At 34.9% G+C, this 72089-nt stretch overlaps 5 protein-coding genes across 6 annotated transcripts; 2 read left to right on the forward strand and 3 right to left on the reverse strand.

Annotated features, from left to right (window-relative positions):
- Window positions 1-762: 762 nt before the first annotated feature.
- Window positions 763-20150, forward strand: LOC11410998 (uncharacterized). Its single transcript, XM_003628504.4, has 17 exons — window positions 763-1019; window positions 1098-1161; window positions 1328-1436; window positions 1523-1585; window positions 4741-4844; window positions 7195-7261; window positions 7382-7453; window positions 7728-7889; window positions 8585-8658; window positions 8750-8847; window positions 10714-10821; window positions 13580-13686; window positions 16763-16900; window positions 18645-18692; window positions 19455-19569; window positions 19689-19789; window positions 19907-20150. Exons 1-17 carry the CDS (start codon window positions 959-961, stop codon window positions 19994-19996), a joined length of 1581 nt encoding a protein of 526 aa, XP_003628552.1. The 5' UTR covers window positions 763-958; the 3' UTR covers window positions 19997-20150.
- A 2939-nt stretch (window positions 20151-23089) lies between these two features.
- On the forward strand, window positions 23090-25242 carry LOC25501219 (protein yippee-like At5g53940). 2 transcript variants are annotated; one of them, XM_024772160.2, is made up of 5 exons: window positions 23090-23308; window positions 23396-23439; window positions 24386-24494; window positions 24638-24681; window positions 24785-25242. In XM_024772160.2, the coding sequence occupies exons 1-5, from the start codon at window positions 23213-23215 to the stop codon at window positions 24867-24869; spliced, it is 378 nt and encodes a 125-aa protein (XP_024627928.1). In that variant the 5' UTR covers window positions 23090-23212; the 3' UTR covers window positions 24870-25242. The 2 variants fall into 2 exon arrangements, with proteins under 2 accessions (XP_024627928.1, XP_013445387.1); XM_013589933.3 differs by having other exon boundaries at window positions 23098-23308; window positions 24626-24681.
- A 764-nt stretch (window positions 25243-26006) lies between these two features.
- LOC11415611 (ribosomal protein L11 methyltransferase) lies at window positions 26007-31565 on the reverse strand. The gene is made up of 7 exons (XM_003628502.4): window positions 31280-31565; window positions 31103-31189; window positions 30188-30328; window positions 29364-29429; window positions 27287-27454; window positions 26407-26736; window positions 26007-26300 (listed from the first exon to the last, which is right to left on the reverse strand). The coding sequence occupies exons 1-7, from the start codon at window positions 31505-31507 to the stop codon at window positions 26172-26174; spliced, it is 1149 nt and encodes a 382-aa protein (XP_003628550.3). The 5' UTR covers window positions 31508-31565; the 3' UTR covers window positions 26007-26171.
- Window positions 31566-32603: 1038 nt separating this feature from the next.
- LOC11410682 (3-hydroxybutyryl-CoA dehydrogenase) lies at window positions 32604-37537 on the reverse strand. The gene is made up of 3 exons (XM_003628499.4): window positions 37053-37537; window positions 36293-36405; window positions 32604-33478 (listed from the first exon to the last, which is right to left on the reverse strand). The coding sequence occupies exons 1-3, from the start codon at window positions 37458-37460 to the stop codon at window positions 33109-33111; spliced, it is 891 nt and encodes a 296-aa protein (XP_003628547.1). The 5' UTR covers window positions 37461-37537; the 3' UTR covers window positions 32604-33108.
- A 28050-nt stretch (window positions 37538-65587) lies between these two features.
- LOC25481250 (uncharacterized) lies at window positions 65588-66808 on the reverse strand. The gene has a single exon (XM_013586262.3). The coding sequence runs from the start codon at window positions 66695-66697 to the stop codon at window positions 66014-66016; it is 684 nt and encodes a 227-aa protein (XP_013441716.2). The 5' UTR covers window positions 66698-66808; the 3' UTR covers window positions 65588-66013.
- Window positions 66809-72089: the final 5281 nt, after the last annotated feature.

Here is a 72089-nt window from a genome sequence, read left to right on the forward strand (position 1 = left end):
TATTCCATTTTTACCCTTGGTTAAAATATATTCTTCTATTAAAAAAATTTCTTTCTAATATGTTGAATATTTAAAATATATTCATCTAAATTGTACTTATAAAATATATCAATGTTTTACTGTATTATATATTAAAATGGATTTCATAATATGAATATATTTTAGAAATGAAACGTTTTTATTTATTTTTGAATAAAAGAACGAAAGTTATTTCTGATAAAATTTGATACCTTTTCAAAATAAGTAGAACTAAAAAATAAAGATTTCTCTAAATTGAACAATTTTTTTTTTGTATGATAATGGAAGCCATATATTCTAATTAACGTCAGTGTTCAATTTTGTTTTTTGTTGAAAATTGCAAGTGTTCCTAGTGTTCAATTTTGATAATGGAAGCTATATATTCTAATTAACGTGTGTTCAATTACGTTGAAGAATTGAAGAAAAAAACAGAATTGTAAGGTTGGGAGAAGAAGAAATGTAATGAAGATGAGGTTGTATTTGTAATTTAGTCATTGGACAAATAAAATAATAAGTGGTTCCATTTCATTCAAATTGGAGGGGAACCAAAATGTGAGTAAGTAATGAAATATGATGAAATAGATACAATTGAGTTCCATTCCATCCTTTTAACGACAATCCAAACAATGGAACATTAATTTATTCCATCTCATACCACAAATCCAAATATAGCCTAAATTCTTATGTTGTAGTTTTCTTAGTAAACATGATTAGAGTTTGTTTTGTTACATTTTAGAATGGATGAAGTAATTTCCAACGTATAATTTGTACGAATTTTTAATTTGAGGTTTTATAACAGGTGTTGCCTGTTGGGCGTGAAAAGCATTACACGTAGAACATTTATTGCCACGTCACGCCGCTTTCTCCCTCTTTCTTCTTCTTCTTGATTCAGGAGTCAGTGTTGCTGTTGTTTGTTTACACAGCTCGCTCGGTCGCAGAAATGGACGAACAATCCTCCCAGCAACTCCTTCAAGCAGCTACCGATTTCGCCAACTACCCTGGTTAGTTACTCTCTCTCTCTCTCTCCCTGCGTTACAGTATAATAATCCTCACTCACTTTCATTGATTTCATTTTTCAGGTTCTCACAGTGATGATTCCGCTACAGATTTTCTCAATCGCTTCCCTCTTCCACTCATTATCAAGTTATTTCAATCCTCCTTCTTTTTCTCTATTTCTTTAATTCAATCCATTCTCACCGCACTACTTCAATTTCATCATGCATCATTTATGCTTTTATTGTTATTAGGGTTTTGTTCAATGCTGTTGTTGATTTACGACAAATAAATTTATGCTTGATTAATTTTGCAGTGCATTACAGACTCAATTTGATGTACCTGGCCTAGAAACTACACTAGTTGTGTGCCTTGAAAGGTTATTCAAAACAAAATTCGGTGCTTCTCTCATTCCACAGTACATGGTTAGTCATCATTTACCCACCCTTTTTGTTGTAATAAGTTATAGTTATGCTTATTGTTTTTGATATTGTGTTTTTGGTTGGTTCAGCAATTTGTTCAAGTTGGTCTGCAGTCTGATTCTCAAGCAGTCAGATCCTTAGCTTGCAAAACAGTACGTCAATATATACCAAATTTATTTATTTATTTATTTTTTTGAAAACTCGGTATCCGATCCAAGGATCGACTAATTCGAGGGGACCAATCCCACCGCCCACTTGCGGGGGTCCCGTTTAAAGCCAGAGCAAGCTCTGTATGGACTTAGCCCATCGAAATTGGCACCAGAAGGAATCGAAACTGAGACCTTTGGAGGAGCAAACTCTAAGATCCCAAGCCAACCACTAGGCCAACCCCAAATGGGTTATATACCAAATTTATTTAAATCCTTTTCTAGTATGTACAATGGGCGCAAAAGGTCTTGCTAACAAGTGCCGTGACGGCTGGCACTTGTTAAGGATTCAAACATGGAAATAAGTTTTTTTTGTAGAAAAACTTACTTTTTAAACTTTCAATGTTATGAGTACACCCTTCCCAAGATAAAACTTCCTTTTTAAACTTCTTATCAAGTGCCGTTAAGGCACTTGTTAGCATTTCCCTTTTTTAATAGTAGAATCTATTTTGCTTTCTCTTTAATTAGAACTTTGCCTTTATTTTACTTAAATGTGGTTTGACAATAGTGGCCAATAGCAGCCGTGCGGTGTGGTATGGTGCCGGAATGCTACGCAACAAGCTATAGCGTTGCGGTGTGAGATAGCGGCGCTATAGTGGCCAATAGCTTCGTAGTGGTTTTGCGGGCTGGGTTGCGGTTTAGAACCACTATTACATTTTAAGAGAAAATACAAAATTGTCCTTGGTTTTTTAAAAAAAACAAGGGTATTAAGACACGCCGTTTCTCTCCCAGACCCCAAAACACGCCGTCCGTTCATCTCTGCACACCTTAATTCCGCCATCGCATCGTAAAACACCACCGTTCATCTCTGCTCGCTGTAACGCCGCCGTCGCACAGTAAAACACCACCATTTCTCGCCAGTGATGAGGAGGACGATCCGGAATATTTTGGTGAAGAGGAGCTTTATGATGATGTTGATGATGATCATCGTTGATTTCCAATGTTATGTTATGTTGGAATTATCGGTTATTTTCTTTAGGATTTAGTGTTTTGAATTTTGATTAAGAATTTTGAATTTTGATATTATGTTGGAGACTTGAAAGCTTTCATAAGATTTTGGTGGTTTGTAACTTTGAATGATTTATGAATGATTATGGGTAAAAGCTTTCATATGATTTGAGTGTTTTGTACGATTTATGAATGTGTCATGAGATTTGAATGTTATATTTTATATTAGATATATGTTTGTTTATAATTTATAGAATTATTTAGATAATTTGTCCAAAAAGTTATGAAATAGCGATCATAGCGCTATGCGCTATCCCGCTATAGAAGTTTTTGGGTTGACCGCTACGCGCCGCTATCCGCTATTAACTACTATGGGTTTGACACTTCACATTTTGCTCTTTTGATATTTTTATATATGCATGCATGTACGTGTGGGTTTCTGCCCAATACTAGTTGCATCTTTAGGATTTTCCTTACCATCATCCAGTGTTATCTATGGTGGATGGCGGTCTGTGGCGGAGACCTAAAATTCCGAAATTTTGGCCACCTTAAAAGCTCTGTTGTGGAGGAATATGGTGGGTTTTTAGTCGTCATTCACCTTACCAGCGACCTCAAAATTCGCCACCAATAGGCACCATGGCGACGCGATAACCACAATCCAATAACACTGCCGTCGTCATAACACGGGTCAAGTTCCAGCCGAAGAGTAACCATGGTGTTGTAATAGGTCGTGACATTTTAGGCTCGTTTTGACTGCAAGAATCAAGTTTTGTGATTAAAATACTATGAGAGGAGTTCTCCAAGTCAGAATAGAAATTATAGACTGCTTCCTTACATCCTTAGCTGATGGCAAAAATAAATACGGCTTCCCAAATGCGAGTTCAATTGAATTGATCAGCCACACTATGATGAGATAGTTTTTTAACTTTTATTTTTGAACTGACTGATCACCTTATCGGTCTTTCCTAGTCGAGTAGTGTCTCCAGTCAAGCAGTGGAGTTTGCCTTTGCCACGAGGGCTATGAGAGATGAAGCTCTGATACCATATGATTTTTGTGAGAGTGGAGGAATATTAATAGGAGGGATATGTAGGTAGGGGAAGGAGTGATCTGAACCACCCTAATTACAATTTTAATATAAAGATAAGGTTGGGGGCAAATAAAGTAGAAACAGATCGTATCAGAATAACCTGATCTCCTAATTGAATTAAAGGAAAACAACAGATTGGAATAATCCGATCTTGATCTTAATTCTTAACTACATAACCATATTTCAAAATTTAAAATGAAATATCATACAACTGTACAAGTATTTAGGACCGTTAATGGTTTGGTTCTGGAGGAAAACTGAACCAAACCATGTCGACAGTTCAGGAAACTAAATCAAACCGCTAATATTTTGAGATGAACTGAACCAAACTGGTGCTATAGTTCGGTGAACCGGTTCTCTATTTTCAAACCAAACCGAACTGATATCAATTTATCCCGAACTGTTTCTTTTGGTGAACAGTTCATTACCAAATTAAAATCTGACTCTTAAAAGCCATTCTGAAAAAGCTACTAATAAAAATACGGTCCTTTCTAATGTCATGATCGAATCTTTTAGCTCGAATGATCAACCAACAGATATCTTTACAAAACCTTTAAGGGTTCTCATGTTTAATATATTTGTCCCATGCTTGGAGAATTCAACTTATATGCTCTATGTTGAGGGGAAGTGTTGAAAATAGAAAGGAAAATGTTGGATTAACAACATTTAATGCTTATGTTCATATACTGTTAGATTGATGTATAGTGTCTAGGTTCATTCATATGCTTAAAAAGTTGCGCTCCTATTTATTCTTCTTGAAAGCATATGATGCAGTCTGTTCACAAGTGCACACTTGTATCTTTTTTTCCAAAAAGCATATCAGGTAGTCAACTCAGAAGTGTAGACACACAGATATCCAATCTGATGAGTGCTAATTTACTCGAGGATTTTATATTTTTAAGTCTAAATCTTCAAAATCTCTCTTCTCAACTTTCTTATTGAAGAGTGTTAGCTTTGGAACAGTGGTTAGTCCAAGACAAATGCTCTTCAAATGGAATTGAGACGGTTTGACAATTATCTACGACTTTCTGCTTCGGCAAATAAATATTTAACTGATTTTTGCAGGTCACCTCCCTTCTGGAGAATCTTGACAATTCTTACACAGTTGCTGCTCATCTTATTAAAGAATTCAACATATATCCTCTTTTGCTTGATTGCCTTATCAATGGGTAAGTAGATAAAAAATTATATGTGACTCATATCATTGTTGCTTTGCCCTAGTGTTTTGTTTCAGCAACACATGATCTTTTATTTTGCTACTTATTGTATCACCTGTAAATAGCTAGGGGATTAGGTTAGCTTGAATGATTTAGTGCCAATTAGATAAGCTGAATTAGTTAAGAATTCATTTGTAGATCATCTTGACATCAAGTGTGTATTGGGAACACTAGTGTAAGATAGTTCAATATAAAAAGATATGGTCAGTACCAGGTGGTTTAGGTGAATTATATTGCAAGATTTCACTATATTAATGCTGGAATTCAGGCCTGTATCAAGGTAATTTCAGGTCTTGGGTTCTGAAACAACAAATAAGAAAGAAAATGCAGAAACAAGAGTGTGAAAATGTAAGAAATTATCTTATGATATCTTTGATTTTATGTTAAGAGTATATTAGTTTATCTCCTAGGATTAGTTTCTAATCTTAGAGTGTCTTAGATATGTGCGCGCACACACTCACACACCATTAGAGTCAGCAATGCTTGCCGCACGTGACATTCACTCCCAGCTATTTCCACCATAGCCTCTACCATTCTGTTTGTCGCTTGCTGCTTCAGTTTTGCCTATGTTACGCTTCTGGGTCCACCGTCTTTGCAACACCTTCTTTGAGACTGATGTCTTGCTGTTTGACTATGCTCGTTTCTGCACCTGCGATGTGTTAGGATATAGAATAGGAGAGAGGTCTATCCTCCAAGGGTTTCCCTTTCACAATAGAGTCCCTACTCTATTCACAATGATTACAATACGTAACAGTTTATGCATCTGGGTTCTGGACAAGTTTTCTTATTTTGGCTTTAGTTTATGTTTTGGTCTCCCTCACTTGTTTTGGTTGTAGTTTTGTGCGTATTTCATATTTTTTATTGTTTGCTATTCCACCATTGTTTGAGGTTGGTTGCATCTCTTTCTCTGCTGGTTCTGTTTAACAGTTTTTCAGACATCATTTTCCCTCTGTTAGATTTCTAGGAATCTCATGGATTCTATGAGAGAGTTGAGAGAGATTTCAATTGAATCCTTTTTGATTCTTATGTATTTTTCACAACTGAATTGATTACAATGGTTAGGATCTATTTATGGTTCCGTGTTACAGTTTCTGAGCTAACTAACTTGCAGTTAGTTTCTGAAATCTAGGATTAGTAGTTACAAAGGGAAAACATAGCGTAGAGATGGTGTACAGTAGATAGAGCGAGTCTTAAGCATAATGTGAGATACTTCAACTATCCAAAGGTTAGTTAAAGCTATCCTCGAATACTCTTTCTTAGAAATCGTGGTTGGGCCTAACACAACCTCAAAACCACACAACCGGCTTGTGGGGTGAGGATTGCCCCCACTTATAAACACATTGTCATGCCATCTCATATCATATCCGATGTGGTACTCTTAACACACCCCCTCACGACCAGCACTATTGGGCTTGGTTCGTAGACATAAATGGTGGGTGGTCCGATAGCGGAAACCTGATAGCAGGTGGCCCAATGGATCTTGAAGAGGCTCTGATACCATCTTAGAAATCGTGGTTGGGCCTAACACAACCTCACAAAACGGGCTTGTGAGGTTAGGATTGCCCCCACTTATAAACACATTGTCAAGCCATCTCATATCCAATGTGGTACTCTTAACACTCTTCAACTTGTGTAACGACTAATCAGACAATGTCATAGGCTGCTGCCGCTCTTATTCAGCTCACTTTAGTGTTCTCCACTACCATATGCCCTCATTTGCTATTGCAGCACTGTTTTGTATTTGGGTCTTTTTTCTGAGTGTGTTTCAGGCCTTTCTTGCTACTGTTGGTTCGTTTTTTGTGCTGGGGAATATGTTCTGCACATCTTTTGTGCAGTGTTTCTTCGTATCTGAGTTTCTTTGCTTCTGTTTGAGATTTCTTCACTGCATGTAGTTCAGCCTTGCTTCTCCCTTTAGGTTAAGTTTTGAGATTTCATCGAACCTGCTCTGATGCCAACTTAAGAGTTATTGATAAAAATTTCTGAATTCTTGAGTAATTTGCACTGAGCTGATCTTCTATTTATACACTCCTAGCAATAACCACAATATTTACAAGGAGATTAATAACACTGCTACTTCCTCAATGCATAAATGATATTCCCTAGATACATGGCTAACTACATACAATAAACTGAAATAATTGCTACTACTCGCGCGATACTTACATTAATTCCAACCGTATGTATGTAATTAGTAATGAAACAGATACACAAACACATGTATGTCTGTATATATTCTAAGATGTTTTTGGCAGTTCACTGGTACAATATATCCTTCGATTCTCATATCTTCTCACATATGCAGAAACGAAGAGGTGGCAGCTGGGGCAATCGATGCAATAAAAAAGTTGGCTAGTTTTTCTGAAGGCCTGGTAAGAAGTATTTTGTTGTCAAGTCACCTAGGCTTGTATACTTTTACTTGAATTGAAGACAGGTGATCAATTAACACCATATTCTTCATGATTGCTGTTTGACATGCAATACTATTGTAGGACATAATCTTTCCATCTACCAAAGGAGGTGATACAGACCTTGGGATTATAGCATCACAATGTTCATCACTGGTATGGCTACTGATATGTTGATGCACGATTATGCAATCATTAATGTATATTTTAACATAAAGACTATGTTGAGGGTTTTAACTTGATTTCATGGGGAGGCTCTGGAAAATAAGCTGAGCTCTTCTTTTCTTATAAAGCTGTTGTGATTTATCTTTTTTATAGTTAGAGAATATTTTAATTTTCTTATGTCATGCATTTTATTTTGGTGTGTTTCACCTCTTGAGTGAACATGCCTTAATGTACTACTATTTAACCTTTTACCTTCCTGATTTAGGGTCGAGTTCGTGTATTGGCTTTGGTGGTGAAGCTTTTCTCTGTATCTACGTCAGCAGCATCTGCCATATGCAGTTTAAACCTACTTAAACTGTTGGAAGCAGAAATCAGAAGTACAGATGATACCCTTGTAACTTTAAGTGTTTTCGAGCTGCTCTATGAGGTTACCATTCTCTCTCTCTCTCTCTCTATTTTTGTCTGTTGTCGTGTCTGTATATGATACGATTAGATATGATCTTTAATTTAGTTAGTTTGTGATTGCAATTATTGCAATGCAATTAGGATTTTGATTTTGTACTTTACTTTTTGATTTGTTTCCTTATTTTTTTAACTAGGGTAGCCTGACTAGGATCTATATATTTGTGGTTCTTGCAAGACAATGAACATGAATGAGTCAAATCTGTCTCTTATATGTTTTCATGTTGATATTAAAGCTTCTGATCCAAGTGGGTTCTGCATCCGCGTTTAAACTCTAGTCACTATCACTGCATGGCTTGTAGGCACCTTTACCAAGCCCTCAGAAGTGCAAACCACTAAGGTAGCATTTGTTAGACCGTTGTCCGCCACTGCCCGTCAATCTTCTCCATGGCCGATCTGACTGGTGACCCTACCAGCAGAATTCATCTTTTCCTGATTGGTCTATTCCCAAAGTTCGGCCATGCACCGATCACTTAGATTAGTCAGCTTCCCTCTTTTACTTGCCTATTATGAACTTCTACATTGACTTTAAGTGTCTATCACACACTTATAGACCGGACAGAATTTATGAATTATTAGCAATTATCAATTGTTTTGCACTTGCCCAATTTATATTGTATGCATATATACGCATTCTAACTTCTACTGAAATGGATGCAGCTAGCAGAGGTTGAGCATGGTACAGAATTTTTGTCAAAGACGAGCCTCTTTCAACTGCTTTCATCGATAATTAGGTACTTATTATGTGGTCGAGAATATCTTTTCCCTTAGCGGGTTTTGTGAGAATTGATTTTATAATTTTATCACATGTTTTCATGAGGTTAGCGACGATTCCAAGGATTCAATTTTAAGATCAAGAGCAATGATGATAAGTGGAAGGCTACTATCCAAGGAAAATACATACTCTTTCATAGATGAACCATGTAAGACTTGCACTTTTATCCATTCGGTTCTTTTATCCACCAATATTTGTTGGAAGATACAAAAATTTGATTTTATTATTTTCCAACTAAAACTCATGTACTTTGGTGGTGCATATGATGCACATTGAGATATGGTATAAGGAAACTGAGTATTTGTCTTTTTGTTGGAAATTCCGCCTTAATTGCGGTCCGCCCCCTGTCGCGTCAATTGCAACCTTTGGTTAGCCTTCATTGCAGCCTCCAACACCTTCATTGTGTTGGCTTTGAGGGGGTGGATTTAGTCCCACATCGGATAGATAGCACTCTTGAGAAGAGTTTATAAAGAGGAGGCACTCCTCACCTTACAAGCTGGTTTTGTAATGATGAGTTAGGCCCCAAATTTCAACACTTTTAAAGTAGTTGTCCTTTACACTAAAAAGTTGTCTCGTGATTTGATGAGTAACAAAATGTTAGTTTGGTCTTGTACGACACCTTTATTTATATCTTGTGACCATTTTAGTAATTAGCAATAAAATGGACTGCAACTATTTATTTTGTTGGGTTTCTTACTTTTTAGCATATCAAACATATTCTTACCTCTTTGTTTGTATGTCCATTTTAATTGGAACTATGGGGAAAATACATCCTAACTAATGTTTTGAAAACCAGACAGAGGTCGAACTAACGTGACCTCTGGGCCATTGTTCAACTGCGCTTGAGCCGGATAATAAATACGCTAACTAATTGATATTAAGGAGCAACTAGGTACAAATACGACAACATTTAGAGTATTACCAACTAGAAATGATCAGAAAACAATAGAAATGAGAGGATTATCAACTATATGATAAGAACCACCAAAATCTAAAACAAAGATTCCAGATATAAGATAGAAAGGGTCCAGTACAACCCAATCGGTCTAGCGACCACTGGCAGCATAACAAACTGATGGCTGGGCTGGAGCCAGAACTAGGTTTTGCTCTTACATGGCTGCTGAACCAGAAAAATTGAAAAAGGTGCTATAGTACTTAAGATTGAATAACGTATTTCATGTAGAATATAATATATAAACATAAGGCTATCCTAGTCAGTCCCTAAAGATTAAGGAAGAAAATCAACTAAAAAGGGTAAAAGCTGATTGTTATATTTTCTCTACAAAGAGTATATTTGTAACAAGCTTAAGGCTTAATAAGCTTTGGTTTAAGGGGAATTGTTAGAATATAAGAAAATGTCTTAGAATATCTGAAGATTATGTTTGAGTACCGCAGACTAACCCCTAGTAGAAAACTATCAAATTAGTGTTATAAATAGGGGTTAGTGTTTGTTTTGTATCAAGTTACTATCAAGTTGATAATATCATATTACACCATAATTTAAATTTCTTTTTTTCTCTATCCAAATCCATAATTTTGCCATTGTATCAGACCCTGGGGTTCGGTCCAGGGACTTGTACGCACCCTTCTGGTCCTATCTTTAGTCTTGGGCTTGCTGCTGCACATTTCTTTCTGGTCATGTTCCTCGAAATAGGAGACCACTCTCCTAGAATTCAACAAGGATAATACCTTAGTTGATATTGATATTGTTTTCAATATGTCAACATTTACAACTCATTATTAGCCTTTACTGTCAGCTGTCCTTGTAATTCACATGTTATTTTGCAAAATTTAGAAAGAAATAACAACTGCTGGTATTACGCAGCTTTGATCAAGTTCTCGTTGTCAATACGGTCTTCTCCTTGCAGGGGTTGTTCCTGTTTTTTTTTTTGTAAAATCTCCATCAGCTTCCCATATTATGTTGCATAGTCAATTAATTATTGTTCAATAATTATTATTAAAGGGCTTGAAATTGTTCGCTGATATATATGCATTGTTGCGATGTTGATTTCAGGTGCTAAAAGTGTTATTTCATCCATTGATGGTAGACTTCAGTCCTTGGACCCTTCAAATAAAGATGAATTTGAAACTGCACTTGAATCGTTGGGTCAAATAGGATTAAGTAAGTATGTTGTATTATGATTACGAGGATTGTGACAAGATCCGTTGCATCTCTTTATTGGAAAATTGATTTTTTTTATTTATCATTTTGCACTGGTGAAACATGAGAGAAAAATTCAAGGAGAGAATTTAAGTAATTCTGAATTTTTAGTTAACTCACTCAAACAAATATGATACGGAGGTATCAGTATGACTACTGAAAACAATAGATAAAAACAGAAACAGTGACAGCTTCTACAAATACAGAAAATAATAGATAAAAACAGAAACAACGACAGCTTCTACAAATTGATAACTATCAGTTAAGATCTAGCAAAGCATAATTGTCACATGGAAAACAAAAGGCTTTAGAAGTGGCAGTTTGAGTTAGACTAAAATAGTATTGTTAGACTTAGCCTAGAGGATGCTTCCAGGTCAAGAATACAAGAACCGTCTCACTAAAAAGGTTGAAGATGTGGATTCGGTTGAAAAATCTACATGGAAAAAGATTGATGCTCAGTTGTTCTGCAGTATCTTCAAGTCCACAGTTCATCCTGACATCAAACTGATATTTTGTCCTCACCTCACGCGTGAGTCAGGCTAAGAAATTCACCGATTGCTGAATATCATCAATTTAAAGAAGATAGATGACTCTATTTTGACATATATTGGTAACACGTATTTCCGTGTACAAAAAAATGAGGGCAACACTGGAACTAGCTGGGAATGGGGAGTCCGACGGGACAAACAGCAGCCTGATTGGGCAAGGAGAATCAGATGGTGGGGTCAGTTGCTGAAAAATTCATCGAAGTGGGTGGTGACGGCAATGGCGGGGCTGTATGTAACTGAAAGAGATGAAACTAGTTGCCAAATTTTTTTTCTCGCCAGATTATAGTGGGTCCATGGTCAAAAAGTTGGGTTGCCACTCGATAGATTCTGGATACCATATTGAAGTAGAGAAAGTAAGAAAATGAGAGGCATATGCTGAAACGATGTGTCTGAATACATCACTGAAGTTTTATTATATAGGGAATTACACGATTAATAGTATTAATTACAAAAGAAATATGCTACTTAATATGCTACGCTAAGAAACTTCTGAAGCACCCTAGCATATATTCACAACTATTCCTATTATTAACGAGTTCGTCTTTCCGCTATAATCTAAAAAATAATAGAAGTTTTGATTGGGAAGGAATAATAAAATTGTAAACAAATGTTCAAGTGAAGAATAAAATTGGAAGAAAAAAAATGTCACAACAAAACTTAATATCTTTTTTATATAAAAATATAGTGGCCGTGTGTCAGTTTCTCTTGATTTGTATTTGGATCTGTGATGCTTAACAGTAGTTTGATCTAAGCTTTGTTTCTCAGAAGATATTCAGATATATATCGAGTTCCTTTCGTAGTATTTTGTAAATCTTTTTGTGAAGCGGGTAATCCTTAGCTAGCTATTGTCCGTGGTTGAAAATAGTTGTGGATTTTCTATTACAATTATCAAGAATTATGTTATCAGATCCTATTGCTCCCATCAAGTATATATTGGTTACACACATCCAATATCCCCATAACCTATGCAGAAAATGGGAAGAAGGGTTCATTCAACATGTTGTCAACAATGTCCCTTCAGCACCAGTTCAACTTCTTGTTTCCATACAAGAAGTTATTTCATCCAATTTTTCTAAAACTACATTGAAATCTAGGAGAGAGTATCTGAATGGTTCGTAATTCTGAATTTTCTGTTAACAAATTCAAACAATCTAATGCAAAGGTATTTTGTTGATGGTAGTTTATTCTATCTATTTATCACCTTTGATTTAGTTTCCTTAGATAGTCTTAGTCGTTTCCCAATTTCTTTATTTTGAGAGATCTTAAATTCTATGTTGATTATTGTTCAACAAATCATGGACCGACTTATTCCAAAGCATAAGCTCATAAGTGAATGTGCATTAATAGTTTTGTGTCTCAACAATGATTCTGACAATAACTGTAATCATTCTAACATATCCTGTACAACAATAGATAACCAAGTAACCAACTGCTATTGCTCTTTTCCAACACATTCAACAGATTTTAGCACTTTCATAACCAATCTGGGACCTCATTGCCCAGCTTGATCTATTTAATATATAGATACCAAACATTCTCTATTTATAAATGAGGTTCCCAAACTTTTCACTGGACAGTCCTTCAGTTGAACGACTGAATAATCTCCTTAATGAGATGGTCAATTTCAATATGATTGGTTTGGTAATGTTGAGGAAAAGTGTGCAGAATACTGATAAAAGACTTGCAGCGCATTTGTCTATGATTCAAAATGAAGCTATTTAAGATTGAATTTTTTTTTTTTTTTGAGACTTTTATTTAAAGCAGAAAGTATTATTGGGTTGGTTGAAAAGTGAAATAACACTCCTTTTAAATGAAGTTAATCACAACTTTGTTCCAAGTAGTTTCTCAAAATGATAGAAACCTGAATTTTCTTCTAGATTCTGACTATTTTCAAATGATCCAATATATACACTAAATCTTCGTAAAAGCGATTTAAAAAAATTAAAAGTGGTATGTTCAAACCACTAGATCATGGGTTTATATTGTTTTATTGAGAGTGTCTTCTTAAAATATTACAATTATTTTTTCAAGTTTTTGGGATTGTAGCTATCAAAGGAGTTACAATGTTACTTTTCTAATAAACTCATGATTTCCATTGTTTTCGATGTTTTACGAGATCCTCGTCTTTTATATCTACTATAAATTTTAGCTTTTTGTTTTTGTGAACATAGCTATCAGAGGAGCTAAATTACTACTCTCAGGCACATCACCTGCTGCTAGACATGCTATTGATGCTGCTTTTGATCGACAAGGACCAGAAAGGCATGGTAGACAACTGGTTAGTGAACTGGATATCTTTTTTGAAATTTTTTGAGGCTGCATAAATTACTGCAATTTGATGCTCCAGTTGTCACATTTTTGCTGTTATTCAAAAACTTGTTCATATGATTTTGATGAGCATATTTGCATTGAGGTTTAAACTGTATATTATATGTATCGATATCACATGCTGCAAGCAATTTCGGTAGTAATGTTATGGCAAACCCTAAAATGTTGTTCACAGTTGATTGGAATGTGTTATGCCCCCTATAGAAGATGAGAGTGATGACTCCCAATAAGGAAAGCAAATGAATCTGTGTTCATTGTCAAATGAATTTAGCTGCTTTCATACAAATGATGACATCAGCTTTATATAGCTGAGCCTCATCTTACACTAACATAAGCTTAACCTAGCTCTGGGTTGGGTAGAAATGCCATCACAAGCTACAGCTGTTGTTAACTTGCTGTTAGCCGTTCTTTATATCAAGCTAGTCTGAGTATTTAGCTAGTGTCTGTTTTTTTTTGCATAATACGGTGGATATGATAGCATGATATTGGATAGGAAAATAGTAGGATAGGATAAGGACATTATAGGTTTTTATCTTATGTTGGGCCCGATCCACACAGGTACAACTTCTAGAAGCTGTGAGAATACAAACAGTTATAACAATTAGGCAGAATTGCAGTTATTAAAGAGAGCGTAAGATAGAGGGTTAGTCTTTAAGGGCAGAATTTCAGTTATAGAGGAGAGGAAAGCCCTAGAGGGGGAGGCATTCAGAAAGTTTGCTAAGAGTTGTTTAGGAGAGAAGTTCTCTCTTGTATAGGAGCTTAGCTCTGGTAGGAGTTCTCTGAACTCTGGTTTATCCTTTCAGTTTTCTGTTTTCATAATTATAAGAGCCTTGAGCTCACCATTTTCCTGTTAAATAAATACAGTGTTACCTTCAAATTTCTGGGTTCTATCATATACCAAATAATAACATGATATAGGATAAAAATGAAAAATTTGACAACTATATATAATATTTTAAAGTTAATCTTAGAACTTGAATTAGTTCTAACTCAACATCACAAAACCGGCTGGTAAGTGAGAGATACCTCCCATCAACCTGTTAGGACTCATTCTTACGAGGCTTGAAGAAACAGCACCTACATTCAATGTCACCGACCCTCTGTTTTGGGAGTGTGAAATGCAGATTCATACCTTTTGTAACTCATTGTAATCAACTCCACCAGATCGAACCATGGTGAACACAGTTGGTGGCAGAAAAGGAAGAAGACAAATCTGACTATGACACATATTTAGACAAAGAATGCTTAGTGCAAGATCTAATAGCTTTTCGAAGAGCTATAGGAACATCTATTTGAGAAAACTCATGATGACACTTAGGGAGAGAAGATGAGGACTCACCTAAGTTAGGGTGATCAGTTGGATTATCTCTTGGTTCATATTCTTGATAGTGCGGGAAATTCAATTCCTCGTTTACGTTCTTATAGTTCGTTTCACATTGACCTTTCCTTTTCAAAGACAATCACTATCAAAAATGAATTTGACAGCCCGTCGAACTTCAGATTTTTCCTTTGATAAATAAACCCAACAAGTTCGAGTATGGTTCTGAATAAAGTTACAAACTATCTTTTTGAAAAAGTGATTATTTTATTCAGACTCCAAACTTCAATATGAATAACCACAAATGGCTTTGATTGTTTATACGGCTGTGTAAGTAAAGAAGAGCGGCGATGTTTTGCAAATTGACAAGTTTCATAATGAAGTAAAGATGGGTTCTCCCTAGAAAATAATTTTGGAATAAGATGTTTCAAATACGGAGAAATTGGATGTCCTGACCGTATGTGCCATAAGATAATGTTATTATTCTTTTTAGAAATAGAAACTGATTCGAAATGGTACATAACCTCTAGAATGAAGTACATTATCAAGGTGGTAGAGTACTCCACTCTCCTTAGAGTACTCCCTTCTCCTTAGAGTACTCTTCCCCAAATTTAATTCCCTAAAATTCATTGATACTGAAGGAAGTTAGCTTGTTGACAATTTCTATCTCTGGTTAACTTGGTAATGGACAAAAGATAACAATGTCTATCTCTGGTTAACTTGGTAATGGACAAAAGATTAAAATAAATTAAAAACATGTAAAACATCTTTTAAAGTTAACAAGGGTGAAAGAACTACTACACTTTTCCTTACAATGGCTGAAAGAAGAGCCATCTACAATCTTAATTTTGTGATTAGGGTAACACAAATTATATGAAGAAAAAAGACTTGACTCCCTGTCATATGACCCGTGGCACCGAAATCTCTATTTCAATTATAAGTGGGATTGACACCACGAATACTTCTGTGATATAGAATAAAGTAGAAGGAGACTGTTTCTTTTGATTATGAGTACTGGGCTACTGGCCTAGAGAGAACAACCTTCATTTCCTCCCTTTTTCTTCAATTTAGGAAGCTTGCCTTGGAGCTTCTGACATGTTTCACAGGTATGTCACAGGGGTTTGCAATACTAGCAAAATGGTCTTTTTCCAATTTCCTTTCCCTCCTCATTGTAGCTCTTGGTAGCAAGAGCAACAGAAGATGACTTACCATCATCGCACTTTTTCGAGCCTCTTCCCTCCTAGTGTTAGAGAAAGTTTCCCTAATCATTGGCAACAAAACCAGCTAACTTTTCCTAATTTGATTAGGGAAGATTTTGTTCATAATAGGCTGTTTACGTCGAACTTCAGATTTCGATCTTCATGATTTTTTTTCATGGGTTTTGGTTTATGACCCAATTATTATATTTTCCTTTTCTCTTTTTCATTTTAGTGAAAATTTGGCGTCTCTACAAATGATTGTTAGAGTCATCAGAGTTAACATAGTTGGGATCTCTAATTCCATCGTGATGCTTCTGTACTCCAATCTAGTTTATCAATATATAAATGTACTCTACATAACACTAACAGTTATTTGATTTTGAGATCCCAAAAGTGTATCTCATTTATGTATTTGTACAGCTCTTTTAAAACAGCAAAATAAATATTCAGATTCAATGTAACTTTATCATCTCTTCTAGCTTACATGATTTCTTCAACCGCAATCACAGGCTGCACTGCATGCTCTAGGAAACATCTCGGGTGAAACCAGATCTGAGAATGACGTCATACTTGATGCTGAAGCAGAAGAAAACCTGCTTCGCTTACTCTATGAAACCGCATCCAGGAGCTCAAAGCTGACACCATCGGTCATTTTCTTACATTCTTTAATTTCAAATGCTATTTGCTGGTTAATATTTTTCTAGTTGTAGTTGTGTATGATTGTAAGTTTCTATTTACGCTAAAGATATTCGGCATACACTAAACTTTTTCTTGTTGTGGCTTTGTCCCATCTTAATCATGACTTGGCCGGTAATTGAAAATTTCTGATCTAAATCAAAAAGACCAGGCTGAGCAGTGTCTTTTTATCAGAATGTGTGAGAAAATTTACCACCCTCCAAAATCATTTCAGAGATATACGTATCTGAAAAAAAAAAACTGTTTTTATTAGAGATATGAGGGGTTTGGCAAAGTCATTTTACTGAGCTCGAACCACTTTTATTTCTTTCATTCCTTTCATCTAAATATAATAATTTAGAACATCTATTGTTGCATATAACAATACAGAAAGTGTGTAAAGATAACTAATAGTCACACTGAAATGTGTTGAAAGTGAATAGCAGAAATACTTTCTTATCTTATTCAACAGGACATGCCCTTCTTTATTAGAGGTATTTTATTAAAGCCTATTCCTTAGATTAAGGAAAGATAGGAACAAAAGAGGAAACAAATAAATAGAACTTTTTTTAAGTTTAGAACTAAAAATCAAAAGGCCGATTTCTCAAACTAGAGATCAGAAATGTCTCCCAACTTTTCTACAGAAAGGGCATCTTGGTCAAAAGCCCTTGAAAAATAATCTTTTTATAGAATCTTACCCAACAAATGACCCTGATTAAATAGCAGTTCTATCACTTCGAGATTTTGTTGATCAGTTACTTGCTATGAAGCCCCGATACCTGACACGATACCGATACGATACGATACCGATACGGCGGTACGGGAAAATTTTCAAAATTCCCGATACGATACGGCCTCGATACGTTATTAAAAAATTAAATTTAAAATTAATAGTATAAGTGCACAATGTATAAACATAACTAAAAATGATGATAAACAAACATTCACATTAATGAAAATGATCAAAACAAGTGACAATTACATATTTTTTCCGCACAAATTAGATAGAATATAGCTAAACATCATTAGTACCATCCAAAGAGAACATCATAAGTACTATAAAAAAAGAACATCTTTGTCTAATGTTAATTACTTAACGGTTAACACTAATTTATATCGAAAACAAACAACATAAGAAACATAACATTAGAGAGAAGAGAAACAGAGTAGAATTCAATCAGTGGTAATGGTTAGAAGAGAGAATAGCTATTGCTATGTGGTGACGAGAAACCCTATTTTTTTAGGTTAGAAAAGACAATATGATTTTGATAGCGCTGCCAGACTTGATAGGTGTCGGAGTATAAGTAAGCTGTGTCGGAGTACAAGTTAGTCGTATCCGACACGTATCGGTCATTTTTTTTCCTTCAAAAAATAAATATTAACTGTCCGATACTTCTCCGATACGCGTATCGGTCATTGTTTTTCAAAAAAATAAATATTAATTGCCCGATACTTTTCCGATAGCCGTATCGGGACGTATCGGTATCCGATACGTGTCGGATACGATACTTCACCATTTTTGGAGTATCGGGGCTTCAGAGGTTACTTGTAGGCTGTAGTTTTTGAGTGCATTTTACCCTGTACTTCATAAAATTTGATGCTATTAGAACCTAAGATCCTCTAGGGTACAATGTTCATTGAGTTGTCTTGCATGAAAGCTTTATGCGCCAGTTTTTGAACACTGGAGGATACTCACCATTATCATGCAAATTGCAGGGTCTATTTCTATCAGTTTTGCAGCAAGATTCAGAAATCCGTATAGCGGTGAGACATTTAAATGATTTTGTATTTCAAGTTTTACGAAGCATGTTTGAATGATTTCATTTCAGTTGTCACCTAAACATAACATAGCTTTAGAAGTCAATCATATTTAGTAATTTCAATTTCGTATGATGGAAATGAAATCAGGTCAATGTAAAACCCAAAACTCAATTATGTAGCATTTAAATATTTCAATCCCAATAATATCATCAAATTAAGGAAGGAGAGCTTTGACGCAAAATGACATTACCAGTAGGTTGTAAGTCGAGCCTTAGAATCTTCCTCTTGCAAATACAAGACTGCCTACAAAAAGTTTTTTACCTATTTTTTCTTGAGCAATGATATTTGTACATCCATTCCATTACGACTTTAGTGACAACGTTGTTTCTCTCTCTTCTTATTGGTCAAAAACAATGGAGAGAGAAAAAGAAAGAGAGAGGATAAAACCATCACGTGAGTATGAGAGAGAAAGATGTACAAAAGTTGTCACAAATTGGTTGTACAAATATCATTTCTCTTTTTTCTTAGACATCATCATAGAGGAAGCTTTATAGAGCTTTACAGCGCTACATAGCACTTTTAGTTACATCAACTTTAGAAGTTAATCTCTGTATACTAGATTTTCTAATATCAGGCCGTTGTAAAAAAAGTTCAGGAATCATTAACAAAGCTCGCAGGGTGGCACACACTGGTCAAACTTTTTTAAGCCTGTCCTTAAATTCACTAAAAAAAGTCTGATGTGATTTTTGTGTAACATATTTTCAGGGTTATAGAATGATAAGTGGATTGGTGTCTCGACCATGGTGCTTGATGGAGATATGCTCAAGACAAGAGATTATAAATATTGTGACCGACCCAAGTACCGAAACTACAAAAATAGGTCTGTGTTTTGATTTGCATTACTGTGAATATGCATCCATTCCACATGTTTACCGTCCGAATATTACTATTTTATTTTCTTTGGTGTGTACTATTTTAACACAAATTGGAGTATTTCAGGAATGGAAGCTAGATATAACTGCTGCGTGCGGATAAACAAATCACTGACGCAGTCAAGTAGAGTCTCTGCTGATCCTGCTTTTGCAGGAATAGCTGCAAAGGTTAGATGCCAAACTTTCCCATTGTGTATTGCTTGTGTATCTTTTATATCCTAAACAAATCAAGAAAACAGTGTAAATGCCAAACTTTCCGGTTGTGTTTGTGTATTTTGTGTGCAGCTGCAAGAAGCCGTAGGATTGGGTCCGTATCTTCATCATCGAAAGCGCGTTGAAGCTCAACCTATTGTGATGACGGCTGATAGATTTTAGTTTGCACAAGCTGATCTTGTAATTTTGCAATTTGCAGTGGTGTGGAACATAAACCTTACTCTTTACCTAATATTTTGTTATGACTTCAGGATTGGTTTTTAACAAGTTAAAAGAGCCTTTACAACATTTGATCTAGACTTGAGCGTTTGGTTTTCTTGTTTGTTTTTTCAAGACTTAATTGGTCTGTTAATTAATTTATGAATTTCATTTTGGTCCCATTAAAACATCCATACTGGTCTCTTAACATTACCTCCATTGATTAATTTGGTCCTATTCTGTTAATTTTAACCCAAATGTCTAAGGACCTTAAACCCTATTTAATTTTAATTTTAATTTAAATCATTTGATTTTTTTAAAAGATGACTGTTATTTTATTTTATGGCGAGCCAACAACAATTGATTTTATTTTCTCTTCATCACCTTCAACCTTCGTCAACATTCATCAATCTTCAAACATTAAAACCCAAAAACCTAGAAAAAAAAAAAAAAACCAAATTAAACATTCAAACTCTTTAATCAAACCTCTAAATCACTACACCACCAACATCTTCATCGGGATATAGAAATCACATACAACATTCTAGATTTAATGATATAGAAATCAATCATCATTTCAATCGGGATATATAAGAAAGATGTTGAATTGGTTTTCATTGAAACTGAATATCAATTGGCAGCTATTTTCATTAAACCTCTTGATAAAAGAGTTCATCATCCGGAATCTTAGCTTATGTTGATTTCCAAAATTGTATCAAAATATATCTTGAATGTTAAGAATTTTATGATTACAAACTAATTTTATCTAAATATATTTTAAATATTGGTTCTAAAGTTTTGGACACATATCATGTAACGTAATATTTTGTAACCAAAAAAAAATGTAAGGTAATATTTAATTATATCATGTATATCTATACTATATATAAAGAAAACAATCTCTTTCAGCTCTTTTGGGTTGACTTTTTTCTTTTCAAAAATATCATCAATTTTCAATACAAATAACACATGTAACAAATGATAGCCTCTAATATGGTCCTCTTTTTTGAAGGAGCACCCATGGTCCTTATAAGTTGACCGACAATAGAAGGTGGATTTGGTCCTTTACAAATTACACTGTACAAATTGCGAAAAAAGTAAGTTGACGCGGCGTTGGTGTTGTGACTAGAAGGTAGAAACAACTATGTTAATTCCACAATAAATATTAAAGAGTACAATTGAATCATTCAATCTGCAACCCAATCTTTGCCAATTCCACAATTTACACTAAGCTCTTTACGATAGTTGAGTTTATAGTACCAAAAACGAACGAATCATTCAATCTGCAACCCAATCTTAGTTTTCACAATGTCAATTTCATCTTTCAGAGGCTGACGAAAAGAGGCAACAACAACAATAGTGAATCATAGTTTGGGGATACAACGCTGACTAAAGTATTTGTTGGAGGTCTTGCAAAGGAGATTCCAAAGACACTCAAATCCAAAGATTGCAACTTGAAAATAATAGTAGAATTTTATGGCTTTAAAGATAATGGTAGTAATTTATTCCTTCATCCTAACTAAGTCATACTCCATACTTGGGGTTGGAACCAAGAACGCCAATTTCAAAAACAAGATGAAAGTTTTTCCCATCGATGTCCTCGTAAAGATTTTAATAGAAGGCAAAAAATGGAAAAGTGCTATGTATGGTGTAAATTGGAAAGCAACGAATTCAACCTACTATTGCGGGTCAATTAATGAGACCATGGATGGACCTTAAAAAAAAAAGGACCATATTAGGGGCTCCCGTAACAAATAGATAAGAATAAATATAAATATTAAAATAAAAGTGTAACAACACAAATGTCTAATTTTTTTCTTTATCATGTAAAAAGTGTAATAAACTAGATGAGTGTATCTATATTTACTTTTTCATTATCACAATTATACCCTTAAACAACAATTTTTTCTATAATAAAGATTTTTTTTTAAGGAATAAAGATTGTTGTTGGTGTCATTTAAAAAATTTGAATATAGATTATAATTTTTGTTATATTGTTGGTTTCATTGAAATATATAATCATAGCTAATTTGATATATTATAATTTGAAAGAAAAAATATTTATATTGTTAATTTTAATCAAAATTAAAATTTCATAAAAAATAACGTTCCTAATTTTTTTTTTGAAAGATAACGTTCATAATTTCAACGTACCCTCTTTTCGCTAGTTTTAAATAATAAAAACGCTTGTGTTCAATTAATTGGAGAGTAAATATAGATAATTAATCTTTATTCCTACTTCATGAACTATGATTAATTAACTACGCCTACTTTTCCTCTTCTTTCAATTGTTTTAAAAATAATGTTACCTATTTCTCACAATCATCAACTCTCTCTTCCTCTGAAACTTTAAAACTCAAAAACCTGAAATTTTTGTTGATCTCTAATAAAAAATATATGAAAAAAAAAAAATCAATGATAATGTGGGTCTCTGAAACAATCTTTAAAAACTTAATTGATAATTTTTTTATGAAAATTTGTATTTTTTAAAATTAAATTAACCCACTTAAAATTTTGGCTTCTGAGAATTAAACCCGAGACTTTGAGGAGGAATACATTCCTAGATTTCAAGTCAATACAATCAGGCCAACCAAGTAATTTCAAAATTTGTATATTTAATTTATTGTAAATGAAGTTTTTGATTTTTATAAAAATATATTTCTTTTAATTTAAAATCCTTAAAGATGTCAGATATTCGATAGCAAAATCAAAAAGAAAAGAATATATGTCATAGTAAGCTTAACTGAGTTGATAAGGACAATGCATAATATATGTAAGTCGGGGTTCAAACATCAAATGTGTGATTATCTAAGAGTAAATGATATTTGAACAACCATTTGATGACAACTTTTGTGACAACCTTCTTTTTCTCTCTTCTTATTGATAAAAAAAACAATAGAGAAAGAAAAAGAAAAGAGATGATAAGAATATTATGCTACAATAGAGAAAGTTAAAATGTTATAGATATCTAATATTTTCTTAATTTTTTTTAAAGAAAAGTGAGCTGTGGTTACCTACCTACAGGTGTCACTTATTTGTGCAAACAACATATTGTTTAAGAGAGAGATATAGTAATAGTAATAGTAATACTGCCTGCCCCTAGTTCATCTTAATCTCTTTCATTACCTTTTATGAATCTTGAGGAAGTTAAGAAGAGTGAGCAGTGACATTAATCAATCAATGGGAAGAATCTTTGCAGTTGAGCTGGATGGCAGAGTTTACGGCTGCAAGTCCTGCAATACTCACCTTGCTCTTTCCACTGATCTCATCTCCAGGGTATCATATCATATCATATCATCCTTCTTCAATTTTTTTTGTGTTTCAACTAATTAACCATTCATTAACCACTCCTATTGTTTGCAGGGATTTTATTGTCATAGAGGAAAAGCATACCTTTTCAATAATGTGTAAGTATTTTTCATTTCTTCTTTTCTTTGTTAAATGAATTAGAGCGGTAACCTTGACGCAACGGGTAAAGTTGTTGTCATGTGACTGAAAGGTCACGGGTTCAAGTCCTGGAAACAGCCTCTTGTATAAAAAAAAAAGGGTAAGGCTGCGTACAATACACCAATAATGGTGGGACCCCTTCCCGGACCCTGCGTATGCGGGAGTTTTAGTGCACCGGGTTGTTCTTTTTGTTAAATAAATTAGTACAAATTATGATAGTTTTATTATAAATAATGGTATTATAGTAGGGCTTATATCATTTATTGTTGGCTTAATTGCACTTTTGGACCCCTATCTTTCCAAAAGTTGCGGTTATGGCCCCCTAACTAATTTAAATACAAAACAGCCCCCTATATTTTGATTCTTTGGCAGTTTTGGACCCCGAGTCCATTAGTGAGGTGCCACGTTGGAAAGATAGGGGTCCAAAAGTGCAATTAAACCTTTATTGTTCGATGTGGAAAATGTATTAGTGTTTCTAATTTCCAATAGCAAACTAATACTGAGGCATTTCAATTTGTTGAACTACATATAAGAATTGTATGTTTCCTCAAAAAATAAAATAAAATAAGAATTGTATGTTAACTTATACTGGGATTTTTGTAACTTGCTAGCTTGTCGGTTTGAATGGTGGGACCCTTTCCTGGACCTTACGTATGTGAGAGTTTTGTACACCGGACGGGGCTGCCCTGAATGTTGAAATACTCATCTTATGCTTTGATTAGATTATTATGTATAAGTGTACATGACCTGTACATGCTTCAACATGTATGATATACTGATATTACTATTAGAATTAGATTGTATTGATTGAAATTATAAATACAAACTAGATTATGCTTTTTTATTATTAATTGTAGCTTCCAATTCTTCTCATGTGCATGCTTGTGTTTCTGGTCCATGACACAGTGTGAACTTCACCAGTGGAGAAGTGGTGGAAAGAATGATGCTTTCAGGGATGCATACTGTCGCAGATATATTTTGTTGTCGCTGCGGGCAGATAATTGGCTGGAAATACGTAATTCTTCCACCGTCCTCTCTTATTTTTACAAATCTATATTTTCAAACTAGTGTTGTAGGTGAAATCTATTTGATCATCATTGTGCATCTAGTTCTTTTGATCCTTCTAAAATTGCATCTCTCTCATAGGAAACTGTGCAGGAGAAAAGCCAGAAGTACAAAGAGGGAAAGTTTGTTCTTGAAAGGTTAAAATTATGCTATTTTGCTATCACAACTTAAGTTGAGTTTTTTCTTATGCTTAATGTGTGTTTTTACTGATTGTTCATGTCATGCTTGTCCATTTAACAGAGGAAGGATCGTTGATGAAATCGGTTTCTCCACTGAATTCTGTGTTGAAGGCTGTGTCAGCATGAGTGATACTGAAGATGATTAGGCCTATTAAAATCTTTTGTATTTGTTGGATCAGGTGAAAGAAGAGCTGTTGTGTTATGTGAAAAATATGATAGAACCTTGAAAATGTTCAGAATCAGAACCAATTTGTTTTGCTATTTCATTTTAGTATTAGAAGATAAAATATAAAATAATAAGTAAAAATTTCAATGACGTCTGTAATTCGTGTATCAAAAGGAGATGGAACCGTCGGTTTCCTCTGAGGTCACTTGGTTGCAAGATTCACTCTTCAACATTGTGGTTCTCGATTTGAGATATAGCCGAGATGGCTAAGGAGATGGAACCATTTTTTTTGGACAAGACCTGGCTCTTTTCACACAGGGACAGAACTAGATAACATGGAGATGATTACTACATTTCTTTTTTCCTCTTTATATTATGCAAAAGCCAAATTTTAATTTATTTTGTTGTGTGATAAATTAAAAATATATAGAGGATGATAAAATAATTGTTAATGGATGATTTTTTTCCTACTAAGTGATGAATAAATTAAATTATATATTTTTTAATGAATTTCAAATTGACCGTAAATGTATTAATGAATTGAATTGTTCTAAAATTTTTGTTATAATTGAAACTAATAAAATGGATTTGGAAAAATTTAGTTTCAATTCAACCATTCTTCTTTTGTTTATTTTTTTCCTTTTTCATCATTTATGCTACATATGTGATTTGTTCTAAATTACACATTCACCATAGCATATTTTCCAGAATTACCCTTAAGGCCAAAATATTTAATCATTCTCCCACTGTGGATGATATTATACAATCTCAAACAAGTTCACATAGACCATACAATCTCTAAATGTAGAGACAAATCTTCATTATTTTCTTCAAAAAAGTTCAAGGCAAGCTCATTCCAAATCTAGTTAGTTACAAAAAGGATACGGCCTAAACATGGGAGATTTTGGCACACAAATTAAATTTTATTTTGGCAAGTAGTTCAATGGCTAGGAATTTACCTTTTAAACATGGGAGATCCTGGTACATTATTTTAATTTTTTTATCAAGTAATACAGTGGTTAAAAATTCATATTTTTAAAGTGAATACATGGGGTGTCCGGGGTTCAAACCCTGGCCCTTACATAATTCTACTGACTAAACTAAATTGACGGGGACATTCTCTTATAGTTTATATAAACATAAATAAACAATCGATCAGTTATAACATGATATATCAAGTCATCTTTAAAAATTACATATAACAACAACCTAAGATATGGACCAAAAACATCAAAGCAATTTTATATATTCCTCTCTCCCAACAACATACAGAATATGAGTGTCACCATTGAGATTGGCTGGGAACTACCAAACTACTAGTTTTCCTACCACTCACGCAGGCCCAGTCGTCCAATTTGGAAACTTCTATGCCTTCTAAGAAGGGTGAATATTTATTTATGATCTGATGAACCTACATAAAACACAATGGCAATAACTATAGTGCACCACAGAATTGAAAATTAACAGAAGGCTGCCTTTCAAAAAAGTAAATCAATATCAAGCATTAACTAAATTACCTGTTCAGATAATATACCAGAGAGACCAATAACTGCTCCCGGCTTTGCACGAGAGATAATTTGATCAGCATTATCTAACAAAGGATTTAAGAGTATATTTGCAATGACCACATCATACTTATCCTTGTCGGTAATAGTTTGTATCTCATGCGTATTTTCTCCCTCTACAAATCCAGATGTCTGATCATCTTTGGAGGATAAAGAATTTTCACCAGCTATCAACTGCAGTTGTATTCTGTCTGGTCCAATGTTGTTCAGCGCAGCATTTTGATATGCTGATGCAATTGCTTGTGCATCTACATCAACTCCAACTGCAAAGGCAGCACCGAACTAATAACAAAACAGAATGTCAAAAATTGAAATGGAAGATTCAACTATACATAAAAACAATGTAAACAATATCGAAAAGCTGTAAAAATATTGGAAACTTTTTGAGTATGTATTGATAAATATCCAACGAGTATTAGTAGAGATACATGTCAAACACCAATACTTTTGTACTTTTGAAGTATTTCGGCTTCATTTACCAATGCAAGTATTCGTCTATATACAGAAGTTACCAATGCAATTTACAACCAAAACATTTTCTTATGCTCAAAGATATCACAACAAAATAACAAGTGCTGAAGTGCATAAAAACTGATAATATGTTGGACTTGTTGCTCAAAAAATAAATTTGGGGGCTTTGCAACTAAGAATATAAGTTATGACCAGCATAAGGAGGAAAACCAGAGAGTCCAGGACTGCATTTTCTAGCTTTCTGAGATTGAACATAATTAAACTAAAGCTTATTAATGTGGTCTCAACTCAAGTATGCTTGTTCTTCAACAATTTTTCTCACTTAAGTTCAACTCTAGTACTCCGAAAATCAATTGAATACCTTAAGAGCTGCAATGGCAAGAATCCCAGAGCCCGTGCCATAGTCTAGGATGTATTCTCCCCCTGTTATACAATCATGCAAGAGCAATAGACAAAGTTTAGTGGTGGCATGTTCTCCTGTTCCAAATGCATGTCCGGGATTGAGCATTATATTTGTTGCTTGAACATCCTATACAAAATTCAGTAATGGTTAGCATTGGGTTTAATTTAATGCCCAAAAACAAAAGAAGCAAGCAAATACCTGACAAACATAATTCAACTCTTTTTGGGTGATGAATACAATTACAAACTTGTTCGAATATATAAATATATATCATAATATCGTGTTATTATCTTATCATATCTTCTATCTCATAGGATTAGTTTCTTAGCCTAGAGTAGCTTTGAAGATTATTTTTCATATTACTTAATTAGTATACAAACGGGATGACGTTTAGTCTTTTGCATCAAGTTATCATAGTACACATCTTATTCAAACTCCTTATTATTTCTCTTCTTTTATCTAAAATACGATAAATTTAACATGGTATTAGAGTCTGGTTCCATCCTCTGTAACTTCGTTGTTTGAGTTCCCAAAAATTAGGTCCAAACTGCATCAAGATTGCCACTTGAGAGGAAACATGACCACAGTATTGAAAGAAGGATTTTGGAAGAATTACTTAGTGTTGCCTATGGAATATTCTGAAATTCCCACTATCATTACAGAATTTCAATATTCACCTCAGGGTAATCATTTTGGGTTCTTAATAACATATAAGGGTCTTGTTAACAAGTGCCCCCGGGGCACTCTTTAAGCATTCTAAAATAAGCAATTATTCTTTCAAAAAGTCAAATATTTCAATTTTCAATACATTAAATACACGCATTTTTTTAAATATTTACCACTTATGGTCTTTAACTAATGCCCCTGAGGATTTCAACTGTTTTTTTACTGGGAAGGTATAAAGACTGAAATCAAGAAATTTATTGCCAAGTGCAGTATTTGCCATCAGAACAAATAACGAAAGCTCATCATTTGCAAGCTTATTACGGCCGCTACAAACTCCATAGAATCACAGGTATAGTTTAAAACTTCAATGGATTTTATTCACAGGTTGCTTAAGGTGAGAGGTGGATATCTAAAAAATTTCACTCATTTCTGTGTTGGGTCATCCTTTTAATACTAAGGAGGTTGCTGAAGTGTTTATCACAAATATAGTTAAATTGCATGGATTTCCCGCTTCAATTGTATCTGACAGAGAAAAGGTTTTCTTCAGCCATTTGTGGACAAACTGTTCAAGCAAGTGGGTACCAACCTGACAGTGGCTCAACAAAGGATGAAGAAGCAAACTGACAAACACAGGAGGGATGTGCAGCCAGCAGTTGGGGATTGGGTGTAACTCAAAGTTACCTCATAATTCATATAGATATAGATGGAATTCTCTAGCCAAGAGGAGGAATGAGAAATTGAGTCCTAGATTTTATGGTCCATACCTGGTGCTAGAAAAGATACGACCAGTGGCTTATAGTATACGCTATCTCTACCTACTAATTGTAAAACCCACCGGCTATTCCTTATCACTAGCTTACAAACGTTCCCTGCCAGCAACATAACTCTAGACTAGCTTACAAACTTTCCCTACCAGCAGCATAACTCTAAACTTTCCGCTCCGCACCACTATAGCGGCCAGTGCAGCCACTTTTGACAACAGAGTTGTCAACTTCAACCATAGTTGGAAGATATCTTGTCAGTTGGTTGCAGCAAGCAGTTACAGTGGCACAAAGTTGCAACTTGCGACATTCACAGAAAGCCACAAAGAATTCTTCATTGGTTTATTGAGTAACAAAGTTTTAGAGTTTTGTCTTAACCTTCACATAAAACCAAACATGGAATATGTGTTGTCCAATCTTTCTTTTTTATTCAATTTTAAGCAAATCAAATGGACCAACATAACATAATTGATAATATTCAATTCAAGAGGGCCAAAATGTAACACATTAATAGAAGTTGGGACAATCTAGAAATTTCACATGCATTAGGAGCAACCATAGCATGTTATCAATACATTATCAACAAATAAAGCTTAAGATAGACATACAGGTGGAGTACTCCACTCAGGCACCACCCACAGCCCTTTAGTAATTTCAACTGGATGAAACGATTCCTGTAAGCATGGATATTAAGGAAAGAAAACACCATACACCAATCAATAATAAGTATATGATAAAAATTAAGAGTATTTCCCATTCAAGAATATTAAGATTACAAACCAGTAAACTGTTTTGCACCTTAACAATATACCCTATTCAAAGATATTAAGGATAGAAATCAGTAAACTACTGGTGTGAGATAAAAATCCACTAATTAATAGTTAGTATTCAGCAATAAGTCTGTTATATCACTATTTCCTTTAGGCTAAAATATGGTTTTGGTCCCTGCAGATATGCCTCGTTTTGGTTTTAGTCCTTGTAATTTTTTTTTGTTGTTTTTGGTCCCTCCAAAATATTTTGTTTTTGAAAATAGTCGCTGGAGGGACTATTTTACAAAGTAAAATATTTTGCAGGTTCCTTTTTAAAAATCAAAAGATTTTGCAGGGACTATTTTTTTAATAAATGAGTTCAGTTATCATGTGCCACGTGTTCAAATCATCACAAAAGTGGGGCCAGGGACCAAAACCAAAACGAAGCATATTTGCAGGGACTAAAAACAAAACAAAAAAATTACAGGGACTAAAACTAAAACGAGGCATATTTGCAGGGACCAAAACCATATTTTAGCCTTTTCTTTACATGCAAAACCAGTAGATTCAATTTCTATTATATCACTATTTATAAATAAGGTTAGAGATTCAATCTCCTAACTAAAAAAACAAGAGAGCATAGAATGAAAAATAGAATGACAAATTAAGCAAATCAGACTGACCTGAGATCTCTTAATCCAGTCCTCCTCCTCAATAGCTTTAATTTCATATCTTGGTTTCTCTTTGAAACCAATAGAATCAAATGCATGGGAAATGCTCAAATTAATATCCTCATCTTCAGGGTAGATAGAAGTAATGCAAATCTGCAAAAATAATACTCTTATACTCACAAATGAGTAAAACTACTCCTTTCGACATTTAATTTAAGATATGTTTATAAAAATACAATAAAAGAAGATTGTGCAAAGAACAATGCAAAGAACAAATATCCAATTCCCTGATACCATGCTCCCGCGGAAAATCTTAACAACTGTAGCTTGGAAGCTCATAGATTTTCAAACCACTTAATAGAATTTTGCAGAAAGTAGAACAGAGTGAAAACGATCCGTAAAATGTAATGTGAAGTTCTTAACTGAATCTGAATACAGTGAGTTATTTATAGTGTTTAAAATCTAACTGACCTATAACCAATCTAACCTTTCGACAACCTAACAGCCTGTCAGTTAGGATATATATCACACTGATGCAAACATTTGAAGTAACATTCACAGATAAAAGAGAAACAAACGTTATGGAAATGTAACGGCAGAAACAACAGTACTGGAAGAGAGAACAAAATATCGATGATACTAACGAAAAAAAATAAGAAGACTATAGGAATATCCAAATGTCTGCTACTCCGTGCCCAATCCAGAGGCGAAATAAAATAAACTAGAGTATTTTTTTGCAGCAGGCTGCAAGTCACATTCCATCCCTTTCATAACCACTTCCCCCCGCTTATCTACCTTTTCGATATCATCATTCATATTCGCTTTAACAATAATTGTTATCATGTTTATTATTTTTAAGTTATCATCATCTTTATCTGGCTCCAAGAATAAATGAAAACTTAAAACCAATGGCATAAATAAAAGTACCTCATCTATTGTTTGAGCGACATGATCATTTTGATCGATGCTAACAGAAGTTGCACCAAAGCATAAAAGCGCATCTCCAAGCACATCCTTGTAATAACAAAAACAAGTTGAAGTCAAATATTTTGGCAACATAACAATGCGTGTCCTACAAGAAGGAAAGTAAGTTAAAATGATTACTGCATTATCTTTAGAACAGTGAATGAGAACTGAAAGATAGGGAGTTGAAGAAGACTTATGTGGTAGAGCGGCGGAAGAAGAAGAACAATGGTGGTGACTACTGACTTTGTGGTGATGTTTGAAGAGAAAAGGAAGTGATGATGAGAATGAGAGAGGAGAAGGTGATATACGCATTATTAGGGGGCGGGAGAGGGTCAGGTGTTTGATAAAATGCCACGCCGCCGCCATGGAATGGAAAGGTGGTAATTCAAATCAAATATTTCATCATATTAGGATACCAAACAATAATATTATCTTATAGTTTGGAGGGAGTGATGACGATTTTGGAGGGTGAAAAATATAGAGAAAAAATGAAAAAAATTTCAAGGTTAAATAGGTTTTTATAAATGTATCAAATTTTTGTTTCAGTTTTTCTAAAAAATTTCTTTAATTTTAATTTTCAAAAGTTTTCAACCATCACTTTTGGTTCTTATTTATAAGTCAATTCATCTAATTCATCCATAGTCTTCATATTTTGCATGAAAATTTTCATAAATATTTTGAATATTATTAGTCTCTCTAATTTTTTTTTTTTATATTTTTAACCAAAAATGAATTAAATAATTTTTTTTTTATGTTCTCGATGCTTAAAAATTCATATTCAATTCATGTTTTGTTTAAAAAATTTAAACATTTTTAGGAGAGATTCTTTAAATATTCCAAAACATTAATTGAAATTTCCATTAAAAAATATGAAGGCTATACATGGATTGACTTAAAAGTAAGAACAAAAAATGATGATTGAAATTTTTATAATACATCTTTAATTTTAAAATGGGTTAAATAAATTTTTAGTCATTATAAATATATTCAATTATCTTTATTCCTTATAAAAAAATGACATGTTTTGATTTCTATAAATATTTTCAGTACATACTTAAGTCCTTATAAAATTAAAATTTCTTTAATTATGCTTAAAATTTTAAATTTTTAAATAATTTTTTACACAGTTATTTATAACATTTTATAAAGTGCCATATTTTCATTACTTTAATCTCAATTTTTGTGTTTAGAAAAATTCATATTTAATTCATTCCATGAATTCAAATTGAAGAGCACCAGTGTTCAAGAATCCTCAGCTAATGGTGGCAAAAAATACCATGGTTGAAAATCACATCTAATATTTGCCGTAACAAAGTACCTCTACAAACACACTCTCTCTCTCTCTATTAAAGACGTCAACTGGTAAGGACAATGCATAATACATGCAAGGTTCGGGGTTCAAACCCCAGCCACCACAAAAAAAAAAGACGTCAACTCATGTATTTGATTGAAAAATAAACGGTTTCAAGAACAACAAACATTGCTGTATTATTAGAATAAACAGGCCAAAAACCAAGAGCAATATACAGAATGGACAGAAAAATCAAACCAAATTTTGTTCGCTTCATCACCGAGTATGAACATTCAATCATAACACCAGGTTTCCCTCGTGCTCTTGACAGAAACCACCTTCAATCCAAAGACAGAAACCACCTTCAATCCTCGTGCTCTTGGGTTGCTATTGACCTCTAGTTCCTATAACTATTTTTTAACCATATCCTATCCTTGTGTTAATGTACATACTAATCTTATCATAATAGTCATTGGCTATTAAAATATTATACAAGCATGTCTGAAACAAATGTAACATAAAATAGAAGAGACGAGCTCAAAAACGAATGAGTGAAAGAGAGATCGAGATCAGATGACTAACTCTATTCCACTCAATTTCAGTAATGTACCCAAAGTTCAGAAACAGGGTGCAAGTGTGGTGCTGACAACTTATTCTTCCAAGGAAACCAAACATTTTAGAGACGAGAAGATGATTTTGAAGACTTTTGCTCTTTACTATAGTCATACACGCCAATACCTCGTTTTCTTCCAAGTCTGCCAGCATCAACATACTGTACAAGTAGAGGGCAAGGTGAATATTTATTGTCCCCAAGGCCAGCATGAAGAACTTTCATTATAGACAAGCATACATCCAATCCAATGAAGTCTGCAAGCTCTAAAGGGCCCATTGGATGGTTAGTACCCAACTTCATACCCGTGTCAATATCCTCTTTGGTTGCAACGTTGGTGTACAGAGTATAAAATGCTTCATTTATCATAGGCATAAGGATTCTGTTCACTATGAAGCCTGAATAATCCTGGGAAGTTATTACTGTCTTGCCAAGCCTGCAACACATATTGAACCAGCGCAAATTAGAATAACAATAGGTATTTTCCCTAGCTGTCTTGAATAAAAAGAATGAAACAAAAGAATCTCAGAGGACCAGGGAAGAGAAGAAAACCAAAGAGTATATGCAGGTTAAAGGTAATTAAGCATAAAGGCATTGATGCATTGTCAAGAAATTAGAAAAGAATATAACATAGCAATAGCAATATATTACATTCTCCCACGTTTGGTCGCCCACTTATTATGTGTTTCTAGGACTTGCCTGTCACTTGTTTTTCACTGGTTGGACGGATGGAAATGTAGCATGTGTACTTTTTAAAAAGTCTATGACCCAATGCATATGAAAATTCACCATTTGGGAGAGGCAACCCTTAAATGCTCTCCAGATTCTCGAATGGATTAATCTTTGCAGTTGTGCCTAGAGGATAACTAAACAAAAAAATGATGCCACATTATTTAAAAAGTTCATGTCACAAGTGTTAACCTGTAGTTCTGTTTTTCTAGTCACCAAAAATAGTGCCAGGGACCAATTCTAGAAACATGGAATGAGCGTGGACTAAATCAAACCTACGTTATATATTTGATAGATCATACTAAAAACAGAATTGATAGTCATAAGGTAAAAGAGTGATGCATTTCGGTTTTGTTTAACATATGAAAACAATGAGATACAATAGAACAAGATATTCCATTTTGTTTTTGTATATTCTAATGAATATAAAAATTTGTCCATACGCAAAACCATAGGATTCTTCTCATATATCTATTTTCATGAAAATAATATTAACCTACATACATAAACATTGTGGGTGGATGATAGAGAACCTGCTGTTTGTGTGGCCTGGTGGGGCAGGTTGTGAATGTGGGTCAGAATTCTAATAGGCCTGTCACAAGGAGTATATTCAAGGACGAAGAAAGTGGGGCCCAGGAGAGAGAGAGGTTACCACACTATTCAAAGATGAAGGGGGAAAGATTAAAGGGTTATTTTAGAAGTTTGAAATTTTTTATGCTTTGTTGAATGCCTATGTCCTGGATTTAGGATATTTAGATTTGATAAAGGGAGCATCTTGGATGAAACAATTTAGGAAGTGACTTTTGGTTGGAACAATATGATTCTGAGTTTTCCTTGGAAGGGAGAGGTGATTGAATTAAACAGAGTAAATCCGAGGGTTACAAAAATGAGAGACTGAACAGACCAGTTAACTTTGTTACATAGCCTGTTGGGGGGTGTAGGGATCGAAGAAGACAGAAGAAGAGCCAGGGTTGAACAGAGTTCATCAAGAGGAACTTCAACTACTGTTGGGAACAGTATGAAGGGGTTTTCAAGGAATTGAAAGGGTTACAGCCACAAAGGGACTCTGTTCACAGAATTGAGTTGCAAGAGGGGGCAGGACCTGTTAGTGTCCACTCCAATAGGTACCCCCATCACCACAAAGGTACGATAGAAAAACAGGTGCAAAATATGTTAGGATCAAGGGATCATTGGTCAGAGCTCTAGTGCTTTTTCAAGCCCCGCGATGATAGTGAAGAAAAAGATGATTCCTGGATGATGAGTATTGATTATGGGGAGTTAAACAAGGTGACTGTACCAGATAAATACCCCATTCCAGTAGTGGAGGACCTCTTGGATTTGCATGGAGCCACAATAACAAGGGAGTGAGGGGATTTTTGGGGTTGACTGGCTATTATAGAAAATTTATTATGGGTTATGGGAAAATAGCTAAACCATTGAAGGCTTTCATTGGGATCCTGAAGCTCTCAAAACCTTTAAAGATCTTGAGAAGGTAATGAAATCCCCTGTACTTACACTTCCGGATTTTTCTAAACCATTTTGAGATTGCTGTGATGCTTCGAGAAGAGGTATGGGAGCTGTTTTGATGCAAAACAAAAGGCCTATTTCGTATTTCAGCAAGGTGTTGTCAGGAAAGAATTTGAACAAATCCACCTATGAGAAGGAATTGATGACTTTGGTGATGGCGGTACACCTCTAGCAACCTACCTCTTGGGTAAAACTTTTGTTGTTTATTCAGACCAAAAAAGCCTTAGCACTTTATGCAACAAGGATAACCACGGCAGAATAACGAACAGAATTGGGAAGCTAAACTTTTGGGCTATCACTTCAATGTCATTTACAAGCCAGGGCTAGAAAACAAAGCAGAGAATTCACTGTCCAGAATGTTTGAAAAAGAAGAATTGACGACAAGGTAGTTTGCTTCCCTTAGCCTTGAGGACAAGGTAGTTTCTGCAGAGGGAGCGATGATAGAGCACCTGTTGGGGAAAGGTCGTGAGCATAGGTCAGAATTCAATAGGGCTGCCATATGGAGAGTATATTCAACGAAAAAGAAAATGGACCCAGCGAGAGAGAAGGAAATGGTTAGAGAGTACCACACGATTCAATGATAATCGGGGGAACAGTTAAGGGATTATTTTAGCAGTTTGGGAAAGAAGGGGAGGTTGTTGAATTTTCTTGGTCTGGTGGTTTACTAATTTCTTGTACTGATCACTATTTTCAGTTATAATATGTATTACAATGTCTGTCCATCCAATTCACACTTTTATTTACTATAATTGTTCTACGGTTTCTATTGGTGGATGGGAACATAGCAGCCACATACATCGACAATTAATTCGTCTTCCACCATACCAACATAGGTAACATTCACATTTTTCAGAGTTACAGCAGGAATGTGGTGATCACAAACAAACATGAATGTGTTTAGAAATGAAGATACAAATTAAGTAAGGTGAGTGTTTTATTGTCATAAATTATAATCATACATAGTGGAGGATGGTATCAAGGTTAAGATTACAACCTCTGTGATAGTGCTTTTGTGGCAGCAAATGTCGCATCAGAAGTGTCGGCACCTCGCACAATCTCAATCAATTTCATCACTGGAGGAGGATTCATAAAATGCATTCCTATCACCTAACAGATAAGGCACCAAACAACACAATACAATTTTAATCTATCAAATGGAAAACAATAGGCCAAAAATCGCTAAACCAAAAGTGGAACTCATGTGATTATGACTTGGCTGATTCTAGAAGCAAGCATGGCTTATAATTGGAATTAATGAAAGAGAAATGTTAGCAACACACATTTTAACACGCACTTTTCAACACACTCTCTTTGATTAGTTAAAATTCACATGATTTGGGACCCATAAAATTTATATGGGACCCACATGATTTGGTGGGATCCATGTGAATTTTTTAACCAATCAAAGAGAGTGTTGAAAAATGTGTGTTAAGTTCCTCTGAATGGAAAAATGTAGGACCCGTTTACAATTTATGTTTACGGCCAATTCTATGGTGCAAAAGTGAGACAGTTTTCAACATTGGATCAATACATCTCACGGTTAAATGAACTTAAACGAATCCTCGTGAGCTTAAGCTCAGTTGGTATGGACGACAATGCATAATATATGCAAGACCTGAGTTCGAACCCCGGTCACCAAAAAAAAATACTTAAACGAAATATTATGCGACTTTTTGATCCAACAGTGGAAAAGACAATTATGCAAGACTATTTCACATGTCATGTTAGAACAAAATAGAAAAAGAAGAAGGAACCTGTTGAGGCCTTGTGGTAGAAGAAGCTAAACGAGTGATAGAGATGGAACTAGTATTAGAAGCCAAAATAGCAGAAGACTTAGCAATCTTATCTAATTGAACAAACAAAGATTTCTTAACCTCTTCAGATTCAACAATAGCTTCAATAATAAAATCAGCAACAGAGAGGTCATTTAAATTAGTTGTAAAACGCAGTCGTTTGAGAGCATCGGAAGCTGTAGATTGAGAGAGTTGGGATTTGGAAACAAGACGGTTGATGGAAGAAGAAATGGAAGAGGAGGCAGTTGAAAGAACTTGAGGGTTGACATCTAGAAGGCAGACGTCGATGCCATGCATGGCGGTCAGTTGGGCTATTCCTGATCCCATCTGCCCACCGCCTATCACGCCGATCATCTTCACATCCGCCATTGCTATTTTTCTCACTGTTATTATGAGTCCGTTAATTCATCAATTTTATTTTGGTTTAAATATATTTTTCGTTGTTGATCTGTTATCAAAAAGTTGTTTACCAAAAAATCAAATCAAATGTTTTATTGTCAATTCGACGATTAATTGCGTAATGATATGTTTTGAACTATTAAGTTGTTAAGTTGGCATGAACAATACATAAAATATATATAAAGTTTGGAGTTTGAATTCCGGCTACTACCAAAAAGAATTTGTGTATGTTACGTTTCTTATTACAAATCATAATTGTTTGTATAATTTATTGTTTTTAATACATGAATGAATTATCATCTTATTTTTGTTTACCAAAAGGTTGTCTTTTTCTGTTTGAGAAAAATAATTCATCATATCAAAAAAAAAAAAAAAAAATCTTTCCATACGACATATATCATTCGGTCATTATTATATAAACCATATACATCATTTATTGAATAAACCTAAAAAATAATTTTTTGTTTATAATAATAACTTGAGGTGTACTTCTTTATCATTTTGTTGCCAAAATAATTAAGTTAATGGAATTAAATCTGTTACGATTTATTGGAACTAAAATGAAAGTTTTTTTTTTTTTTTTTTTTTTTGTCTTAGATGAAATGGTAATCCATTGAAAATAAACTCACACACAACTGTGAGATCTTGGATCACAACGTCCGGCCTTACAATTTCGGTATTTGCCAGTTGAGCTAAGACTTTTAGACGGAACTAAAATGAAAGTTTTTGTAAGACTCAAATGCATTTAAAGTTCATATTAGAGAATTTTTAAATAATTTTGTATATATGTTAGTAATTCTTTTAGGTGTTTTAATTAAACTCAGGCACGAGTCAAAAGAATAGTTATGTGGATTTACAAAAAGAAAAAAAAAAGTTGTTCCACTTATCGATTCTAATTGTCTTCGGTATGAATTCTTTTGATTACATACAACTAGTTGGCTTGGGATTCCAATTTGTCATCATTTTGCTGGACTTAATTGGAAATTTATTGCATCTTGATTTCAACATGCAATCTATAACAAAAAGGGGGGCACTCACCGAATTATTGATTTGGTGAATCATTTAAGGTGGTGGAGTTCAATTCGGTGACCTAAGGATTCTACCCTTAGGTCCTGCCATTTGCTTGTCCTTGGTCTTGTGTGGCGGACTCTTCACGCCATCTTCCTCCTCTTGCTTCAGCCCTCACGGGCTCCTCGAAGATTGACAACAACAAATTACTGCTACCTTCAATTAAGGAAGACTCGTTGAGTATCAAAATTACACAGGGGACGTATGTACGGGGTCTCTAAGCCTGCAAGAAAAACCTTCATGGACGTTTGGTGTTGAACAAAGGGGACAAGCCATACACAACAAAGGATTTGGTTAAGAAAATTTCCGAGTTATGGAACATGACTAGAAAATGGAAAATTATCTCTCTTGGACATGGGTTTTATGATTTTTAGTTTTCAAGTTATGAAGATTTACATTTGGTCTAGGCTAAGGGCATAATTAATTTGAAACAGGGTTTGCTTCGTTTATCACAATGGAAAGAGGATTTTAATCATAACACACACCACCTAACTAATTCTATGATTTGGATACATTTAATTGACTTACAACATGAATATTGGCAAGATCAAATGCTCTTTGAGATAGCTAGTGTAGTTGGTACACCATCAACTCTGGATGGTCCTACTCAAAACATGATCTTTGGACATTATGCACGGATTCTAGTGGATATGGATTTGTCAAAATGTTTTTTTGATGAAATCCTTGTTGAGAGGTGATGACAAGCCATCTTGCGTTATATTTAACATATTTTTCAATCATTTTTATTTGGTTTTGATCTATAATAGAGGAGTTTTAGAACAATTGGTTATGGTTTTCGGAATATTTTGTAATGTTTTCATTTCGAGTCATGTAATTCTAGTTTCCCTGAAACATAACAATTTTAGGGTGTTTTGATATAAGTCAAGAAGAAATCATGCCAATCAGCAAAGCAAAACATCTTGAAGACTTGTAAAGATCTTGGGAAGATCATGAATGAAGATTTAAGAGGTCACAAAAGACATTACAAAGGGAGGAATTTTGTTCTTAAGTCCCAATACATCTTATATGGAATAAAACACCCAAAGGACGAAGAAACGACGATTACGCGGGAGAAAACAACACCCATGCACCCAGGCATGGAAAATTGCACTCATGCGCCTGGGGCATGCTGAGTGCGGTGAAGATGAGAAAAACACACCGGGGGGGGGGGGGGGGGGGGGGGTGAATTGTGTAGGATTTTTATGGTTTCTTTTTCTGAGTCTTAAGACTTGATCAGAATCTGAGATTGCACTTCCAAGGGATTTCACTATAGTCACACAAGATTACAAATTACTCAAGGACACTTCCAAGAGACTTCTCAATGTTCAAGCCCAACTGCAAGAGATTTCTATGCTTAAATACAACTGCCTAAGAGTTCCTGCTGAGGACACTACCAAAAGACTTCGTGCTCAAGTACAACTTCAAGAGATTTCCTTTTGCTCTGCTTAAGACTTTCCGTTGCTCATGGACAACTCGAAGAGACTTCCTAGATGCTCAAAGTTTCACCAAGAGACTTATATTCTAAAGCACGTATGCGAGAGACTTTCTAAAATGTTTGCACAACTGAAAACAAGTTAATTTGTTCGTACACTTGATTTAACAATGGTAGTGTAAACTAAACAAATGAACAAACTCCTAAGTATTTCTAAGATATAAACTTCAAAGCTAAAATCCTAAGGGGGCGTTTGTTTCACGGATGCAAAAATTATTCCCTGGAATAACTTTCCCAGGAATATATTCCTTGGAATTATATTCCTAGGAATATTTTAAAAAAGTGTTTGGTTACCAATTTGAATTCCTTGGAACTTTCTTTCTAAATTCCTGGGAATACTAAAAATATGTTTGGTTAAAATGTATAATCCCAGAAATAAATGTCAAAATTATTAAAATACCCTTTTACATTCAATAGATGAAAAATAATATTTTTCATGTTATTTTCAATCAAGCAAAGTAAATTATGTGAGTCAACAAAGGTATTGGTCAGGATATATACTTGTTTTTTAATACATAACAAGAGTACCTTGTTTCTATCTAAGAAAAAATTTAATTAGTCAGGGTAAATTTTATCTTAGGACTTAGGACTATAATAATACATAACAAGAAACAATGTAATTGCAATCTAAGAAAACAAAAACAGCAAGCCACATGACTTTTCAATTCTATGAGGCAACAATATGGTGTCTACTTCTATCTCAAAGACATTAAAATTCCATCACAGAAAGAAAAAAACGCAGAGTAGCATTTACTTCTAACACCTAATAGCAAGTAACCCAGAAAATCGAAAGACAACACAACAAGAAGTAGTATAATATATCACAGAAATGCTTCAGCAGGACCGATCCCAAACCAAAACTGCAATATATACCATCACAATAACTTGGACACATGTAAACTACATTCAATTTATAAAATTATTATCGGTGTCGAATTTCCGGTAAAAGTGTGCCCGGTGTGTTTGATTCATAAATGATAATGGAACACATAAGAACACAAAAAAAAACATCAAATCTGGAAAAATGGTTACCTTCCAAAGTAGAGCAAATTCCAAAACCAAATTGGGGAGATATAGATGAAACGCTGGTCCTTCTAGGACAAAAACCTTTAAAAAAAAGAAGAAGAATAAATATAGAGAAATTAAAAAAAAAACGCAAAAAACAAAACAAAACATAAGACACAAACCTGGATGGATCTGGATCCAGATTAGTGAAAAGAGATAGCAAAGAGGGGTTTATATATATATATATGAGTTTCTATTAATTTAGAAAACGCATGGGAAAAATTAGGAGGGAAGAAGCGCGGGTAAAATAGGGGTATGGGTGGGTTTTCACCATGAATGTGGAGATTTCATTCTCAGGAATTGAAGATTCCAGCCCCCCACCCTCGGGAATAAAAATAGAGAGTCAACGGGTAAATAAGATTCCTGGGAATCAATTATTCCTGGGTATATTATTTTTGTTCCCTTCTACCAAACATAGAAATATCGTATTTAATGCCCTTATTCCTAGAAATATATTTTTTATCTCCCAAACAAACACCCAAGTGTTTTGTGCTATTTGATTAGGAAAATAGCATAGTCTTGTTACTTCATCTTCAGGTCTTCATCTCCTTATATAGACAGTGATTTGAGAGATGTAACACCCCAATATTTTATAAAATCTATATATATTCTTTTTAGTGATTTTCTTGATTATTATTTAAAGTAACAACCTATTTTATGTCTAAAGGATATAAAAAACATGTTGCACCGATTTAATTGATGATTAACCATTTTATTCTTCCTTTTAACTGTGCGTCTTTTTCTCTTGAGCTTAACTTGCATCATTCATGGCATTTATATATACAGTGAATTTGGCAAGACAATTCTCATAATACGTGTAACCATTTTTTAGCAAGAATGAGAAGTAGTAAGTTGTGGAATTAAACCTTATAATAATGAGTAAATTAAATCATATCATATAATTGTTATTGTTATAGTAAAACAAAACCAAATGTGTGTTGCGCTAATAGTCTTTAGATTTATATGCATCAACTTTGATTCACACACCATTATCCTACCTTCCCAATTAGTGGCATTGTCTAAGTTAAATGTCATTTTTATTGTCATGGTTCTAGTTGTCAAAGGTAATGCACCTATTAAGATTTGTTTGTTTTCTTTTATTTTCTTTCAGCTTTTGTTTTTGATTCGGATGGAGGTTTTCCAAATAGTGGCAATTGATAATTAATTCTCCTTTAACTATTTATCTCTATTTGGTCCTATACGTTTTACTTTTTCAAATTCAATGTCTTTAAATCCTCATGATTATTCTTTGGTCAAAGGTATATATTTTGATTGTTTTTTTTTTTATTGTAAATAGAGAGGTTATTTTCTTTATGGTGAATTTGTAGCATGTCCCTCTATTCCTCTTTAAATTCATTCCTTTCATCATGTGCCTCACACCCTATCCCTATCCATCTCATGCATAAACTCTCCACCTCCAACTTAACTCATCGAAAATAATTTGAACTTCATCAATCCATTAACAACCCATCCTGTCAAATATTCATCTTTATTTCTTGAAATTACGTCGCGGGTTCTAGTTTGAGTTTCGGCTAGGAAGGAAAGGCGCGTGAGGTAAGGGATTTTTCCCGATACGTTCTTAGTAAGTGCTAGGATCGTGTTTTGAAGTAGTGGTAGAAATTCTTGTCGTTTGAAAGAAGATAAAAATATGAGAATGTAGTATTGATCTTTATTATGTTTTATATGCGTTGTTATGTTTGAGAATAAAAAGATAATTTGTTTAAAATTTAATTGTGTGGTTGCGGTAGTGGCTGGCTTATATTTTTTCAAATTTAACGTGCATTGATTCTTCAACACAAAGTGTCTCTGAATTATACACTATGTATACCTTTTACCTTTCAGAGTAACCTAAGAAGATTCCCTTTTGGGCCTTGGCATCAAATTTCTTTAGGTAGAGCTTGTTATTTAGAATGCATCAGGTATATCCAAATTGATGAAAGTAAGAGATATTTGATCTTCTTCCCTTAAAGAGTCCATACGCTGTTTTCTCCAATATAGGTCTGTAATAGATTCTATTTGGACATATCATGCTGTATTCACTACTTCTGCCTAGAAATGTTTAGCCAAATTGTTTTCATGAATCATGGTTCTAGCCATTTCTTGTAAATTTCTATTCTTTCTTTCTTTAACCCCATTTTGTTGTGAAGTTCTAGGAGAAGAGAATTCATGGACAATTCCATGTTTTTCACAAAAAGATTCAAATGGTTCATTTTCAAATTCTCCACCATGATCACTTCTGACTTTTAAAATTTTCATGTCTTTTTCAGACTGTATTTGAGTGCAGAAGTTACTTAATACATCATATGCATTATCCTTAATTCTCAGGAATTATACCCAAGTCCATCTGCTATAATCATCAACAATGATTAATCCATATTTACTTCCATATATGGATGCAGTGTTAACTGGTCCAAACAAATCAATATGAAGTAATTCTAATGGTGATGAGATAAAACCGCCAGTGTACGATTCTATCGAAGTAGTAAAATAAGAGTATCGTTCCGACAGGGAGTTGTTAAATTCAATTAACTTTTGTTGATGATTAGAAGAGAATCAAGTTGCAAAGTTGGGATCATTGGTTCATCTTAACGACAAGTCCTTCTCAAACCAAACTATTAAACCTAAAACCTTTTGTTAGACCTAACTTCTAAAGACATTTTCTCTTTTGTTGCTCTAGCAATCAAGCCTATTTCGCTGACTTGATTACTATTAGATTTTGCTTCCTATAATAACCAAGCCTATTTCGCTGACTTGATTACTATTAGTTCCCTTGAAGATCGAAACTATATGTCTCAAAGATTGCAAAGATTATTTCGCTGCCTTTGCAACCCTTAACTAAATTCACTTGTTCGAATATCAAAGCTCCACTTTCGTTTTATGAATTGATATTTGAGATGATGGATTAACAATTATCAAACCCTCCACTTTCTTTTCCACAGTTTGATAATGGTTGATTCATGTTAAAACGGTAAATTTAGATTAGAGATTAGGGTTACATAAGATTAGGGTCAATAGCTTGGTTTGATTAGGATTATGTCATTAAGACTTATCCAACAATCCCAAGACAAGAGAAGTCTACTCACTCATGTTCATCGTAGACATGAAGAACAAGGTGAAAAACATAAAAGTAAATAACAAGAAAGTAAAGGAAAAGAAAAGAGCTTTTTATTAGAAAGACAATTGTCACTTACTGAATTTCAAGAAAAGATGAATATTTGTGATGGCTAGCTAATCTATTTATAGTTTACATTCGACTTAGAATCTAAGCAGTTACATCACTAAAATGTTCCACAAGCAACGAGTTTTTTGGTAAAACTAAAATAGAGTAGCTTAAAATCTAAGCAAAAGCAGCAAAAGGTGTTATGGGAGGTGGCACGGCTGTGCCTATGTTAGCACGGGCCGTGCCAAACTTCTGACTTGGGGGAGACATATTTTTGTCTCCGAATCTTCGTATTTTTGCTCCGAATCAGCTCCAAACCCCTTTCTTTTGCTCCAAGACTCAATCCATCAAATATTCGTTCCTGAAATATAATAATATGCAATTGAAGTAAAATAGTTCAAAAAGGAAATAATATTAAAATAAAATAAACTTAAATCTAATTAAAATGAAACTAAATATTATACTAAACAAAATAATAAATGACTCATCAAAGGGTCTGGAGGTTGAGACAATGTCTTTTTTTTTTAAAAGATGATTTCACAATCTTCCCTTTATGACATGTGATAGATATTTTAACAAGTGTACTAAAACTATCGAAGTAATACAGTAAGTTCGTATCCACGAAGACTGTGTTAATCTCAACTTAGCAATAAAGTTAATATCTAGGATGTGTAAATTTTATAAGTGCCTCAGGCAGTAGGTTTGTGTGCATAAAAAGTAAATAAAAGTTGTTGAAAGATGACTTGAGAAGGATGATTAAGCCGATGAATCCCCTATTGTTCTATATGAGTAGTTTACCTCCCTTTATTACTAATTACTATTTATTCTTTACGACAAATTAACTAATTAGTTTTGATCAATCTCTTGACTCAAAACCCTTTCTTAAGTTATAACCTTTTAATCTCTTAATCCGATTGAATAACCGCGGAAGCGATGTCAGAACGTTAATTCATATGTCATGATTCTCAATTTCCTATCTCTAGGTTCCTATGTTGAATCAAACAGGATTACTATTTCTGGATTAAAAGCTAGGGTTAATAGTCATTCAATTCCTAATATCAATTCATGTAATTTCAAGAAGTTAGGGTTAATAGTCATACAAGCAATTATATGAAAGCAATGAACACAAGTAATTCTGAATAAAGACTGAATAACATTAATAATAAAGAGAGTATCAACTACTAATTCATATATTACAAAGGTTCATCATGGCTCAATCAATCCAAGAGCTTAGCTACTCATGTTCATAAAAATAAAACAACAAGAAAAGAAAATAAACCGAGAGTTCCGTTGTTGCCTCCTGAATTTGCTTTCTAATCACTGTTCTTCTTGTACATGCCGTAGCAGCCTCTCTTCCAACCCGTTCCAAAACGTGAAGAAAACTCTCCAAAACGTGATTCCTTCCTGTACCAGCCGTCAACTTTTTCTTTGTGTTGCTTGCTTTATATAGGTTTTGTAACCTTTTCCTTTCTTTCTCCACAAGCATCTCACGTTTTTATTTCTTTCTTTTCTTCTTGGATCAACAAAACATAACTTGGGTAATAAGCCCAATTTATTTATCAATTCCAGCACCCCCATGTTGCTACCGTGGCTACATATTTCTTGTTGCATTTTCTTTTCATAATTTTCTTCCACAAATACATACCACTAAATCATGTCTTGTTTTGAGTGATAATAGATAATTATTCACAATTTGACTCGATAAATCAACAACGATAACTTATTCAAAATGATTCTAAATTGAATACTAAAATAATAATAATAGACTAAAAACTTAATTAAAAAGACTCTAAAAATAGTGTATGACTGACTGTCATCAGCATGCACCACAAAGTGCATCTGAATGATAATCAATGTCAGGTAGGCCTTTGACCAGTTGTAACTTACTAAGCTTAGAGATCAATCTCCAGTTAGCATGTTCCAACCTTCTATGCCACATCCATTTCTTATCAATCACTGATAGAAGACAAATTACCTTTTGATCAACCAGTTCAGAGAAGTTAATTTTATAGACATTCTCTACCCTCTTTCCCTTCAATACTATGGAGTTGTCGTCCTTTTTGATTATTGTGCAGTTGGTCTTTCCAAACATCACACCATAACCGTTATCACAAAACTTACTGATACTTAAAAGGTTATGTTCAAGACCATCTACCAACCACACATTATTAATTGAGATAGAGGAGTTACCAATAGTTCTTGTAGCTTCTGACAAAGATGCTTGAGTTTTTCTTCATAAGTTCTACAGATGAAGTCAAACCCTCTAAGTCCTTGTTTAGAAGCTTTCAGATCCAATAGAGTTGATTCTTGTTGTTTCATCAAAACAACATATCTTTCTTTTAAATCTTTCAATTCATTGGTTCTGTATTCAAAGTGTGTAAGAAGTTCTTTAAGAGACTCAATAAGTTCTTCTCTGAAAATTTTGGAATATACTTCATTTTCATCTTCAGAATCTGAGTCAGGATCTTCTTCTGAAGTCACAGTAGCCACTAACCCAACAACTACTTTTGCATATTCTTCAGCTTCTTCCTTTTCAGAATCTGATTCACTGTCTAAATCTTTCCAATTTGTCATTAAACTCTTCTTGATATGCTTCCTGAATTTCCTTGTGTTGAAGTTCGATTTCTTTGACTTGTCCTTTGATTTCTCCTTATGAAGATCAGGGCAATCAACAGTGGAAGCATCCCTTCTGATCTTCCTTCTTGGAGTTCTTGTAGCCACCTCTTTTACTCAGAAACTTCATGTTCTTCCTTGCCAAATACTCAAGCTTGTTGGAAAGCATAGCCATCTTCTCAGTAGGATCTTCATCAGAATCTCCATCAGGTGATTCTTCTTCAGATTCAAAAACTTTAAGAGCTTTAGATGACTTCCCTTTAGATGGTAGAGCAATAGGTTTACTCTTCTTAGCAGGTTCATGTTCATTAAGACTTATCTCATGAACGTTGAGATAGTTGACAAGATCTTCAACACTTAAAGTGCTTAATGAAGGTGAGAAAAAACACAAGAAGGGGGGGGGGGTTGAATTGTGTTTTCTTTTTCTCTTAAAGAAATCTTCTTCTGGTATTACTTCAGAAGCTAGTTGGGAGTGCTTCTAATGTAATGTTCAGATATGCAGCGGAATAAAACAGAGTAGAGAAAAGAAAGAAGGACACAAGCAATTATCCTGGTTCCTTCCACAAACCGGAAGTAGTCCAGTCCCCCTTGCACTTCCAAGGAGATTTCCACTAATAATCACACAGATTACAAATGCTCAGTACTCACTAGTATGAGACTTCTCAAATGCTCAAGCACGCAGGCGAGAGACTTCCAATGCTCAAGCACTAAAGCAAGAGTCTTTTAATGCTCAAGCATGCAGGCGAGAGGCTTCTAATCAAACAAAATTACACAGAAAATGTTTGACTTTGAACACTTGATATACAATCAGTGGTGTTCACAATACAATGCAATAAAGACTCTAGACTTAAGAATTTCTAAGATATATCAAATCAGTGCAGAAATTCAAAGTGCTTTATAAAATCAAATTTGGTAGAGTTTTGGCGCTTTTAACTTGTGTTAATATCTCTTGCCAATCTTCAAGTCTTCACTCCTTTATATAGAGGTGAGTAAAGAGACGTTGAGATTTTTAGCACGTCTAAAAAGTCGTTGATTTCCTTTGATCATTCACCATTAATCTTTTGCCTGATTTGGGTGTAGTCCTATGAAGGATCAACTTTGAATTCATTCCTATCTTGAAGGAACATTTCTGCAGGCAGAGCTGTTGTCTTGTCTTGTAGCGCAGACACAAACAGAGTAGTGGAGGTAGTGGTTGTACACTTGTACTTTTTCAACTCTTCAATGAAGGACAAGCACCCAGTGCTTTTCAAATGACCGTTGATACCTCCCTTTCAATTCTTCGTTTTCTTAGACGAGATTAAAACGAAAAACAGCTCCTTTGAAACTTCAGTTTAAATTTACTAATCAACTGTAGCTTCTGGTGATGATATAACTTCTGATGAAATCTTGCTTCTGATGGACTTCTGCTTCTGATGACGTCATTACTTCAGAGGCACTTGTTACTTCAGAAGCACTTCATAGCTTCAGACGCAGTTTTCTTCAGATGCTTTAGATTCCTTTGCTCTCTATTGTTCTTCCAAGACCTATTGAAATTGATTAACTTTGCCTATGGTCCTGTACACTTGAACAATTATTAGCAATAACCAATTGACAATTTTTAATACCTTGTTATCATCAAAACTCATTAAGGTTTATTGTGAAACACATTATGTTCCAACAATCTCCCCCTTTTTGATGATGACAAACAATAGTATTTAAAATGTTCAATTGTTGTTGATCTAATTAACAAGTTGACTACTAGGTATGAGGTTTGTAAGCTCCCCCTGAGTCTAATAGGCCTTTAAGGTGAGGTTTGTAAGCTCCCCCTAAGTCCTATACTCGTTAATTAAATTTCAATAAAATGCGCACAAGGTAATTAATAAAATTTCAGAAGTATTAAAAAAATATCAAGTTTAGAAAAATGGTTCAGAACAAAAAGTTAACTTAATCAAGTTAAATTAATGGGGCTCAGAGCCTAAAAATACTATACAACTACTCCCCCTTTTGTCATCAATAAAAAGTAAATAAAATAAAAGAAAGAGTATCAGAGCAAAGGTAAGTATCAGAGAAAAATGAATATAAATATCAGAGCATTTATAAGATTAAAAGAAATTGTTTCAGAAGCACATGAATGATACATAATCAGCAAGATAAGACAAACAGTTAGAGACAAAATTGTTTCAGAAAACTAAATTGGAAAACAAAAATCTAAACAAGCAAATGGTGTGCAACTAAGGTTTGGCTAGTTTAGAGACTTGTTCCATCAAATATTTGATTTGCTCAGACTGTTTCTTCAGTTCTTCTGCTTGCTTATTCACAACTTCTTCCAAAGTCTCAGACTTCTGCTTAACCTTCTGAACTTCTTCATCTTTAGCTTTTAGCTTCTTTTTCATCCCTTGAAAAAGCTTGTCATCTCTTGAGACATAGTCACTTTCTGGAAAGAAAGGAGTATTAGCTAAAAGAAGTAGAGAACCTTTTCCTTTCCCAGCTGAGTGAATATCTTCCAGAATCCAATTCTTTCACTTTCACTCCCCAAATTGGTTTACAGATGTGAAATAACGTATTGTATGCACTCAGAACCTATTTCTAACATCAGAACAACAATTCCTACACTCAAAACCCAATAATTCACCATAAACCTAAAATTCCCAATTCTAACAAAAACCTGTTAAAATCAAAATCAGAATTAAGTATCTACACTATTGAAGTAAACCTCACCCTTACCTTAATTTAGAAGAAAAAATGCACCGCGATTGGATTCTCTTGGCTCTACTTGCTCTTCTCTCCCTTTTCTCCCAAAAGCTTGGTTGTACGTAAAAACGTTTATCTGACTTCTCTATTCTTAACTCCCCAAAATGTAACTTCCCTTTAATTCATTAAACCCCCCTTAATTCTATTAAATCCTAATTTAACTCCCCAAACTCCAAAATAATATTAATTTCCCACTTATTCTAATTATTATTAAAATAAACTATATAATAACATAATGCACACCACATAAATCACAAATATTATTTAAAATCACATAAAAGACTCTAAATAATTCCAAAATAAATAAAATAACGACTAGGGCGTTACATAAGAAGTTCTTCAAGAGACTCAATAAGTTCTTCTCTGGAAATTTTAGAATATACCCCATTTTCATCTTCAGAATCTGAGTCAGGATCTGCTCTCGAAGTCACAGTAGCCACTAACCAAACAACTACTTTTGCATCTTCTTCAACTTCTTCCTTTTCAGAGTCTGACTCGCTGTCTAAATCTTCCCAAGTTGCCATTAAACTCTTCTTGATCTGCTTCCTGAATTTTCTTGTGTTGAAGTTTGACTTCTTTGACTTGACCTTTGATTTCTCCTTCTGAAGATCAGGGCAATCAGCAATGAAGTGTCCAGGCTTCTTACAGTTGAAGCATCCCTTCTTGTTCTTCCTTGCCAGATACTCAAGCTTGTTGGAAAGCATAGCCATCTTCTCAGTAGGATCTTCATCAGAATCTCCATCAGGTGATTCTTCTTCAGATTCAACAACTTTAAGAGTTTTTGATGAATTCCCTTTAGATGGTATATCAATAGATTTACTCTTCTTACCAGACTCATGTTCATTAAGACTTATCTCATGAACTTTTAGAGAGCTGACAAGATCTTCAACACTTAAAGTGTTTAAATCTTTAGCTTCCTCAATAGCAGTCACCTTTAGTCTCCATCTTGCAGGAAAGCTTCTTAGTATCTTTCTCACATGATCAGAAGCTACACAACTTTTCTTCAGTATTTGAAGTCTAGAAACTAAAGTCTGAAATCATGAGTACATTTTCACAATACTTTCATTTTGAACAACTCATACTGATAATCAAGCATAAGAGCTTTTGCTTCTCTGACTTTCTTACTACCTTCATAGTTTGCACAGAGAGAAGCAAACATTGACTTAGTAGTAGATTTGTCACTCATCTTCATATACTCTGCTTTAGGTATAGCTTTGACAGGTGCTCCTCTGATTGTGTGATGTTTCTTGTAAAGGTTCTTCTGAGTAGGAGTATGTTTTCTTCTATCAACAACAGCTCCTTCTTCATCAACGACCAAGTCACCAATACCATCTTCTAGTATGTCCCATAGTTCTTCATCTAAGCCCATGACATGACTATAAAAGTTGGTCTTCCACCAGGAAAATTCTACAGAATCTCCATTAAACTTTGGAAATTTTCCAGAGTTAGATTTCTTGTTGTTACCATAGTCATATGGAACACTATTGTTGTTGTTCTGACCAGAACCAGATGCATCACCAGACATGTTTTTCTCAGATATTTTTCTATTACACTGTTAAGTGTTTTGACAATAGACCAACGCTCTAGATACCAATTGAAGGTGAGAAAAACACAAGAAGGGGGGGGGGGGGGGTTGAAAACACTGATCAGAAGCAAATAGAGTTCTGCTTCTGAAGTGATTTCCAAAACTAAATAGCAGCGGATAAAAGGGGAGGGGGTTGAAAACACTGATCAGAAGCAAATAGAGTTCTGCTTCTGAAGTGATTTCCAAAACTAAATAGCAGCGGATAAAACAGAGAGAGAGAAAGAAGAAAGACACAAAGCAATTATACAAGTTCCTTCCACAAACCGGAAATAGTCATGTCTCCCTTGCACTTCCAAGGAGAGTTCACTAAAATGTAATATCTGATTACAACTGCTCACTGCTAAAACTAGCAAGAGACTTCAAATGCTCAAGCACAACTGCAAGAGACTTCCTATGCTCCTGAACACAATCAAGAGACTTCTAATGCTCAAGCACAACTGCAAGAGACTTCTAAATTCAAACAAAATTACAAATAAAATTGTTTGAGGTTGAACACTTGATATACAATCAGCGATGTTCACAATACAAATCAGATACAGACTCTTAAGACTCTAGAATTTTGAAGATATGAACTTTGATAAGAAATTCTAAGTGAACTTTTGATGCAGAACAATTTCAATAGAGTTTTGGCGCTTGTAAATTTTTGTAGAGTCTTTTCATTCTCTAAGTCTTCACTCCTTTATATAGAGGTGTGAAAGAGACGTTGTGAATTGCCAACACATCAAGATAGAGTCGTTTCAAGCTTTGATCAATCACCAATGATATTTTTTCTCATATGGTTATTGTCCTACGAAGGATAAATTTCAAATCCATTCCATGTATGTATGAACATTGTTGCAGGAAGAGCTGTTATCCTTGTCTTGTCTTGTCTTGTCTTGTCTTCAAAGAACAAGCATCCAATGCCTTCAAATCCTTTCAAAATAGTCGTTGCTTCACTTTTCCAGTCTTCTGTAATGCTTAGACGAGATTAAATCCATTGAACAGCCTTTGACGCTTTAAGTCTTGCATCTAATGAGCTTTATCTTCTGGTGATCTTCAGCTTCTGATGAGATACTTCTGATGAACTTCCTTATGATGACGTCATCACTTCAGGAGCACTTTGACTTCAGGAGCAGTTCTCTTCAGACGCTTTAAACTTCCTTTTTGTTGATTCCTTTGCTCTCTTTTGTTGTTCCAGAACCTAATAATGATTCCAAATTTTTGTCTATGGTCCTATACACTTTAACAAATATTTGCATATCCAATTGACAATTTTAATACCTTGTTATCATCAAAACTCTCAAAGGGTAATGTTCAACACATTTTGTTCCAACAGCCTGCTCTGATGTCAATTGAAATTCTAGCACACTAGTTATAAGATTTTCAATGCGATGTTCTAACACCATAAACTCAGAAACCGGATGTCCTGTTCAATGTTCCAACATCATGATAATAAACATAAATTACGCAAGAAAATAAATGACAAGAAAGTAAAAGGCAGCGACAGTTTGTTGACCCAGTTCGGTGACAAACACATGTACTATGGGGGCTACCAAGCTAGGAAGGAAATCCACTAGTGTGGTCCTTATTCTAAAGTTCTCAGCAAACTCCTCGTTTACAACTGAAGACCTAGGACGTAGGACCTACCCGTCTAGACTTCAACCTAGGAACTCCTAGATCTGACATCCCATCTCACTATCCTACAATCAATTACAGCCGCTGTGATTATTAGATTTAAACACAAAATGATGAAGTTACCTTCAGACACAAACTACAACCTTGCTTCAAAGCTTTAGTGTAGGAAACGAGTTACAACTCAATAAACTATCCTTAACATGTATCAATGTGATACAAGAAAGGCTCACAAATAACAAACAGTCCTAGATTTGCATCAAAACGATATAAGAGAAGAACACACAAAGAACACGAATCAAAAACCTAAAAACTACTCTTTTAGAAATGACGGCTTGAATGAATAATTAGGTCTTGAAGTCTTTCTTATATACTGAAGGAATATAGGCTCAATAACCTTGTTGGGCTTCAGAACAATGTAGATCGTTTAGCTGATCTACGTAACAAGAATCAATAACAAATATGGAAAGTCCTAAAAGGTAGGAATATCTTTAGGAACTGCCAAACATATCCAAAGATTCCCTAAAATATTGTTACTCTTTTAGGAATAAAACCACAACTGATTTTGAACAGATATGCGCGTTGCTTGGTCAACAAGATATGAGGACGTGGATTCCTTAATAAGATAAAACGCGCGTACATTAAGGCATAAAAAAAGGCACACTGAACCGTGTCAGGATGTTGGAACATCATATCCAACATTTCACAGGAATGCCTAAAACATGTTGGAACATAGTATCCAACATCACAATCATGGATATTTATTTTAGCAATGATGTAGCCAATGCAAATACCCAACAATTTGAGTTCTCCACTAATTGAAAACTGCAACGTATTCGGAATTTAAGAAGAAGCGGGAGCATGCAAATATTTGTCGAAAATGAGTTTTTCATATGTAAGATAAATACAAATGCATTTGACAAGGTTTGATGAAGATTAACATTTTCATGTCTTTTTGAGTTCGACTGGAAGGAATTCGAATCCTTTCTGAAGAAGCAAGATCAAAGGTCCAAGACACGTGGAAAGTAAGTCAAGTCTGTCAAAGTTGTATTGTTTAGGACCGTTGGTTTCTCAGTTATTTTCTTATGTATATATAGTAGTTTTTCAAAGGAAAAAAAGGGTCACATATCATTTATCAGAATTCTCTTAATCGAATTATCCAAGCGTAGAGAGAAAAAAGTAACACATAATGTATGTAACATGATTTGATGAACCATTTACTTAATCCAATGCAATTTCATTTCTTTTAAACTTCTTTACTTTCTTCTTTAAAGTTAAGTTTACTTTAAAATTACTAAAAACTTGTTTGATTCATTCGAATCAAACATTAATCTTCATCTTCTTGATATTCAAATTTATGAACATGATGAACATTCAAACAATTTATGGAAAAAAAACATTGCACAACATGTCTTAGGACTAGTTTGATCCTCCCTAACATTTTGAAGCTGACACTTTTGTTTGCCAAAAACACTGGTAAATGTAACGCTCCTATTTCTATTAAAGCAATTAAACATGCGAATAATACATTTATTCAAGAAATAGAGATTACGTCTTATTCAAAATTCAAAAACCGATAGACATGTATGTAAACCTCAACAGTTACAGCGGAATATAAATCAGAGTGATCAAATATATACATGCCATAAGCAAATAAATCATATCCAAAAGATAAATCTCAAAACCCAAACATCGGGTAGTCATCAACAAAATAATAATCCCAACCAAAATATAAACAACCTAATCTAGACCGACACGACAAGCCTAGATCAGAGCCGACACGACACCGATATCGGAGGAAGCTCCCGATATCCCAAGCAAAGACTCACCGAGACTACTCCTGCACAACGTCTACTCACCCATACAGGCAAGTAGGCGGTTAAAACCACTGGGGGTAAGCATTACATTATCATAATCCAGATAATAATCAAATCAAATAATATCGTGTACTTGAATAATAATAGTCATGCATAAATACTTATATCACAACTTGATAGCTCATATCCACAGATATCAATCACATGAATAATTATCCAATCATAAATGTTCATTCACAACATCAATCACAAACAATCATTATCAACTTTCATTCTTCTCCATTCATCACCAATCACATATTTCACATAGGACTCATGCTATGATATGCACTTATTGACACATAAATGCATGTGGTACCAAATCTCAACAAGGTCGTCACCTCCGATGGACAAGTCAACATCGCATGTAAGGCTCACCTCTGCCTTACAATAATCTCGAAGTAAAAGATTCATCCCTTTTACAGCAACAACGACTATGATGCATGGACATGTGTAAGGACTCGATAATGCGACAACAAATCACAATCTCAACTCAATATATAGGACAACACCCAATTATATTGATTATCTCCACAACATTGCATTATCAAGAAAACATGCCCACACAAATAAATCATAGAATTCATCATCACACATCAACATATTATCAATAATCAACAATGTCACTCAACATCAACTATATCATATAGTTTCACCAATTCAAGCATTCTCATATTCCAAGTAAGATAGCAAAATATATCTCATGATCATTATCACATCCCAATTACATATTTACATACTCAATTATTCCCTCTAATACTTCATTAAGCCCAATATCAAGTTTGGAAAAGTTTCACGACTCATAGAAAAAGTTATGCTAAGTTTTCACAAAAATTCACATGACCCATGTGTAGTAATTTGATCATAACTCGAGTTCTAAAAATCATTTGGACCTGAAACCAACGCCATTAGAAAGCTAACAAAATTATCTAAAACTTTCATGTTTACACCAAAGGCCAATTCGAAACAGAAATAGGTGAAAAAGACGCAAGAACGCGAAACAGGAGATGCTGGAACTGGCCTGCTTCTGAAGTGTGCTTCTGAAGTATGCTTCTGAAGTATGCTTCTGAAGTGTGCTTCTGAAGTTTGCTTCTGAAGTTTGCTTCTGAAGTATGCTTCTGAAGTTTGCTTCTGAAGTATGCTTCTGAAGTGTTCGCTTACAGCTTTTCCAAAAAGTGCGTTTTTCACTATTTCGCGCGTAAAATGCAAACCGTTAATCGGATTTTGATGCCGTTTTCACCTACACGATCCTGACACTTGACTCTAACATAATCTATAAAAAATTTCATGTTTCAACCATCCCAAAAGTCATTTTCCAAAACCTCACATAAACACTTATTGGCGAAAACGCTTAAACATCGACATTTCACACGAAAAACCCGTTTTCTCCCAAACGACTCAACTAACATAACCACAACGTGAAAACAGAAATTCTCATAGGTTCAATTCATCCAACAATAACAAAATTTCAGTCAACAACCATATATATATCAAAAAGTTCATTTTGGTCCTTCACATGAACACTTAACTCAACTTCACTAATTTCACAAAACCATCAACAACAATTTATTTCTCATCATCAATCCACAATTAAGTATACCCAAATCATAATTCACTTACAATAGCATCAGTTAACAATAACCACATTAATGGAATATGAATCACATCTCTTTTCAATCAAAGCATATCAAATTTCATCAATTAAGCATAATTTCATAACTTAACATTTATACATACTTTGAAACATGTAATTTCACCCATAAACATACTATAATCATCAATTCAAGCACAAGAAAATAGCATCACAGCAAGAGCACGAATTTAACAACAATTGTTCACCAACCCATTTTCATACAACATGAGAAAATGCAAAGATTGTACATGATTATGATAATAACTAACCCCCTTACCTTTGAAGTTGATTATCCCTAACCCTTGCTTCAATTCAGCTCCTAGGTCACCCAAATTGATTCCCCAAGCTTTCCCTTCAACACTCTTGTTCTTCTCTTCACCTCTTTCTCGCTCTATCTCCCTCTCTCTCTAGGAAAGTGTTTTGTGAAGTGAATGAAAGATATTTTCCTATGACAACCCTAATGTTATCTCCCTTAATGGGCTCAATTCCAAATTCTAATGGGCCTAACTCATTCTAACATAATTCCAAAAAGTTTCTATCCACTCAACGGTAATTACTAACAACGGTAAAATATAACGAACGGTCACTAACGATAAAAACTAATCATTACACTAGTAACTTGGTAAAATAAGGGTTCTCATTAAATATTAAAATGATTCTCACCAAAATTACCATTTTACCCTTACCCGTCAAATGACTAAAATACTCTTCTAATACGGTAATCCACGTAGATGCACCCGACGACAATTAAATACACACAAGCACAATTAATCACACACAAACACAATTAAAAGTAATTAAAATAAATCTAGCTAAAAATTGGGCTGTTACAACTCTCCCCCCCTAAAAAGAATTTTCGCCCTCGAAAATTTACCTGAAGGAAACAACTCCGGATACGAAACTCTCATCCTACTCTCCGGTTCCTAAGTGGCACTCTCTCCAGTTGGTCCAACCCAAATCACCTTGACCAAAGCAATCTCCTTGCCACGCAAACGCTTCAACTCGCGATCCTCAATCCTAATCGGCAAAGTCTCAACCGTCAAATTATCTCTTACTTCCAACTCATCCACTTGAATCACATGAGACGCATCATGCACATACTTCCTCAACTGAGACACATGAAACACATTATGAAGATTCGACAAAGACGGTGGCAACGCAATCCGGTACGCTACAACCCCAACCTTCTCAATGACATCAAACGGCCCAACAAAACGAGGAGTCAACTTCCTACACTTTAAAGCACGACCAACTCCGGTCACAGGATTCACCCTCAAAAACACATGATCACCAACTTGAAACTCAATATCCTTTCTCCTCTTATCATGATAACTCTTCTGTCTACTCTGAGACGCCTTCATCTTCTCCTGAATCATCTTAACCTTTTCCGTAGTTTCTTGCACAACTTCCGGCCCAAACAAAGCACTTTCTCCGGATTCAAACCAACACAACGGTGTCCTACACCTCCGACCATACAAAGCCTCAAACGGTGCCATACCGATACTAGCATGAAAACTGTTGTTGTAAGTAAACTCAATCAACGGTAAACATTCGTCCCAACTGACACCTTGCTCCAAAACACAAGCTCTCAACAAATCCTCCAAACTCTGAATAGTCCTTTCTGTCTGCCCATCGGTCTGAGGATGGTAAGCAGAACTTAATCTCAACTTAGTTCCCAAAGCAGCTTGCAAACTCTCCCAAAATTTAGAAGTAAACCTCGGATCCCGATCCGACACAATACTAGAAGGAATACCATGCAATCTAACAATCTGCTCAATGTAGATCTCAGCCAACTTCGCTACCGACATACCAGTCTTGATAGGAACAAAATGCGCTGACTTCGTCAACCGATCAACAATCACCCAAATCGAATCGAAACCCTTACTAGTCTTAGGCAACGCTCCAACAAAATCCATAGAAATGCTATCCCACTTCCACTCTGGCACAAACAACGGTTGCATCAAACCCGACGGTCTCTGATGTTCAATCTTCGATTTCTGACAAACCAAACAAGCATAAACAAACTCAGCAATCTCCTTCTTCATTCCAGGCCACCAAAACAACCTTTTCAAATCCTGATACATCTTAGTTGCTCCTGGATGAATACTCAAACTACTTCTATGACCTTCGTCCAAAATTTGCCTCTTAAGCTCAAACACATCCGGCACACAAACTCGATCACGAAACATCAAAACACCAGTCTCACCCAATCTAAAGTCTCCACCTTTTCCTTGATTAACCAACGTCACTCGATTCACGAGTTCCAAATCTTCCTTCTGACCATTCTTGATCTCTTCCAAAATATTGCTTGTCAACTTTAACATACCCAACCTCACACCATCAGGTGTCAACTCACTAACCAAACTCAAGTCTCGAAACTGCTCAATCAATTCCAACTCTTTAACCATCAAAGCAGACATATGCAAAGTCTTTCTACTCAAAGCATCCGCAACAACATTAGCCTTTCCGGGATGATAACTCAACTGAAAATCAAAATCCTTAAGATATTCCAACCATCTCCTCTGCCTCATATTCAACTCTTTCTGATCAAACAAATACTTCAAACTCTTGTGGTCACTGAACACCTCAAACTTAGAACCATACAGATAATGTCTCCAAATCTTCAATGTATACACAACGGCTGCCAATTCCAAATCATGAGTCGGATAATTCTTCTCATGCACTTTCAATTGCCTCGAAACATAAGCTACAACCTGACGATTCTGCATAAGCACACCACCAAGACCCATCTTAGAAGCATCACAATACACAACAAACGATTCCTTCGGATTCGGCAAAATCAACACCGGAGCTGAAGTCAACCTCTTCTTCAACTCTTGGAAACTCTTCTCACACTTGGCATCCCAAACATAAGCCTGTCCTTTCCGAGTCAACTGCGTCAATGGCAACGCCAACTTAGAGAATCCCTCAATGAACCTCCGATAATAACCGGCCAAACCAAGAAAGCTTCTAATCTCAAAAACAGACTTAGGAGACTCCCACTGCAACACTGCATCAACCTTGGAAGGATCCACAGAAATACCACCCTTAGAAATCACATGACCAAGGAAACTCACTTCCTTCAACCAAAACTCACACTTAGACAACTTGGCACACAACTGGTTCTCTTTCAAGACTTGCAACACAATCCTCAAATGCTCAGCATGCTCTTCCTCAGACTTTGAATACACCAAAATATCATCTATGAACACCACCACAAAACGGTCCAGATAAGGATGAAATATTATATTCATGTATTCCATAAAGACACCTGGTGCATTAGATACTCCAAATGGCATCACAGAATACTCATAGTGTCCATACCTCGTTCGGAACGCAGTTTTGGATATATCTTCCGCCTTTACTCTAATCTGATGATATCCTGATCTCAAATCAATCTTACTAAACACCTCTGCACCCACTAGCTGATCCATCAAATCATCAATCCTTGGAAGTGGATACCGTTTCTTAAGCGTCACCTTGTTCAACTGTCGATAATCCACACACAACCTCATGCTTCCATCTTTCTTCTTAACCAACAACACTGGAGCACCCCACGGTGAAACACTCGGTCTAATAAACTGCTTCTCAAGCAACTCTTCCAACTGATTCTTCAATTCACCCAACTCCGATGCAGACATCCGATACGGCGCAATCGAAATAGGACTCGTGCCTGGTACCAAATCAATTGCAAACTCAACTTCCCTCTCCGGCGGTAACTCGGTAATATCCTCTGGAAAAACCTCAAGAAACTCTTGCACTACCGGCAAATCACTAACCCCTTTCTCACCACCAACCTTCAAAGATGCAAACATCATAAACACACAAGCCTCACCATCTAAAGACTTCTTCACTTGCTCCGCGGTCAAAAACTTCCTATCTAACTCTTCTACCGGCTTAGAAAAAGTCACACTCCTAGTCAAACAATTAATGCTAACCCCAAAAGCTAACAACCAATCCATACCAAAAATCACATCCATATGCTTCAACGGAAGACAAACAAGATCCAACTCAAAATCAACATCACCAAAATTAACAGGACACTTAGCACACATAAAAGAAGTAGTCACCGAACCGCTAGCCGGGGTGTCAATAACCATTCCACGCAACAAAGGAGTTACAACCAAATCCAAACGTTCAACACAACTAGCCGAGATAAAAGAATGAGTAGCACCAGTATCAATAATTGCAATCAAAGGAGTACTATTGATAAAACACATACCTCGGATAAGATTATCCGGCTGCTCCACCTCCTCGGCGTTCAAAGCAAACACCTTTCCCGCCGCCTTCTTTGGCTTGGTACACTTGGTACTAATATGACCCTTCTCTCCACAATTGTAACAAGTAGTCTCTCTTGCAACACCTCTGCAATCGACCGCCTTGTGACCCGCTTTCCCACACTTGTGACAAGTAAAATCATTCTTGCAATCACTAGCATAATGACCCATAGCTCCACACTTAAAGCACTTGACTTCCGCAAAACTTGGCCTAGAGCCTCCACCAGCTTCTCTCTTCTTTCCTTTGTCCTTGCTGTAAGGTTTTCCAGCCCCATGTCCTCTTCCTCTCTTTTCACCCTGAGCCTTGTAGTAATTAGACTTAGCTTTCCCAGCATCATCAAACATACGACACTTATGCACCAAAGTATCAAAGTCTCGGATCTCCTGAACACACATGTACTGATAGATGTCCGGCCTAAGCCCACTTTCAAACTTCACACACTTGGAAACCATAGCATCCTCCGCATTGATGTAGGGACAAAACCTTGCAAGCTCCTCAAACTTCGCCGCATACTCGGCCACAGACATACTCCCTTGCTAGACTAACACACTAGAAGCAACCTGCTACTCCCCCACCACGCTCAAAACCAACTAACCGATAAGAAAACAACATAACAAAGTAAATGTCGAAGGTACTAAACTACCATTCGCACATAAAAGGGAAAAACAACAAGCATTAGTCTAGACAAGACTAACCAGGCTCTGATACCAACTTGTAACGCTCCTATTTCTATTAAAGCAATTAAACATGCGAATAATACATTTATTCAAGAAATAGAGATTACGTCTTATTCAAAATTCAAAAACCGATAGACATGTATGTAAACCTCAACAGTTACAGCGGAATATAAATCAGAGTGATCAAATATATACATGCCATAAGCAAATAAATCATATCCAAAAGATAAATCTCAAAACCCAAACATCGGGTAGTCATCAACAAAATAATAATCCCAACCAAAATATAAACAACCTAATCTAGACCGACACGACAAGCCTAGATCAGAGCCGACACGACACCGATATCGGAGGAAGCTCCCGATATCCCAAGCAAAGACTCACCGAGACTACTCCTGCACAACGTCTACTCACCCATACAGGCAAGTAGGCGGTTAAAACCACTGGGGGTAAGCATTACATTATCATAATCCAGATAATAATCAAATCAAATAATATCGTGTACTTGAATAATAATAGTCATGCATAAATACTTATATCACAACTTGATAGCTCATATCCACAGATATCAATCACATGAATAATTATCCAATCATAAATGTTCATTCACAACATCAATCACAAACAATCATTATCAACTTTCATTCTTCTCCATTCATCACCAATCACATATTTCACATAGGACTCATGCTATGATATGCACTTATTGACACATAAATGCATGTGGTACCAAATCTCAACAAGGTCGTCACCTCCGATGGACAAGTCAACATCGCATGTAAGGCTCACCTCTGCCTTACAATAATCTCGAAGTAAAAGATTCATCCCTTTTACAGCAACAACGACTATGATGCATGGACATGTGTAAGGACTCGATAATGCGACAACAAATCACAATCTCAACTCAATATATAGGACAACACTCAATTATATTGATTATCTCCACAACATTGCATTATCAAGAAAACATGCCCACACAAATAAATCATAGAATTCATCATCACACATCAACATATTATCAATAATCAACAATGTCACTCAACATCAACTATATCATATAGTTTCACCAATTCAAGCATTCTCATATTCCAAGTAAGATAGCAAAATATATCTCATGATCATTATCACATCCCAATTACATATTTACATACTCAATTATTCCCTCTAATACTTCATTAAGCCCAATATCAAGTTTGGAAAAGTTTCACGACTCATAGAAAAAGTTATGCTAAGTTTTCACAAAAATTCACATGACCCATGTGTAGTAATTTGATCATAACTCGAGTTCTAAAAATCATTTGGACCTGAAACCAACGCCATTAGAAAGCTAACAAAATTATCTAAAACTTTCATGTTTACACCAAAGGCCAATTCGAAACAGAAATAGGTGAAAAAGACGCAAGAACGCGAAACAGGAGATGCTGGAACTGGCCTGCTTCTGAAGTGTGCTTCTGAAGTATGCTTCTGAAGTGTGCTTCTGAAGTTTGCTTCTGAAGTTTGCTTCTGAAGTATGCTTCTGAAGTTTGCTTCTGAAGTATGCTTCTGAAGTGTTCGCTTACAGCTTTTCCAAAAAGTGCGTTTTTCACTATTTCGCGCGTAAAATGCAAACCGTTAATCGGATTTTGATGCCGTTTTCACCTACACGATCCTGACACTTGACTCTAACATAATCTATAAAAAATTTCATGTTTCAACCATCCCAAAAGTCATTTTCCAAAACCTCACATAAACACTTATTGGCGAAAACGCTTAAACATCGACATTTCACACGAAAAACCCGTTTTCTCCCAAACGACTCAACTAACATAACCACAACGTGAAAACAGAAATTCTCATAGGTTCAATTCATCCAACAATAACAAAATTTCAGTCAACAACCATATATATATCAAAAAGTTCATTTTGGTCCTTCACATGAACACTTAACTCAACTTCACTAATTTCACAAAACCATCAACAACAATTTATTTCTCATCATCAATCCACAATTAAGTATACCCAAATCATAATTCACTTACAATAGCATCAGTTAACAATAACCACATTAATGGAATATGAATCACATCTCTTTTCAATCAAAGCATATCAAATTTCATCAATTAAGCATAATTTCATAACTTAACATTTATACATACTTTGAAACATGTAATTTCACCCATAAACATACCATAATCATCAATTCAAGCACAAGAAAATAGCATCACAGCAAGAGCACGAATTTAACAACAATTGTTCACCAACCCATTTTCATACAACATGAGAAAATGCAAAGATTGTACATGATTATGATAATAACTAACCCCCTTACCTTTGAAGTTGATTATCCCTAACCCTTGCTTCAATTCAGCTCCTAGGTCACCCAAATTGATTCCCCAAGCTTTCCCTTCAACACTCTTGTTCTTCTCTTCACCTCTTTCTCGCTCTATCTCCCTCTCTCTCTAGGAAAGTGTTTTGTGAAGTGAATGAAAGATATTTTCCTATGACAACCCTAATGTTATCTCCCTTAATGGGCTCAATTCCAAATTCTAATGGGCCTAACTCATTCTAACATAATTCCAAAAAGTTTCTATCCACTCAACGGTAATTACTAACAACGGTAAAATATAACGAACGGTCACTAACGATAAAAACTAATCATTACACTAGTAACTTGGTAAAATAAGGGTTCTCATTAAATATTAAAATGATTCTCACCAAAATTACCATTTTACCCTTACCCGTCAAATGACTAAAATACTCTTCTAATACGGTAATCCACGTAGATGCACCCGACGACAATTAAATACACACAAGCACAATTAATCACACACAAACACAATTAAAAGTAATTAAAATAAATCTAGCTAAAAATTGGGCTGTTACAGTAAACACATAGATTAGATTTGAAAAACTAACCCAAACCCTGCAAAACCGTCATCTAATAAAAATTTTTAGTTCCCCAAATTAAGAGGATTTTATATTATGAAGAAAACTAAACACCCCAAAACCCTCATCTCTCATAACTCTTCATTCTTTCCGCTTATTCCTTCCTTTTTTTTTTTTACAAACCCTCCCATCCCCTCAAAATTTCCAAACAGAGCCTAAAACTTTGTTTGCGAGTTTGGAGGGGAAGTGAAGGAAAGACTTAGAAAAAAAGGAAGGAGTAAGTAGAAGAAAAAGAGGATTGAAAGGAGGGACTTTGGGGGGCTTATTTTTCTTAAAATATAAAGTCATTCTCATTTGGGGAACTAAAAAATTGTACTGGAGGAGGGTTTTGGGGGCTTTGAGAGGGTTTATATGAATTCTTCAAATTTAATATATATGTTGTTATAATTTTCTTAAAATCACAAATATATCATTCATAAGCATTAATCTATCACTCTCTAAAAAAAGTACTTTTTAAAAAATTTTAAAAAATTTCTCAATTTCCCCCTATATTTCTCTCCTCCCAAAACCTTTGCTTCCCCTCCCCTTCCCTCCAAACTCCCAACCAAAATCTAAGGGAGAGATTGCATTCCCAGGCAACACCACTCCCCGATGTATGTGTTCCATATTCATTTTGTCATATATAGGCTCTGTTTGGTAAGACCAAAAAGTTAGCTTATAGCTTATAGCGGATAGCTTATAAGCTTATTTGATCAAAAAAGCTCTGTTTGGTAATGGGTTTTCACCACGAGCTTATAGTTTATTTCACAAGTTTATAAGCTATTTTTCAGACACTTTTCAAGTAGCATTTAAGCTTATATCGTATAACTTATTATCTTTACTTCCAATTTTACCTTTATTGATTTATCTAAAAACCAATTCTACCCCCTTTATAATTTGTTTAAGTTACCTTTATATATTTTGTTTTGACTAACATATTATGTTTATATCTATTTTTTTTTACAAAATGTTACGTTTTTACGTGCTTATTTTTTCCTTCATAAAAAAATATATTATTTTTTGGGCTGTTTTTATATATGTCATATTGTTACGCTTTTTTAAGGGACATTATAAAAGTAACGTAATTTATTATATGCACTGTTATGTTACTTTTATCTTTAAAAAAAATATATTGTTACATTACTTTTATTATTACTACTGTAAGTTGCTACAATAAATTATGTTTATAATTTTCTTTGTTAGTTGAATTGGACGTTCTTTTTGTTAAGTTTATAGTTTATAATTTTTTTAAAATAAGTTTATAATTTTATTCTTAGGTTTATAAGTTAAAATTGATAGATAGAAACATATTTTTATGTTTTTTGTTACGTTATAAAACTTAAATGAATAAAAGTTTAAAACAAAATTTGAGTGGAAAATAATAAATTTAATCAATTTGATAGATAGAAACATATTTCTATTTCTTTTGCCACTAGTAGCAAAATATCAAACAATTTATTTTGGTAGCCAATATACAATCATATTATCATCTCAATTCTTCTCTTAAGTAAACTATGTTATATTTATCCACGCAGAAACAAAAATTGCTTCACATATCAGAAGCTACCTATTCACAAAATCATGGAACCAACAATTACCCCTTCGGAGCTATGTAGCACGGACACGGACACAGACACAGACACCGGACACGACACGGACACGGACACCGACACGTCGATACGGATAATAATTTGAGAAAATGACATAATTCAGTGTAAACATAGGTATCGTGTCGGTTTCGGTGTCGGACATCGACACGGGACACATCTAATCGGAGAAGTGTGCGTACTTCATAGCTTCGGAGACACCAGCAAAGTTCAAGGATAAAGCACCGGTAAAACAAGCATTCAATTAATTACTCTTTTTAATTTTTATCCCTTTATTGTTTGTCTTGGACGGTTCCATGGCATGACATTGTCTACAAGCAATGAAAAACCACCGGAAAATACTCCGGACAACGCGCAAAGATACCCTCTTCTTGATCTTCTTCTTCTTCTTCTTCCTTTTCGCCCGTTGCTGTTTTCTTCTCTTGGAAGTGTCACGGTTCAATGCGGCTGGCACCGGAGTTATATACTGCCACCTTTGAGAACACCCATATGACTGTTGAACAGGACGAGCAACAGATCTAGAAGAAAGCTTTGACATGTTGTTATGAATAAAAAGCCTTCGCTCGGAACTGTCACTAGCACTTGTTCTAGCGCTGCTACAGGTGCTGTTGGTGCTGTTGCTCCGCGACGAAAGTAACGAGCCTTTGCTGCCGATGCTGCTCGTTCGGCTCGTGATGACAATATTGTTGAGAGGGAATGAATGAGGTTGGAGGCGGCCATTGAAGAAAAGTTGATCGGCTGGTGATGTTGTACAGGAGGGTGAATCAGGGGTTAGGGACCCGAATTCGAAGTCGGAATCTTCTTTGTTCGGGGTGCTCGGAAAGGAGAAGGAGTCGCTGGGAGTTGTGCTTTTTGAGGGTGAGTGATCAGAGTGGGGGATTTGTGTTTTCAATTTCATGGAGCTTCTTCTTAATCTTAAATGTGGCATATGTAATTATGTATACTGGAGTTGGAGAGTGTTTTCAAGCTCTGTTGATTTCAAGTTGAAAAGAGTTTAAGGTTTATATAATGGGAACTGTGTAGATGCCATCTAAACAGTTTAACAGGTTCCTAATTAATAATATTGACTGGTGGTCAAGTAATTATGATGTTGGCGATGTCTGAAATTAATGTAATAATATGAAACCAAAGTATAAAATATTGAAAATACTAACATTTGTTCTTAAGGGAAATATTAATGATTTTATTGGTAGAAATGTATTAAAAATTGTAGCAATTTTTTTCACTAAAAGTTTGAGCATAAATATTTTCTAAGCTTAATTGCACTTTCCCCCCTATCTTTTGCCAATTGTGCATTTTGCACCCACTTTTTCTTTTTGAACGATTTTGCAACCCCATCTTTTTGCTCCCTTTCTGATTTTGCACCCCATCTTTGTGTTCAATTGCACTTTTGCCCCTTATTTTTTTGCTAATTCTATGATTTTGCACCCCATCTCTTGCCCCTTTCCCCCTCTTTTAATGATGATTTTGAACAAAACACAGTTGGCAAAAGATAGGGTGCAAAATCGCTAAAAAAAAGAGAGGTGCAAAATCACACAATTAACAAAAGATAGGGGGGAACAGTGCAATTAAGTCTATTTTCTGTTTAGAAAATCCTTAACACGTGTCGCCCATGTTACCATGACCTATAAAATATAAATAACAATATTAAAAGTAACAGCATTCATTAATTGTCTCAGAATAAAAAATTAACAATTTTGACCCAAAAGTACTCGGATGAGATGATAAGAGATATCATTTCGTTTAACTAAATGGTTTGGATTAAAATTCAACCTCAAAAATACAACACTGTTAAATCTTTTGAGAGAGAGTTTTATCACACATATCATTTCCATGTTGCTAATTTTCTTCTTGCATCCAATTCATTAGAGATATCAAATTACATCTCAATAGAATTTGGTTTCAGCGTTAATTTTGGAGTTCCACAACCAAATTACATCATATATCAAACTTTTAACATTAAGAACTAATTCTTCATATACAAAGTTAACTAATCTAATTGATCAATTCAATTGCAATAAGTGTATAAGACACTTGGATTGGTCCAATGATATTGGTTTTAAATATTAAATTTTACTTCTCTTTAAGAGCTCATGTTCGATTCTTGTTAGATAGATTAATTTAACTTCTTTAAAAAAAATAAAAATGCATACAAGTCCCTAAAGACCCGCAGGGAGAGCCCCGCACATATGTCCCTATGCCTTTAATGTACTTTGTCCTAAAGACCGATAAATGATGGGGATCACTATGGTGTAGCTTTTCTTTGAAGAAAGGAGTTTATAGCATAGCCAAAGTCTCCTCTACGGTCTAAAATAAAGGGTATGACAATATGATTAAATTAAATATATGTAGGAGGAGTGTGATTGCAATGATCAAATTAGTTGCTCTTTTGTTGTGTTTTTTTTTTCTTTTTATATGTAAAGAAGATACTTGCTTTTGAATTCTCGTAACCAAATAAGGGGACAAATAAGCTCTTATAAAAATGATTGGTCGCTTATTTAGGTTTCTGTAGAGTAACCCAATGGCCCATATCAACTCATTATGCCTTTGGTGCCATCGGCCACCAGGTTCAGTCTTCAATATATTTTGCCACCCAAAGCAAATTATTCGTCAATCTTCATTAGAAAGCACACTTTCATGTGACGCCAACTCAAAGTGGATGGTCCATGGATTGGAAGACAAAAGCTGTTAAAGGTTTGATCGTATTAATTAAATGCTTTGAGTGCTACTCATAACACCACCATGCCCCCCCCAAGAACAATCACCATAAATATTTATTTTGTAGACAATAGTTGATGGTTGGATTAAGAAAGTGTATCAAATCGTTTATCAAGTAATAAAATGTAACTAGAGTATTGTATTAATAAATACTTATTTGTTTTAATAAACCTCGCTCATATCATCCACATAAACCTCGATCTCTTTATGCATCATGTCGTGGAAAAGAGTTGTCATGCCCCTCTGATAAGTAGCACCTGCATTTATCAACTCAAACTGCATCACTTTGTAACAAAAAGTGCCCCAAGGTGTGATGAAAGATGTCTTTTCTTTGTCTTCAGGTGCCATCTTGATTTGAGTGTAACCGGAGAAACCATCCATGAAAGAGAAAACTTTCGATTTAGCAGTACTATCAACCAACACATCAATATGAGGCAGCGGAAAATCATCTTTGGGACTAGCTTTGTTCAGGTCACGGTAATCAACACACATTATGACCTTACCATCCTTATTCGGAACAGACACTATGTTGGCTAGCCATTGAGGATATTCTGATGTAACGAGGAAACCTGCGTCAATTTGCTTTTGCACTTCCTATTTGATCTTGAGAGCCATGTCAGAGTAGGTCCTTCTCAACTTCTGTTTAACTGGCGGGCATTCAGGCTTCAAAGGAAAACGGTGCACCACAATATCAGTATCCAATCCCAACATATCTCGGTACGACCAAACAAATACATAAATGTACTCTTTGAGAAGTTTTATCACTTGCTTCTTGACATTTGCTTCAAGTGATGCACCGATCTTGATCTCTTTCTTGTCCTCCTTGGAACCTAGGTTGATCACCTCTAATGCTTCATCATAAGGTTGTATGGTCTTTCTTTCTTGTTCAAGCAGCCGAGAGATTTCGTTTGGATTCTCTTCATCCTCCTCTTCTTCCGCCTCATAAACAGGGAACTCAAAGTTGGGAGAGCGCATAGGGTTATGATGTTCAACGGGTCTATTGATGTTTAATCTGCACATATGATTTATGATTGATTTTAGAAAACAAGTAAATGCAGATATTTTGGAAGTGATTATATTTTTTTGGGTTTTTTGTATTACCATTTTTTTTCTTCAGAAAAAGCAAAAAAAGAAAAATAAAACAAAAGTCGGGAATGAAACAACATTTTTATTTGATGATGGTAATTTCTTGAAGCAAAAAGCCCTACATAAGTTCACTTTCGGCTTAGGCGGGACAAAAGGTTTTTTTTTGAAAAAGGCATAAAGATAACAAGTGTATTAATTGGACAAGTGAGCAACAAAAGGAACGTCTACAACAACCCAATTGTGGCTAATCCTTCCTCATGTCACAAAGTTTGTGTGGCATGTAACAGCCCGATTTTCGTTAGATTTATTTTTAATTATTTTATTATTTTTTTATGTGCTTGTGTGTGATTAATAATCATTGGGTGCATTTTCATGGGTTTTTGTGTTGGAAGGGTAATTTCGTAATTTTTGGTGAGGATTATTTTTAGTGTTTTAGTGTGAACCATTATTTTACTAAGTTACTAGTGTGGTAAATAATTGTGAGCCGGTAAGTGATCGTTGTTAGTATTTTACCGTTAAGTGTAGAAATATTTTAGAATTGTGATTGGGTGGGATAGCCCACTAAGGCATTAGGGTTGAGCCCATTTGAGAGTAGCCTATATAAACCTTATCTTAAGAGAAAATATCATTCATTTTTCATTTCACAAGATTTTTAGAGAGAGGTAGAGAGAGAAAGTGCAAGAGAAGAGGAAAAGGATTAGAAGAGAAGACCTAAGAGTTGGTGGTGATTCTAGGAGTTAAAGTGAAGCTTGGGCTAGGATTTGAGCTAATTAAGGCAAGGGGGTTAGAATTCAATCATAATCAATTAGTTGTAATTTTTCCCTAATTTCATGCTTAAGTGCTTAATTGAATAAGTGATTATTTTGCTCATAGTTGTTGAAATTCGTGCGCTTGTTATGATGATATGTTTGAATACATGAAATTGGTGATAATTGAATTGTTGTTGGTGAAATTGCATGTTCATAGTATGTGAAAATGATATATTGTGAATTGGGCTCTAATTGTTGAATTGTGCTATGTTGTTGTTGAATTGTGATGAAATCATGTTTAATTGATGTTGTTGTTGTTAAGAGATATTGTTGTTGATGATTCATAGCTTGGGTGTTCATAAATCATGAGTTGATGATGTGAAATAAGTTGTTGTTGTTGTTGGTTTTATAAAAATGGGTTGATTATGATTTTGGATGTGAACTTGATGATTTGAAATGATATAAGTGTTATTTACAAGTGTTATGATTATGGGTAATGTTTTGATTTAATTTGGGAGTCTTGTGTTTAAGTCTAGTGATTTAAGAGTTATTCTTAAGTGAAAAATGCATTGTTAAACTGATTTTTGAACTGCTGTGAAGCCCAAAATCGGTCACCGAATTGCCAAAATCAGCCACCGATTTCTGAGCTGATTTTCCAATTTTGGTTCGACAAAAATCGGCCCCCGATTTTCTGTCAGGCAAATCTGGAAAACATTCACATTTTTCACTCGTTTCCGTTTTGAATTGGATTTTGTGTAAACATAAAAGTCTTAGATAATTGTGTTAACTTTCAATAATTGCATTGGCTTCTGACGGGTTATGAATGAACCCAAGCCCTTCTCGATGCTTGTTCTCTGGAAAGTCTATCACATGCCCCCAGCTTGCAGACACATCGTCTTGTACCACCTTTTGTGCATCTTTTGAAGGTGAGAAAAACACAAGAGGGGGGGGGGGGGGGGGGTTGAATTGTGTTTGCTTTTTCTTCGTTTTCTCCTACTGAAGTCACTGTTCAGAAGCAGATAGAGTTCAGCTTCTGAAGTGATGTTCAGAATCTAAATGCAGCGGATAAAAACTGAGAGAGAGAGAGAGAGAGAAGAAAGACAAAAAGCAATTATACAGGTTCCTTCCACAATTCGGAAGTAGTCCTGTCCTCCTTGCACTTCCAAGGAGAGTTCACTAAAATTACAACTGCTCACTGCTAAAACTAGCAAGAGACTTCAAACTACTTAAGCACAACTGCAAGAGATTTCCTATGCTCGAGAACTAAATCAAGAGACTTCCTATGCTCAAGTACAACTGCAATAGACTTCTATTCAAACAGAATTACAAAGAAATTTTTTTAAGGTTGAACACTTGATATACAATCAGTGGTGTTCACAGTACAAATCAGATACAGACTCTTTAAGACTCTAGAATTTCTAAGATATGAAAGTTGTTAAGAAATTCAAAGTGAACTTTGATGTGGAATAATTTCAACAGAGTTTTTGCACTTGTAACTTGTTGTTAGAGTCTTGCGATTCTTCATGTCTTCACTCATTTATATAGAGGTGTGAAAGAGACGTTGTTCATTGCCAGCACATCAAAAAAAGTGGTTTCAAGCTTGATCAAATCACCAATGATCTGTTGTCTGATTTGGTTATCGTCCTATGAAGGATCAAATTCAAATCCATTCCAAGTATGGAGGAATACTAGCGTAGGCACTATAACACCTCGTTTTCCCAACTTAAAAATTTCAAACATATAATCAGAGTAAACAACATATAACGG

The sequence above is a fragment of the Medicago truncatula genome, chromosome 8 (assembly GCF_003473485.1).
Source record: "Medicago truncatula cultivar Jemalong A17 chromosome 8, MtrunA17r5.0-ANR, whole genome shotgun sequence".
In the NCBI taxonomy this organism is placed as follows: domain Eukaryota; kingdom Viridiplantae; phylum Streptophyta; class Magnoliopsida; order Fabales; family Fabaceae; genus Medicago; species Medicago truncatula.

Bases quoted from the DNA above. Each gene is read 5' to 3' on its own strand.
- LOC11410998 (XM_003628504.4), top strand. From the start codon at position 959: ATGGACGAACAATCCTCCCAGCAACTCCTTCAAGCAGCTACCGATTTC. The intron at 7,454-7,727 runs GTATGGCTACTG...TTCCTGATTTAG, and splicing joins CATCACAATGTTCATCACTG to GGTCGAGTTCGTGTATTGGC. The intron at 18,693-19,454 runs GTGAGACATTTA...ACATATTTTCAG, and splicing joins ATTCAGAAATCCGTATAGCG to GGTTATAGAATGATAAGTGG.
- LOC25501219 (XM_013589933.3), top strand. From the start codon at position 23,213: ATGGGAAGAATCTTTGCAGTTGAGCTGGATGGCAGAGTTTACGGCTGC. The intron at 23,309-23,395 runs GTATCATATCAT...TATTGTTTGCAG, and splicing joins CCACTGATCTCATCTCCAGG to GGATTTTATTGTCATAGAGG. The intron at 24,495-24,625 runs GTAATTCTTCCA...TCTCTCTCATAG, and splicing joins AGATAATTGGCTGGAAATAC to GAAACTGTGCAGGAGAAAAG.
- LOC11415611 (XM_003628502.4), bottom strand. From the start codon at position 31,507: ATGGCGGCGGCGTGGCATTTTATCAAACACCTGACCCTCTCCCGCCCC. The intron at 31,190-31,279 runs GTAATCATTTTA...TGTTATTACAAG, and splicing joins ACTGTTCTAAAGATAATGCA to GATGTGCTTGGAGATGCGCT. The intron at 26,301-26,406 runs GTAATTTAGTTA...TGTTTTATGTAG, and splicing joins CTGGTATATTATCTGAACAG to GTTCATCAGATCATAAATAA.
- LOC11410682 (XM_003628499.4), bottom strand. From the start codon at position 37,460: ATGGCGGATGTGAAGATGATCGGCGTGATAGGCGGTGGGCAGATGGGA. The intron at 36,406-37,052 runs GTTCCTTCTTCT...CTTATCTGTTAG, and splicing joins CTACCACAAGGCCTCAACAG to GTGATAGGAATGCATTTTAT. The intron at 33,479-36,292 runs GTTGTAATCTTA...TATGTGTTGCAG, and splicing joins ACAAAAGCACTATCACAGAG to GCTTGGCAAGACAGTAATAA.
- LOC25481250 (XM_013586262.3), bottom strand. From the start codon at position 66,697: ATGCCACATTTAAGATTAAGAAGAAGCTCCATGAAATTGAAAACACAA.